Source organism: Ovis aries, chromosome 3, assembly GCF_016772045.2.
Source record: "Ovis aries strain OAR_USU_Benz2616 breed Rambouillet chromosome 3, ARS-UI_Ramb_v3.0, whole genome shotgun sequence".
Lineage (NCBI taxonomy): Eukaryota > Metazoa > Chordata > Mammalia > Artiodactyla > Bovidae > Ovis > Ovis aries.
This window is the reverse complement of record NC_056056.1, coordinates 106,482,783-106,541,445: the sequence shown is the minus strand read 5'-3', so window position 1 is coordinate 106,541,445 and position 58,663 is coordinate 106,482,783. Positions and strand designations below refer to the sequence as shown.

The following is a 58,663-nucleotide window of genomic DNA, read 5'->3' as shown; positions in this document are numbered from 1 at the left end:
ACAAAGCAGGGAAATGGACCCTCATCTCGAGAGGAGGGAACAATGGGGCTCTTGTTGAGTTGTGGTGGGACCCTAGGTGTTCCTCTTGAGTGGAGTCAGGTGTGTCAGGGAACTTCTTGAGTTGCCTCAAGGGTGGCAAGGACCCTTTCGAGGCTCAAGAGGGAAGGTGGGGTTTTTCTAGAGATGCCACGGTGAAAAGGGGCTTCAACTCGAGTTGAGGGGACAATCTCCTGGTTTTTCTCGAGTTGCATCAGGAAACGTGGGGTTCCTCTTGAGTTACGACTGGGACCTCAGGGGCCCGCTTGTGAGGCCTCAGGAAAGTCCAGTCTCCATGCGAGTTCCCAGGGGCCTCTTGGGATCCCTCTCAAGGCGATTCTGGGGCCGAGGTCCTCATCTGGAATGACGCCGGAACCTCAGGTTTCCTCTCCAGTGCTGACATGGATCTAGGGGTTCATCTGCAGTTTCCACAGGGGAGTCAGGCCTCGTCTCATGTGGAGACATGCAAGTCCGCTCTCCTCTTGAGCTGGAAAAGCAGTGTCAGGCTTCCTGTCGAGTTGACATAGTGATCGGTGGCTTTCTCTCATGGAGCCACAGGGCTGTCACACCTACCATTATGATTTGAGTCGATCCTAGGGGTGACCTTCGAGTCAGTGCAGGGGAGTCAGGTGTATCTGGAGTGTATTGTGACATCAGGGTCTTTTGGAATGGTGGCAAGACCCCTGCAGTTCCTCTCGAGTGTCAAGTTGAGACCGCCTCCACTTGAGGTGCGATGGGAACACCGGGATTCCTTTCCTGACGAATCAGGTAAAGGGACCCTTGGGTAGAGATGAGGAGGGAAAATCGGGGCTCTTCATGAATTGTGGTGGGATCCTCGGTGTTCCTCTCGAGTGGAGACGGGTATGTCGGGGAACTTCCTGAGTTGCCTCAAGGGTGTCAAGGATGCTTTCGAGGCTCAAGAGGGAAGGTGGGCTTTCTCTCGAGATGCCACGGGGGAAAAGGGCCTCATCTCCCGTTGAGTGGAGAATCTCCTGGTTCTCCTCGAGTGGAGGCAGGAAACTTGGGGTTCCTCTCAAAGTAAGACGGTGACCTCAGGGACCCGCTCGTGTGGCCTCAGGAATGTCCAGTCTCCATGCGAGTTGCCAGGGTCCTCTAGGGATTCCTCTGCAGTCGCTGCGGGGGCCGATGTCATCATCTGGAGTTGAGGCCAGAACCTCAGGGTTCCTCTCAAGTGCTGTAATGGATCTCCAGGTTCCTGTGGAGTTTACAGTGGACTTAGCCCTCGTCCCATGCAAGTCCGCTCTCCTTCGACCTGGAAAAGCAGTGTCAGTCTTCCTTTCCAGTGTACATAGGGATCAGTTGCTTTCTGTCTAGGTTCCACAGGGCTGTCACACCTGCCATCTTGTTTTGAGTCGATCCTCGGGGTGACGGTCAATTCAGTGCAGGGGAGTCAGGTGTATCTGGAGTGGATTGGGACTTTGGGGTCTTTTGGAACGGTGGCATGACCCCTGGAGTTCCTCTCGAGTGTCAATTTGAGACCACTTCCTCTTGAGTGGCGACGGGATAGCCAGGATTCCTATCTGGATGAAGCAGGGAAATGGACCCACATCTCGAGATGAGGAGGGAATACCGTGGCTCTTCTTGAGTTGTGGCGGGACCATCTGTGTTTTCTCAAGTGGAGACGGGTTTGTCAGGAAACTTCTTGAGTTGCCTCAAGGGTGTCAAGGATCCTTTCGAGGCTCAAGAAGGAAGGTGGGATTTCTCTCTAGATGCCGCAGCAGAAAAGGGCCTCATCTCGCATTCAGGGGAGAATCTCCTGGTTTTTCTTGAATTGCGGCAGGAAATTGGGTTTCCTCTCCAGTTATGACAGGGACATCAGGGACCCACTCGTGTGGCCTCAGGAAAGTCCAGTCAACATGCGAATTGCAAGAGGCCTCTCGGGATTCCTCTCCATTCGCTTTTGGGGCCGAGGTCCTCATCTGGAGTTGAGGCTGGAACCTCAAGTTTCCTCTCCAACACAGACATGTGTCTTGGGGTTCCTCTGGAGTTTCCACAGGGGAGTCAGGCCTGTCTCGTGTGGAGACATGCAAATCCGTACTCCTCTTGAACTAGAAAAGCAGTGTCTGGCTTCCTGTCGATTTGACATTGGGATCAATGTCTTTCTCTCGAGGAGCCACAAGGCTGTCACATCTGCCATTGTGTTTTGGGTCGATCCTCGGTGTGACCGTCAAGTCAGTGCAGGGGCGTCAGGTGTATCTGGAGTGGATTGGGACATTGGGGTCTTTTGGAATGGTGGCACGACCCCTGGAGTTCCTCTCAAGTGTCAAGTTGAAACCGCCATACGTTGAGGTGCGATGGGAACGCCGGGATTCCTTTCCCGACGAAGCAGGGAAGTGGACCCTCATCTTGAGATGAGGAGGGAAACCCGGGGCTCTTCCTGAGTAGTGGCCAGACGCTCGGTTTTCCTCTCAAGTGGAGACGGGTATGTTGGAGAACTTCTTGAGTTGCCTCAAGGGTTTCAAGGACCCTTTCGAGTCTCAAGAGGGAAGGTGGGATTTCTCTCGAGACACCGCAGCAGAAAAGGGCCTCATCTCGGGTTGAGGGGAGACTCTCCTTATTTTTCTCGAGTGTGGCAGGAAAATTGGGGTTCCTCTCGTGTTACGATGGGTACATAAGGGACCTGCTCGTGTTGCCTCAGGAAAGTCCAGTTGCCGGGAGCCAGCGTGAAGAACTCTGCTCATGGCAAATGTCATGAGGACAGTGGCTTCAGCATATGCAAAGGCGTGATCAAGCCTCAGGAAACCCCCTGTTCCCAAACATTTACCCCCGAAACCAGAGTCTACCTACTTTACGGCTTCATGCTCTCACCTACACCTCTGACTTTACGGGGGGGCTGACCCCCATTACCTCTCTCGTAGAATGAGTAAACGTGCAGCTCCAGTCAATAAAAATTCCTTGGTGTTACAATAGTGTTTCACCTTGTGAACTCCTCTGAAGATTATCTAGCCTTCCTGTCCAGGTTGGTCTGGCCCCATGTGATTATTTACAGCCTCCCAACTGTGAGAGGCACGAGATGTTTCTGACTTACTAAAGGCAGATTCTTTTGAAAAGTTAGAAATTATTAGTATAGTGGGTAGGTTAGGAATTATATTGGTGAAGGGTTTTTCATTTGTTGTCCAATAATTGCTGCTAATTCCCTGCCCTGGGTGTGACAAGGATATCTCAGATCAGGGTGCTGACAGACTAGCTTGTGTGACAACTTCTCAACCATAAACAGCACAGAGAGTTTGGAGTATTTTGAAAGACTTAATTAGCATAGGGCTTTTCTCATTGTTGAGTCAATGATTGTCTCCAGGCCTCCATATCCTTAGGCACCTGGGAATATATTAATCAGTGTATTTGGAATATAGAAAAGGAAATATAGTAGGTTTTGATGTTAGCAATACTAGACTTTTTGAGTTAATGAATTTTCTCTTTTGTTATAGACCACTGTATTTGTTATAAATCACTGTGTCCTTGCTATGTAAAAATGTAACTTTATCACTATCTTAAGACTAAATAGATCTTAAGGGGAACATTGGTGAAGGGTTTCCATTTGTTGGGTTGATGTTTGCTGCTAAATCTCCATATCCCTGCCCTTATAATGAATATAACTAGCATATAGGAGAAGTAAGTATTCAGTTCAGTTCAGTTCAGTCAATCAGTCATGTCTGACTCTTCGCAAACCCATGAATCGCAGCACGCCAGGCCTCCCTGTCCATCACCATCTCCCGGAGTTCACTCAGACTCACATCCATCGAGTCAGTGATGCCATCCAGCCATCTCATCCTCAGTCGTCCCCTTCTCCTCCTGCTCCCAATCTCTCCCAGCATCAGAGTCTTTTCCAATGAGTCAACTCTTCACATGAGGTGTCCAAAGTACTGGAGCTTCAGCTTTAGCATCATTCCTTCCAAAGAAATCCCAGGGTTGATCTCCTTCAGAATGGACTGGTTGGATCTCCTTGCAGTCCAAGGGGCTCTCAAGAGTCTTCTCCAACACCACAGTTCAAAAGCATCAATTCTTCAGCACTCAGCCTTCTTCACAGTTGAACTCTCACATCCATAACATGACTACAGGAAAAACCATAGCCTTGACTAGACGGACCTTAGTCAGCAAAGTAATATCTCTGCTTTTGAATATACTATCTAGGTTGGTCATAACTTTTCTTCCAAGGAGTAAGCGTCTTTTAATTTCATGGCTGCAATCACCATCTGCAGTGATTTTGGAGAAAAAAAAAAAGTCTGACACTGTTTCCCCTATTTCCCCATCTATTTCCCATGAAGTGATGGGACCAGATGCCATCATCTTCGTTTTCTGAATGTTGAGCTTTAAGCCAACTTTTTCACTCTCCTCTTTCACTTTCATTAAGAGGCTTTTTAGTTCCTCTTCACTTTCTGCCATAAGGGTGGTGTCATCTGCATATCTGAGGTTATTGATATTTCTCCCAGCAATCTTTATCCCAGCTTGTGTTTCTTCCAGTCCAGCGTTTCTCATGATGTACTCTGCAGAGAAGTTAAATAAATAGGGTGACAATATACAGCCTTGATGTACTCCTTTTCCTATTTGGAACCAGTCTGTTGTTCCATGCCCAGTTCTAACTGTTGCTTCCTGACCTGCATACAGATTTCTCAAGAGGCAGGTTAGGTGGTCTTGTATTCCCATCTCTTTTTAACCTTTAAGATTAATCATGTTAACCTTGGGTTAAATAAATTCCTTTCTTAGTTGTTACCCACTACACCCTCACCCTATAGGAATGCAACTTTATCTGCTACCTTCAGAGGGTGGTGCCTGGTTTAAGAAAAATCACGCTTGGAAAAAATAAGTTTTTTGGTTATCAGAAAGAAAGGATCACAAAATGTCAGCAGGCCTCATGGCCAGAAGATGATGTAAAACCCCTAAGACCTTTTTTTATACATTTATGTGAAGCACCTGATTTTGATAAAGGTCAGGGCTGCTGACCCCCTCGTGACTTTAAAATTTCCATTTGTCTCTATGTGTAACAAAAGGCATATAAGCAAACCTAAAAAATAAGAAAAAAAAAATCGGATCAGTTTCTGGAAAGACTGATTCCCCCGTGTTGTTTCTTTCTTGTTCTCCGTTTCTGGCCAAAATCCCATCTGGAACATGGGTACTCACCAAGCCTGATAATTTTGCCTGGGCTTCTAAGATCGGACCGGGGAGACCTCAGTGCCTCCTCTCCTTCAGGAGAATGGAAAGACGCCTGTGGCCTATGTAGGCGGTCATTGGTATTCCACGTAAACCAAGTTATTCAGCCACATTTTCTCCACTAATTTTCCTACTACACTATTCCTTTCTAATTTCTCTCTATCTGTAATTAAATCAGTTTTTTCCTAGGATGCCGATTCCATCCCCACCTTCGAATTAACCTGGATCCACCTGGGATGGACTCCAGCAAGTGGCGCCAGAAACAGGCTATACGAAGGTAGGTTCCACGAGAAATTAGGGTCATCAGCCCTATTGCTCTGAACAGCTAGGGTCATCAGCTCTGTTGTTCCCCCAGTGTTGAGTTTTCAGGATGGATAGGACCCCACTCAGGGTGCTGCAGACGCCCCTGTAGGATAGACAGGGTGAATAGGAGTGGGAAGTCTTGAAGGGTTTAAGAGAAACCTGGTTTACACCGATTCCATCTCCCCTTCGAATTACCCTGGATCCACGGGGGTTGGATCCATGCGAGTTGAGAGGGGCCTCTCGGGATTCCTCTACAGTCGCTCCCGGGGCCGAGGTCCTCATCTGGAGTTGAGGCCTGAACCTCAGGGTTCCTCTCAGTGCTGACATGGATCTTGGGGTTCCTCTGGAGTTTCCACAGGGGAGTCAGGCCTCGTCTCATGTGGAGACATGCAAGTCCGCTTTCCTCTCGAGCTGGAAAAGCAGTGTCAGGCTTCCTGTCGAGTTGACATAGGGATCGGTGGCTCTCTCTCGAGGTGCCACAGGGCTGTCACACCTGCCACTGTATTTTGAGTCACTCCTCGGGGTGACCGTCAAGTCAGTGCAGGGGAGTCAGCTGTATCTGGAGTGGATTGGGACATCGGGGTCTTTTGGAATGGTGGCACGACCCTGGAGTTTCTCTCGAGTGTCAAGTTGAGACTGCCTCCTCTTGAGGTGCGACAGGAACGTCAGGATTCCTTTCCCGACAAAACAGGGAAATGGACCCTCATCTCGAGATGAGGAGGGAAAACTGGGGCTCTTGTTGAGTTGTGGTGGGACCCTTGGTGTTCCTCTTGAGTAAATATAGGTATGCCGGGGAACTTCTTGAGTTGCATCAAGAGTGTCAAGGACCCTTTTGAGGCTCCAGAGGGAAGCTGGGATTTCTCTCGAGATGCCTCAGCTTAAAAGGGCTTCATCTCGGGTTGAGTGGAGAATCTCCTGGTTTTTCTGGAGTTGCGGCAGGAAACGTGGGGTTCCTCTTGAGTTACCACGGGAACCTCAGGGACCTGCTCTTGGGGCCTCAGGAAAGTCCATTCTCCATGCGAGTTGCAAAGGGCCTCTCGGGATTCCTCTGCAGTCACTTCCTGGGCTGAGGTTCTCATCTGGAGATGGGCCGGAACCTCAGGGTTCCTCTCCAGTGCCGACATGGATCTCAGGGTTCCTCTGAAGTTTCCACAGGGGAGTCAGGCCACGTCTCATGTGGAGACACGCAAGTCCGCTCTCCTCTCGAGCTGGAAAAGCAGTGTCAGGCTTCCTGTCGGGTTGACATAGGGGTCGGTGGCTTTCTCTCAAAGTGCCACAAGGCTGTCACACCTGCCAATAACCCTGTATGCGAGACAGCAAAAGAGACACAGATGTATAGAACAGACTTTTGGACTCTGTGGGAGAGGGAGAGTGTAGGATGATTTGGGAGAATGGCATTGAAACATGTATATTATCATATAAGAAACGAATCGCTAGTCTAGGTTTGATACAGGATACAGGATGCTTGGGGCTGTTGCACTGGGATGACCCATAGAGATGATATGGGGAGGGTGTTGGGAGGGGGCTTCAGGGTTGGGAACTCATGTACACCTGTGGCAGATTCATGTCAATGTAGGGCAAAACCAATACAGTATTGTAAAGTAAAAAAATAAAAAAAACTTTTTAATAAAATAAAACAAATGCTGTGAAAAGAGAAAAATAAGGCCACTACATAATGATCAAAGGATCAGTCCAAGAAGAAGATATAACAATTATAAATATATACGCACCCAAGATAGGATCACCGCAATATGTAAGACAAATGCTAACAAGTATGAAAGGGGAAATTAACAATAACACAATAATAGTGGGAGACTTTAATACCCCACTCACACCTATGGACAGATCAACTAAACAGAAAATTAACAAAGAAACACAAACTTTAAATGATACAATAGACCAATTAGACCTAATTGATATCTATAGGCCATTCACCCCAAAACAATGAGTTTCACCTTTTTCTCAAGTGCTCACAGAACCTTCTCAAGGATAGATCACACCCTGGGCCATAAATCTAGCCTTGATAAATTCAAAAAAAATTGAAATCATTCCAAGCATCTTTTCTGACCACTATTCCTTTCTGACCCTCAGATTCCCTTATATAAGACCGAGACTTCAACTAGAATACCTCCAAGTTCCTTTCCAGATGATACAATCTGTCTCTATAAAATATGACCCTCCTCCTGTGTAAATCCATCCCAGTATTGGAAAAGATTTGAAAACCATTAAAAAAAAAAATACAGGGAGTTACTTCATGTTCAAATTAGTAATTGGACTCTAAGTGTAGGCTATTTTAACCTTAAATAGTTGTGGCATGAAGCCATCTAGATAGTATGAGATTCAGAAGACTAAACACTTTCTTTCTTTTTTTTTTCTTTTTTTTTGATATATTTTTTTAAATTGGTGAGATTTTTTACTTTTACTTTATTTTACTTTACAATACTGTATGGTTCTGCCATACATTGACATGAATCCCCATGGGTGTACATGCGCTCCCAAACATGAACCCCCCTCCCACCTCCATCCCCATAACATCTCTCTGGGTCATCACCGTGCACAAGCCCCAAGCATGCTGTATCCTGCGTCGGAAATAGACTGGCGATTCGATTCTTACATGGTAGTATACATGTTACAATGCCATTCTCCCAAATCATCCCATCCTCTCCCTCTCCCTCTAAGTCCAAAAGTCCGTTATACACAGCTGTGTCTTTTTTGCTGTTTTGCATACAGGGTCATCATTGCCATCTTTCTAAATTCCATATATATGTGTTAGTATACTGTATTGGTGTTTTTCTTTCTGGCTTACTTCACTCTGTATAATCGGCTCCAGTTTCATCCATCTCATCAGAACTGATTCAAATGAATTCTTCTTAACGGCTGAGTAATACTCCATTGTGTATATGTACCACAGCTTTCTTATCCATTCGTCTGCTGATGGACATCTAGGTTGTTTCCATGTCCTGGCTATTATAAACAGTGCTGCGATGAACATTGGGGTACATGTGTCTCTTTCAATTCTGGTTTCCTCGGTGTGTATGCCCAGCAGTGGGATTGCTGGGTCATAAGGTAGTTCTATTTGCAATTTTTTAAGGAATCTCCACACTGTTCTCCAAAGTGGCTGTACTAGTTTGCATTCCCACCAACAGTGTAGGAGTGTTCCCTTTTCTCCACACCCTCTCCAGCATTTATTGCTTGCAGATTTTTGGATTGCAGACATTCTGACTGGTGTGAAGTGGTACCTCATTGTGGTTTTGATTTGCATTTCTCTAATAATGAGTGATGTTGAGCATCTTTTCATGTGTTTGTTAGGCATCCGTATGAGAAGGCCAAACACTTTCAAACATAACTTTTGTGTGGCCTGTTATTCCAATTTAGGAATCTAATAGACTGCTCATAGGAGTGGTTATTTACATTTATTAGCCCTCCAGTAAGCAAAATAGATATTAAAAGTTGTTGTTTTCGTTCTATTGCTAAGTCGTGCTGACTCTTTGTCACCCCAGGGACTGCAGCAGGAACTTTTCCTCCTCCCTGTCCCCATGGAGGGACACCATGGCTCCCCATCCCTCACTCTCCAAGAATTTGCCCAAGTTCATGCCCATTGAACCAGTGATGCTATCCAACCATCTCATCCTCTGCCACCCTCTTCTCCTTTTGGCTTCAATCTTTCCCAGCACCAGGGTCTTCTTCAATGAATCGACTATTCTCATCAGGTGGCCAAAGTATTGGAGCTTCAGCTTCAGTATCAGTCCTTCCAATGAATATTCAGGGTTGATTTCCTTTAGAATGTACTGGTTGTATCTCCTTGCCATCCAAGGGACTCTCAGGAGTCTTCTCCAGCACCAAAATTTGAAAGCATGAATAACTTCACATATGCAGAGGATGTGACTCTAATGGCAGAAAGTGAAGAGGAACTGAAGAGTTTCTTAAGGGGTAAAAGAAGAGAGTGAAAAAGCTGGCTTAAAACTCAAAATTAAAAAAACTAAGACCATGATATCTGGTCCCATTACTGCATGGCAAATATGTTTGTCACTGCTCTCAAGCTTCCCCTGTATCATAAAAGCAATCATGAAAATACATAAATAAATAGTGTGTCCAGCTCCAATGAAACTTCATAGATCCAAGTATACTGACTGCTCCTCTACATTAGATAGATAACTGTAGGTAATTTTGTACCTAGGAAAACTAAACAACTATTAGAATGAATAAACTATATTGACACACATAAGTATAGAGAAATTTCATATGCCAAAAAAAAATGGAATGAAAGTAGTTGCCTATAAAAATGTAAAAGCTATATGATTTTACTACTATATAACTCAAAATATCCAAATTAAAGCCTCATCAATTCAGTCAGTTCAGTTCAGTTCAGTTGTTCAGTCATGTCCGACTCTGCGACCCCATGAACCGCAGGACGCCAGGCCTACCTGTCCATCACCAACCCCCAGAGTCCACCCAAACCCATGTCCATTGAGTCGGTGATGCCATCCAGCCATCTCATCCTCTGCTGTCCCCTTCTCCACCTGCCCTCAATCTTTCCCAGCATTGGGGTCTTTTCCAATGAGTCAACCCTTCACATTAGGTGGCCAAAGGATTGGAGTTTCAGCTTCAACATCTGTCCTTCCAATGAACACCCAGGACTGATCTCCTTTAGGATGGACTTGTTGGATACCCCTGCAGTCCATACTGGACATCAATTTGTGGTGGATATGGAGATGATTTCTGAGATCTTAATAATGTTTTTGTCTTTTGTCTTTTTCTGGGAAAAGGGATCTTTTCATTCCTGACAATTTACTTTCAGTATGCTTTTGTAGATGAAAGTTTTCTTTATCTATCTATTTCTCTAGATAATATCCAAAATACAGCATACTCTAAAAAGGAGTTTCCACAAAGTATGTTCACTCTCAAATTGTTACTTTTTTTTTAATCTAACAGTCTCTTGTGCAAAAGAAGTGTGCATTATATATATTTTTATATTGATGTGGTGCATAAGTTCTTGGAGTATCTCAATGTATAATGAATCTTTACATTACCTGAAGTGACGCCTTGCTTGTAGAACAACCCTGTCTTTATGCCCCTACTAACTTCTGTAGTCATTCTCCCTGCAACAGGGAGACATAATGAACTTTGGTACCCTATACTGCACTTAAATGTGCGTCACAATACTCCATGTTTGAAGAACAGACAACTATGTTCTGTAAAAGTAATGTCTCAGTAGACATTTCTCTACAGAATTTTACTGTCACCAGGGGCACCAGAGAAACCCCAAACATAGATTTTTTTTTCTTTTAATTGTATGTAAGGAAGATATTTTCTTCTTAAGTCATGCTTTCAATTATTTTAAGATATCTATTTTTAATTAATATAAACCTCATTGGGTGATATTTTATATTATCCAACTTAAAATAATGAATGTAGGTACTCGCATGCTAGTAAGTCAGTCAGTCAGTTCAGTCACTCAGTCGTGTCCAACTGTTTGCGACCCCATGACCTGCAGCATGCCAGGCCTCCCTGTCCATCACCAACTCCAAGAGTTCACTCAGATTCATGTCCATCGAGTCAGTGATGCCATCCAGCCATCTCATCCTCTGTCATTCCCTTCTCCTCCTGCCCCCAATGCCTCCCAGCATCAGAGTCTTTTCTAATGAGTCAACTTTTCGCATGAGGTGGCCAAAGTACTGGAGCTTCAGCTTTAGCATCATTCCTTCCAAAGAAATCCCAGGGTTGATCTTCAGAATGGACTTGTCGGATCTCCTTGCAGTCCAAGGGACTCTCAAGAGACTTCTCCAATACCGCAGTTCAAAAGCATCAATTCTTTGATGCTCAGCCTTCTTCACAATCCAATTCTCACATCCATACATGACCACAGGAAAAACCATAGACTTGACTAGAAGGACCTTAGTCGGCAAAGTAATGTTTCTGCTTTTGAATATGCTATCTAGGTTGGTCATAACTTTTCTTCCAAGGGGTAAGCGTCTTTTAATTTCATGGCTGCAGTCACCATCTGCAGTGGTTTAGTAATGCTCAAAATTCTCCAAACCAGGCTTCAGCAATACGTGAACCGTGAACTCCCTGATGTTCAAGCTGGTTTTAGAAAAGGCAGAGGAACCAGAGATCAAATTGCCAACATCCACTGGATCATGGAAAAAGCAAAAGAGTTCCAGAAAAACATCTATTTCTGCTTTATGACTATGCCAAAGCCTTTGACTGTATGGATCACAATAAACTGTGGAAAATTCTGAAAGAGATGGGAATACCAGACCACCTGACCTGCCTCTTGAGAAATCTGTATGCAGGTCAGGAAGCAACAGTTAGAAGTGGACATGGAACAACAAACTGGTTCCAAATAGGAAAAGGAGTATGTCAAGGCTGTATATTGTCACCCTGCTTATTTAACATATATGCAGAGTACATCATGAGAAACGCTGGACTGGAAGAAACACAAGCTGGAATCAAGGTTGCCAGGAGAAATATCAATAACCTCAGATATGCAGATGACACCACCCTTTTGGCAGAATGGGAAGAGGAACTAAAAAGCCTCTTGATGAAAGTGAAAGAGGAGAGTGAAAAAGTTGGCTTAAAGCTCAACGTTCAGAAAACGAAGATCATAGCATCTGGTCCCATCACTTCATGGCAAATAGATGGGGAAACAGTGGAAATAGTATCAGACTTTATTTTGGGGGCTCCAAAATCACTGCAGATCGTGATTGCAGCCATGAAATTAAAAACACTTACTCCTTGGAAGGAAAGTTATGACCAACCTAGATAGCATATTCAAAAGCAGGGACATACTTTGCTGACTAAGGTCCGTCTAGTCAAGGCTATGGTTTTTCCTGTGGTCATGTGTGGATGTGAGAGTTGGACTGTGAAGAAGGCTGAGCGCCGAAGAATTGATGCTTTTGAACTGCGGTATTGGAGAAGACTCTTGAGAGCCCCTTGGATTGCAAGGAGATCCGACAAGTCCATTCTGAAGGAGATCAACCCTGGGATTTCTTTGGAAGGAATGATGCTAAAGCTGAAGCTCCAGTACCTTGGCCACCTCATGTGAAGAGTTGACTCACTGGAAAAGACTCTGATGTTGGGAAGGATTGGGGGCAGCAAGGGAAGGGGACGACAGAGGATGAGATGGCTGAATGGCATCACTGACTCGATGGACGTGAGTCTGAGTGAACTCCGGGAGATGGTGATGGACAGGGAGGCCTGGCGTGCTGCGATTCATGGGGTCGCAAACAGTCGGACACGACTGAGCGACTGAACTGAACTGAACTCAAACATACTGCATGATTCTGTTTATGGGCCAGGCAAAGAACAGGAAACCACATGGAATCAAAAATAGACTAATGGTTTCCACAGCTCAGGGAGGGAGGAAGGGGGAGTGATAGCTAATAAGTATGAGCTTTTTATTGAACTGATGAAAAAGTCCTGGAAGTAGATAGTGTGATGACTGAACAACCTGGAAAATATTAAAAACCAAAGAACTCTACTTATTAAAATGATGAATTTTATGATTCAGGCATTATATTTCAATATGAAAGAAAATACAACTGAAGTGTAGTAATATTCCTAAATGAGGTGTAGAGGGAGAATGTTTCAGAAACACAGAGGAACTAGAAATGATGAAGGGGGTGTTCTTTTTGAGTGTCCTTAAGTTTCCTCTTTGACTAGAGAAGGAGATAGTTTCAGGGTAATTGTGAAGCACATCATATAAACAACCTGCAGTGCACTTTCTACCATAGGTCAATTTGATGACAAGAGTGGAACATAAAAGCTCAGCATTTGGCAAGTTGTGAACTCACAGGGGAATATACAGAAGTAAGAAAGTAATTAATGGAGTGTTTTTAATAACACCAGATGCTACTGCTGCTACTACTGCTAAGTCACTTCAGTCGTATCCAACTTTGTGCGACCCCATAGATGGCAGCCCACCAGACTCCACTGTCCTTGGGATTCTCCAGGCAAGAATACTGGAGTGGGTTGCCATTTCCTGCTCCAATGCATGCATGCATGCTAAGTCACTTCAGTCGTGTCCAACTCTGTGTGACCCTATGGACAGCAGCCCACCAGTCTCCTCTGGACACAGGATTCTTAGGCACGAATATAGGAGTGGGTTGCCATTTCCTTCTCCAAATAACACCAGCACCTAAGGGCAATAGCTTCAGTGATTTAAGTCATATTGTTCCTAGTAAAATAAAAGGCTTTCTACCTATTTTTCAGCTACCTAAGACCTGTTTGTCTCAGGTAGGTTTCCAGATTCTAACTTAAAGAATATAGGAGAAAATACTTAAGTTTTTGAGGGAAAAAATGTAAATGAAGGATTCTATGCTCGCTTACTTATTAAACCAGTACTTAATGACTAGAAATAATCTTTTCTTCTCAGAATCTCAGATTCTCAGAAGAATCTGTCTGAATAGGTTAATATCCACAATATAGCATTTTATTTGTTTTATTTGCTTTGGGGTCACAAAAAAGCCTTTACTTCTTTTATTATTGGGCAAGTGTACACATGAATTTAAGGTAAGTTTTGTTTTATTTTATTGAAGGAATCCTGCAGATACCACAACAGAAATAAAAAACATGGACAAATCCATCTCCTTGTGAGCCATATGTCATGTTTACTTGGGCCTGAAGGGAAAAAATATCCATTAAATATATTCTATTCTTGTACACATTAAAATATAAACACATGCTCGAACATAAATATACACATTAAGTATAGACAGAAGTCGATGTATTTTAAAAGCATGTACTTTCCTTCATCTCATTCCTGTTTTATAATTTTAAAAACTCTTAAAATATGAATTAATTCAAATGTATATGGTACATTCTCTTGTTTTCACTCCCTTTTAGCTTTTTTCTTTCACTGGTCAAGAGAGTTTTCTTTGACAACAACCATGCTACAAAGAAATAATGAGCAATGTGAAAGAGAAATAATAATTTCTAGAATAGAAGTAATAATTTTCTTACTTCATATCTCACCAAATACTAAACACAAGATAAACTAAAACAGGTAACAAAATTATTTTTTATTAATACTAGTCAGTGATATACTAGCTACTTCTGGAACTAAGATGAAGATTCTTCAACTAATCATGTTTTTTGAGAAACATGAATTGTAATCACTTTCCGTACCCAATTGAATATATTCAAGCATAGGGAAATGCTTAGCCTTATGTCTTAGAGTATGCTCTCTCCAACAGTAGTGTCTCTTCCATATGGTTTTGAACCGGTGAAGAAATGTAAATTCATTCAGATCTACACCCTGACATTAAAAAAAAAAAAGTAAGGCTCAGTGAAGAGCTTATAGAAAGTGATGTACTTCATAAATAACATCTAAATTTACATCAAATTTTCTCAAAGGTCTTTTTTAGATAATTTTAATTACTGCAGAATAGACAGCTATGCCTCTCTAAAGAGGGGGTGCATGGCTAGAAAATTTCCTGACTATAAAAAGATTATTACAGAAAACAATATTCTACCTTATTTTACAGATGTGCAAGTGTTACCACATGCAAGTGTCATTGTCTTGATCATATTCTCAGAAGTTTATGCAAGAACAAAGAAGAATGGATAGAAGGAATTGCTCCTCCTTGACTGAATTTATTTTCTTGGGAATTACTGAGAACACTGAGAACAAAGTGATCCTATTTACAATGTTTCTCCTTGTTTATCTCATCAACCTTCTGGCAAATCTTGGAATGATAACCCTGATTAGGATGGATCCCCAGCTGCACACACCCATGTACTTTTTCCTCAGCCAACTCTCCTTCTGTGATCTCTGCAGTTCCACAGCCATCAGCCTTAAGATGATGGTGGACCTATTTGCCAAGAACAATCAATCTCTTTCTGTGGCTGTGCTCTGCAATTCTTGGTCTTCTGTATCTTTGCTGACACTGAGTGTCTCCTGCTGGCAGTGATGGCCTATGACTGGCACAAGGCCATCAGCAGCCCCTTGCTGTATGTGGTCAGCATGTCCAGAAGGGTGTGCTCCCTGCTCATGGCTGGGGTTTACCTGGTGGGAATGGCAGATGCTCTGATACACATGACATTAGCATTCTGCTTATATTTATGTGAGTCAAATGAAAGTAACCACTTTTTTTGTGATGTTCCTCCTCTCCCATTGCTATCTTGTTCAGATAAACAGGTCAGTGAGTTAGTGATATGCTGGCGACGGAATGAAACACCAACACTGTGGAGTGGCTTGAATCTTTGTATTTTAACACTTGCTTCTTACAGCTGCTTTATTTTATATCCCTTGCACAACAACCTACAGGGCAAGTTGCCAAGCACTATGATTCAGAGACTATACAGTGAGCAGGTGCAGGGCGAGAAAACCTTTACCTTGACTTATTTACTGCAGCTAAGACTTTGTTTTGGGGAACTTCCTTATCAACTTAGAATCCGTTTTGTCCCTGGGTCTGTTCCTTTTGAGGAATCAGAGAAACATCCTTGTGTGCAAGAAATGTTCTTTTCCCATGGGAACAAACAGGATTCTTAGCTGAACATCTCGTTTGCAAGAATGTTCAGCCCTGGCTGAGAGTCTCATTTGCAAGCACTTCTCAACCTTCCTTATACCTTGTTCCCTACAGTGATATTCACCATTTTTGGCTTCATTGAACTGAGTAGCATTTCAGGAGTTCTCCTTTCAGTCTTGAAGATCCGCTTTGCAGAGGGGAGGCTCAAAGCTTTTTCCACCTGTACCTTCTACCTAACTGCTGTGGTAATCTTCCAGGAAACTATGCTCTTCATGTATTTCAGGCCAAGTTCTTCCTACTCTTTAGATCAAGACAAAATGTCCTCATTGTTTTACACCCTTGTGATTCCCATGTTAAACCCTCTGATTTACAGCCTAAGGAATGAAGATGTGAAACAGGCCCTAGTAAAATTGAAAAAAACTAAATTGCATTTTAAAATATTTCTATCATATATATGTGTACACATCCACACACATATATAGTACTTGTTCAATTAAAAAATTATATGACATAACACATGAGAAACAGAAATTTTTCAGATTCCTAAACAAAGAAGTATTTGGATTAAACCTCAATCCTAAAATATATTACAGTTCCCCTCACACGTCTGCTTAGTGTGTGTCCAGAATTTAAATGTGGCACTAACTGTTTTTTTAAAAACTTTTGAGTTTTCTAATTATGCCAACTTTTGTTTCATTTTTTTCATTCAAATGTTATTTCAATTTCCCTAGGACTTATTATGCATTTACTGAGAATTTTCAGCTCTTATTTCCTTTATATGTTATAGTACATCTTGTAGATTCTATACTAAAAGTTGTTAGTGTTAATATTAAACATTAAGGAACTAAACATTCAAGTATTTCATAATAAGACTTAAAATTATCATGAAACAAAAATTGAGGGCTGTAAATCCAAAAGCAAAATTGTCGGGGTCCAGCCCCAGTGGATCTAGGGTAATTTGAAGCATGAACGACGTAGGCAAGGAGAAACTTATTTATTTATTAATTTAGAAATATAAGATTAGATTAGGAAGAAATAGTATAATAGGAAATTTAGGTGGAGAAAAAGAGGCTGAATAACTTGGTTTACAGGGAAAACCAATAAAACCTTGAGACAAGAGGTTTGCACCATCTACATTAGGCCACGGAGCCCACTTGAATATCGAAGGGTGCCCCGCCTTAGGCCCCCTTTCACATGGATCTTAGAAGCCAGGGCAAGTAAGTAGACGTGGTGAGCCTCCCCGCTCCAGATGGGAATTCAGCCAAAAAGGGGAGAAAAGAACAACATGGGGAGCCCAGCATCGGTGCAAGATTCCAAAAACTTTATTTTTCAAAATCAGCTTATATACCCCAAGTTGTAACATAAAGAAATAATGGAATATGCAGAGTTATGCAGGGGCAGAAGTCCTGACCCTCATTGAGACAAGGCTTTCTTTTTGCATACCCTCCCGTATACAAAAGGTCTCAGGTGGTTTACATTATCTTCTGGCCAAGAGGCCTGTTAACATTTTTATGGCTCTCTTCCTGGATAATTGTCTATCAACCAGAAAACTCCTTTTCCCTAGAAGTGTTTTTTCTTTACTCTGTATCACCCTCAAAATGCTAAATAAAGTTACATTCCTCTAGAACAAAGATGCAGTGGGTTATAACAAAGAAAGTACTTAACTCAAAGATCTAATGTTGCTAATACCAGGTCTACTACCTGTTTTTCTATATACCAACTATCTCTACAAATAAAAGATATGAAAATTTGGCAGCAAGTATTGGCTCAACAAATGAAACCTTTAATCAGTCCTATTCTAATGATTTTGACTCCTCAGAAGCCCCTACATTCCTAGGATGTTTTAAGCTTCCTGTGCCTCCCACAGTCAGGAGGCCTCAAACAATCACATACGCAGCTGTACGAGTCCTGCAGGCAGGCTAGAAAGCCATCAGAGGGGTTTTCGGATTGAAACACCCTTTCAAATGCAGAAGACTAAAGCCCTGAGTTAACTTTTTTCCAGAGTGTGTCAGAAGAGTGGAAAAGTACAAGACAGGCAGGTTCTTATTTTGGGGGTTCATGCTCAGGAAATGCCAGGGGGAAAACCTGAGGCTTGACTCGCCTTGCCCATCAAGCCTCTGCCACATGACCTTGTCACGGGTGGGATTCCTCACGCTGGCTCCCAGCACAAAATGTCTAAAACTATTGTAAAAGAAAGATAGATAGATACACACACACACACACACACACACACACACACATATGTATGTGTATACATATATGTGCTGTGCTGTACTTAGTTGCTCAGTCATGTCTGACTCTTTGCTACTCCATGGACTGTAGCCCACCAGGCTCCTCTGCCCATGGGGATTCTCCAGGCAAGAATACTGCAGTGGGTTGCCATGCCCTCCTCTAGGGGATTTCCCAACCTAGCATCAAACCCAGGTTTCCCACATTGCAGGCAGATTCTTTACCATCTGAGCCACCAGGGAAGCACAAGAACAGGGCCTCTAATTAAAATAAATAAATCTAAATTTAAAAAATAACAATACAGGGGTGGGTCGCCTATCCCCGCTCCAGGGGAACTTCCTGATGCAGGAGTCAAATCAGGGTCTCCTGCATTGCAGGCGGATTCTTTACCAGCTGAGCTACCAGGGAAGCCCATATGCATATATATGCACATACATATATGTACACAAATATATTTGGTATATACTAAACTCTCAGTTAATTTTGTGTAACTGTGATATAATTAGCACTAAAAACACTAAAAATGTTTGCTATTTTTTATTTATTACATATTTGCTTATTTTACAACTTTATGTCACCAGACAATAATCAGTGTTTGAATAACAGAGATGGGATGCTTAATCCTTTAGCAAAGAATGCTCATAAACCATATATATGTGTATGTTAATATATGTGTGTTCATATGTTGTTACTTCAGTTTCAGTTATATCTGACTCTTTGCAACCTAGTGGACTGTAGACATCCAAGCTCTTCTGTCCATGGGATTCTCCAAGCAAGAATACTGGAGTGGGTTGCCATGCCCTCCTCTAGGGCATCTTCTCAATCCAGGAATCAAACTCCATGTCCTCATGTTTCCTGCATTGGCAGGTGGGTTCTTACCACTAGTGCCACCTGGGAAGCCTGTGTTAATACATGTATGTTCATATATATACATATATAATATATATTTAAAGCATATTTGAATATGCATTTCTTTTACACATGTATACAATAGGTTTTGGGGGGAATGCACATGAATTAGTTGTGGACACTAATAATGGATCTATAAAGACATGCATAATGATTACATTAGAACTAAACAGCTATGAGTTATTGATATTTACCTTTATTCTTGTGTCCTGAAGGCTAAGCACTGAATCAGTTTGTTGAGAAAGTGAAGATATGGCCATATATTTGAAGCACTGTAAGCTATGGAAAGATTGTTAATTATCCATTAAAATTTTATAAGCTAAAAGCCAATGATTGTCTTAAATTTCTAGTGGCCATTCTAAAATATCCTTATGTGAATGTATTTTAGAATGGAAGTAAAGTCAAAGAACTTACTCTGTTATTCAAAATGTCATTTGTGAGACTTTATGGCATGTTGGGCTTCCCAGATGTCTCAGTTGTAAAGAATCTGCCTGTCAATGCAGGAGATGCAGGAAATATGGGTTTGACCCCTGGGTCAGGAATTCCCCCTGGAGGAGGAAATTACAACCCTCTACAGATTTTTGCTCAGAGAAATCCATGAAAAGAGGAGTCTGGCAGGCTATGGCCTATAAAGTTGCGAAGAGTCAAATATGACTGAGCTCACACACATGCATGGCATATTGAGAAAAATTCTCATGGTAGAAAAATACTGCAAAGAATTCTTATTTTAGATAAAAGGCTTATAGGTTTCTAATCCTAGCATATTTTATCATTTTATCAAACTCTTTTGGAACTGTTGCTTATAAAAACAGCTTGATCAAAGCACTGTCTGAAAATTAAAGTCTAAGAAAAGTAGGGCATCAATAGATTTTGATGTAACATATTATCTAATTAATCCATCTCCATTCATATGACATATATTTGTTACATTATCTAAAGACTGATATGATTTACATATTGGTCCATTTTATCGGATCTAATGTAAGTGATATGAAGAAGAAAGAAAATTTGATCCCATTAATTGATAGCCAAAATAGAATCGCAGCAAACAACATCTAGATAATATCTGGCTTTCATGTCTGGAATTACAGAGGTTAAAGAAGAAATTATGGGATTTTTTTAGGGAATTCATAACTCAAATGGAAGTTTGGTCATGGTATGTAAAGATTCTACTATAATGAAATTTTTCAGAAATAGGGAGCAACATATCAAAAGGCTCTGATGTATTCTAACCAGTCTACTTCAGTCTTGATCACTAACTTTCCTTTTTTCCACAATACATCCCTCTGATATATCACTGATCTTGATGGAAAATATCTTTGTTCAAGTGCAGTATTGTCAGTGACAGTGGATAATGTGTCAATATTATTCTAAGGTATCCATTCTATAATCTCTGTCTTCATCCTTGAATTTAAATTCTTAACAATAAATGTGGCATAATGATAGACTCGGTTACCTATATAACACAGAGAAGAGAGAGAGGCATAGTGGTCATAGGCTGTATAACTACATTTGATAGAAAGAGAGCAGTAGTAATGTTCAATAAACCAATACGTAAGAGGGTTTCTGTTTAAGCTGGAAGGAGTGACGTTTAACCTCACCAGAAATCTCTCTCCCTAGCTAGAAGCATGCTCTGGACCAGGTAGTGATGCCACTCTAAACGGAACTCATCACTCTCCCTTTCTATCCCTCAGATCCCCCTGTGTAAAATGGGAACTTCAGCCAGGTTACCTGTAAGGTCCTTTCCAGATGATACAACCTGCCTCTATAAAATATGACTCTACTTCTGTGTAAAGCCATCCCTATTATTGGAACAGATTTGGAAAATGAAAGAAAAATGAGTCACTTCAGCCCTTCATGTTCACACAAAGAATTGTGTGGCCTGTTATTTAAATTCAGAATCTCATAGATTCCCCATAGAAATAGATATTCAACCTTACTAATGCTCAGGTAAACAAAACTGAAACAAAAAGTAAAGTCACACTGTGTCATCTACAGAATGGCAGAATATAAGCAATTGAAATATCGCCTGCTGGTGAAGTTGTGAAGCACCGTGGCCTTCACATATTGATAGTAGATGGAAAATTGCCACTGAACTCGGTAAAACTCCATGGCTGAGTCTTCTATAGCTGGCTGTACAAGTGTCCTAAGACTAAAAATACCATATATCCGAGAGGGAAGAATGAATATCTTCACTAAAAGACATGTACAGAAATATTCACCATAGTAGGATTTGAAATGCTATAACACTGAAAATAACTAAAATTTTTCCCAGTACATTAGTTTAGGACTTGACAAGCTTTTCTTTAATGTATATTTTAGGGTTTGTAGGCCATAAAACCTTAGCGACACCTGAACAGTTTTTCGCTATATCCCAAAAGCAACCATCCGTAATACACATATAAATGGTATGTCTCAGCTTAGGTAAAATGTCGTGAATCGAGTTTACTGACTCCTGCTCTGGATTAGATAAATAACTTTATGATAAGTTTGTATATTGGAAAAGTAGACTGCGGTGTAGATAAATGAACTACCTCTGCATACAACAACATATGGAGAAATTTCACAAACATAATACTGAGTGAAAGAAGCGAGACATAATAGTGTAAAGGCAACATGATTTCCCTGGTATATACCTCAAAAATTAACAAGCTAAGTGATATATGGTATTGAACATTAATTTGTGATGGGTGTGAGTAAAATTGCCAAAAAGCAACAAATTATTTGGTGAGGGGGGTCTGGTTATAGTTTCATTTCTGAAAATGTTCTTGCAGTGTACTTTTTTAGGTGAAAATTTCTATAAGCATATTAGACTCTGATTTTCATTAAGCAAAGTAGATGCAATGAGAAATGGTAATAAATCTTATTTGTATTTTTTAGTCTAAAGGCCTATTGTACAAAAGGAATGTTCAGTGTACATATGTGATTTTAGTGTAATGCATAATTCCACAGAGTATCTCAGTACAGTATTCATTTTTATGTTATTAGAAATGCTGCCTTGCTTATAGAAAAACACTGTCTTTATTCATACACTGGCTCTCCCAGTCATTCTCTCAGCTACTGCTGCTGCCGCTAAGTCACTTCAGTAGTGTCTGACCCTGTGTGACCCCATAGACAGCAGCCTACCAGACTCCCCAGCCCCTGGGATTCTCCAGGCAAGAACACTGAGTGGATTGCTATTTCCTTCTCCAATACATTAAAGTCAAAAGTGAAAGTGAAGTCATTCAGTCGTGTTTGACTCTTAGCAACCCCATGGACTGCAGCCTTCCAGGCTCCTCCATCCATGGGATTTTCCAGGCAAGAGTATTGGAGTGGGTTGCCATTGCCTTCTCCATCTCTTAGCTGCAATGAGACATAATGTATTTAGTACTGTATCTGCCGATGAACTCTGTGTCATAGTACTCTAGGTTTGAGGAACAGAAACTATATTCTGAAAAAAGTAATTTCCTCCTCAGTACACACTTGCCAATAGAGAACTATCTTAATGTTACCAGGAGTGCCAGGAAAATCCTAGAGATATTTTTCCCACTTGCTTATATATGAGGAAGACATTTTCTTCTAAAGACATGCTTTTCAATTATTTAAGATCTCCATTTTTAATGAAACACAAATCCCATTGGGAGGTATTTTGTTATCCAATTTAAAATAATAATTTTTCTACCCAAACTCAGGTTTAAACTGTTGAATGAGAGTAGATTAAAAAGTGTCAGTCAACATGATCTTGATAATAGCACTGTTAAAAAGCTAAAGCTGGGTTCTGGATGAATGAAATGCAACAGAAGGGATTTTTCCCAGAAGACAAGAATGTAGCTGAGGGGAAATTTTAAATGAACAGGAATAGAATGAGATGACTAAAACAATTCTGTATATACCATATGTGTGACAGTGAAGTAAATAATAATAAAACTCTTTTGTAATACAAATACATCAGTTTCTTGATTTTAATGAGAAATTATTAATAGTTATGTGGTTTGATCTTTGCCTCAAAAATATCTCCATAGAGTACTGTACTTGATACCTTAGTATTGATGTGATTTGGCTTTCCTAGTGGCTCAGTGGTAAAGAATCTGCCTGCTAATGCTGGAGACACAGGTTTGATCCCTGAGAGAAGATTCCCTGGAGAAGAAAAAGGCAATCCACTTCAGTATTATTGCTTGGGAAATCCCATGGACAGAGGAGCCTGGTGGGCTACAGTAAATGGGGCCACAAAAGAGTCAGACTTGACCTAATGACAAAAGTAATAAACAACAGTTGGGATTATTATACCAAGAATGGGAATAACAATTTAAAAAGTAACACAATTTTTCACTAGGTATCTTTTCCTCCAAATTAAAAATGGACTAATTAAATGACCTTTAACCTGCTGAATATTGTAGTTTTAGAGAAAACCACGTAGATGAGAGCAAGAAACAAGTAAAAGAAGCAATCAGAAAAGGAACCCAAACATTTGTGACTCTGTTTCTGTCTTGTAAAAAAAGATAGCTTGTACCATATTCTAGATTTCACATATAAGTGCTATCTTATGATATGTATCTTTCTCTGTCTGACTTACTTCTCTCAATATGAAAATCTTTGGGTCCATTCATGGACCTAGGAGAAGGCAATGGCAACCCACTCCAGTACTCTTGCCTGGAAAATCCCATGAAGGGAGGAGCCTGGTAGGCTTCAGTCCATGGGGTCGCTAACAGTCGGGCAGGACTTCACTTTCACTTTTCACTTTCATGCATTGGAGAAGGAAATGGCAACCCACTCCAGTGTTCTTGCCTGGAGAATCCCAGGGATGGGGGAGCCTGGTGGGCTGCCGTCTATGGGGTTGCCCAGAGTCGGACAAGACTGAAGCGACTTAGCAGCAGCAGCATGGACCTATGCTGCAAAAGGCATTATATCTCTGTCAGATAAATATATGGTTTTCGAAGATTTTCTTCACTCTTTATATATATGAAAGTGAAAGTGAAGTCGCTCAGTCGTGTCCGACTCTTTGCAACCCCATGGACTGTAGCCTACCAGGCTCCTCCCTCCATGGGATTCTCCAGGCAAGAGTACTGGAGTGAGTTGCCATTTCCTTCTCCAAGGGATCTTCCCGACCCAGGGATCGAACCCAGGTCTCCCACATTCCAGGTAGACTCTAACCTCTGAGCCACCAGGGAAGCCCTAATAATATATATACATAATTTCCCTGGTAGCTCAGATGGTAAAGAATCTGCCTGCCCTGCAGGAGACCCTGGAGAAGGGAATAACTACCACCTCCCATATTCTTACCTGGAGAATTCCATGGACAGAGGAGCCTAGCAGGCTACCGTCAATTGGGGTCACAGAGAGTCAGACATGACTGAGTGACTAAGCACAGCACAACACACTTAAAATTTGTTTCTCTCTCATTTATTTCCCCACACAGTTCCTGTTATCTCTTACTACATAAAACTGTATTTCAAACCTAAATAACTTAAAAGAATGACCATTGATTCATTATCTTTTTTTTTTCTCATGTTAACTGAGGATACATGGAATATTCATGGAAAGATGGGTTAGACTGCAAGGTCTTTCATAAATGCACAGGATGTAAATGACTAGCAAGATAGACTCAAATTCTCCTCTTCCTAGTCCATGTTATCTCAGAACTTGTCAAATCTGTTATTCAGATGATTTGTTGGACTTTCTGTACTGTAGGTCATGACTTTTAGATACTGCCTTCTTAAAGGCTAGACTCAGAAGTGACTTTAACCTCCAATTAAAATAAATAAATTTATATTTTTTTAAAAAAGAAGTGACTTACAATATTTCTGACCATTTTTGTTCATCAAAGCAGCTAGAGTATGGCAAAAATTCAAAAGAAAGATAAAGAGATACTGTATCTCTAAGGAAAATACAGGAAAAGTGCACAATTTGCTTTATTCTTCCCAAACTATCAATGAGCTCATTGTAGAACTCTGTTAATTTCTAAGTACTGATTTGCTTATTAATAGTTTTTAATGTTATTGTTATTAAATCTGTAGCCTTTTCTTTATTTTGTTGTGCATATATGTACACAAAGTGCTTTTATGAAGCACTTCTTAAACAACACACATATAGAGGGAGAGTGACTGACATTTTGGTTATTCAGGTCATTGTGAAAAGAGGGCTAGTTCTGGGATGCCAGAGAATAGTCCAGTAACATCAGAGATACCAAGATGTTACATCAAATTTTAGATTCTTTATCATCTGAGGCCCCAGGGAACACATTATTTTAGGAATAAAATGGAACTCTGAAGATTTAGAAAAGTTATCATACCTGTGCAATTTTCTAAATGGGTCATCTTTGCACATATGAGCCATATCAATATTAAAATCCCACAAACAGGTATATTTTATTTATTTTATATCACTTTGATGACAAGAAATACTTAATAATAAGTGTTTAGAAAGCCCTACTTTTCATCGTCTTGTACCAGGGAGCTTAGGAAATTCAAAATAAGCATTGATCATATTTCTGAGGCCTTAATTGTGGTAGAGAGATTCTCAAATGAACAAAATAAACATAATTCAAAAAAGAGTGCACAATTTAGAGAATATGAGAGAGTCACAGAAATCAGTGAAATATCCCTGGATGATATGTGGTTGGAGAATGGGAATAAGATGATATTTGGTGATGAGGGCTGCCTTGAAAGGTAGCATTGGCAAGAATGTTGATTCACAACTAAATAGAAATAACCCAATGATCATCTAACTGAACAAAGGGTCAATAAAATGTGTTATAGCCTGAAAATGAATTATTATTGTGTCACTTAATGAAACAAACTTATATGTTCAAGAATATAGATGAACATTGAAAACAGTATACTGAAGAAAAGAAGTCTGACAGAATAAAAACACATACTACGTGATTCTGTTTATATGCAAGGCCAAGAATAGGAAACCATGCTCTCTCAGAAAGGAGTGGTTTCCAGGGCTCAGGGAGGGAAGAAAGGGGAATAACAGCTAATAGGCTTGTTGTTTCTTATTGGAGTGGTGAAAACGTTCTGAAGTAGATAGGTGATAACTGAACAATCTTGAAAATATACTAAAAGTTAAGAACAGTATACATTAAAAGGGTGAACTTTATTTTATGTGCATTATAATTTAATTAAAAAGGTAATGCAAAGCATAATAATACTCCAAAATGAGATAATAAAGGATAGTGTTTCAGAAGCAAAACGAACAATCAAAAGGAGCTGGAAATGATGAAGGGAGAATTTTTTGACTTTCATTAGGTTCCCTCTTTGACTAGAGAAGGAGATAGTTTCTGGCTAACTGTGAAGCATGCCACAAAGACAATTTGCAGTTTTCATTCTACCATGAATCAATTTGCTGACAATAATGAAGCAAAAAAGCTTAGCCTTTGCTAAATTGTTCCTGAATTCATGTGGGGATATACAGAAGCAGAAATGTAGTTAAGGAAATATTTGAATAACATCAAAGCCAAAGGACAGTAGCACAGGGATTTAAATCCCAATGAATCTGTTTAAATAAAAAGCCATCTGCCTATTGTTCAGCTAACCAAGACCTGCTTATTTCAGGTAAGTTCCTAGATCCTGTCTTAAGAAATGTAAGAGAAAATACTTAACTTTTTGATTAAAAAAAAAGAAAAAATATATGTAAATGAAGCATTTTATGCTTGGTTACTCACTAAAATCTGGGTCTAATGGCTAGAAATAGTGTTTTCTTCTCATAATTGAAAGGATCTGTTTGAGCTTGTTAATATCCACCATACAACATTTTATTTTATTTTGCTGTTGGTTCACACAAAAGCCTTTACTTCCTTTAGCATTGAGCAATGTATATATGAACTTGAGATACGTTTTGTTGTATTGAAAAATAGTGTAGGTGCTCAAGTAACAATAAAAATAGGTACAAATGTATCCCCATGTGAACACATGCCATGTTAACTTAGGTCTAAAGAAAAAGCCCATAACTTGTACTCTTTCTCCATATACCTAAACATATACATATGTTCACACATAAATACAAATGTATAACAGAGAGAGAAGTCTATGTATTTTAGAAGTATGTATCATCCCTAATCTCATTTCCAGTTTATTATATAAAAAGTCATTTATAATATAAAGTGACACAAATATGTGTAGTAAATACTGTTGCTATGACAAACCTAGACAGTGTTTAAAAAGCAAACTCATCACTTTGCTGACAAAGGTCTGTATAGTCAAAGTTATGGTTTTCTCAGCAGTCACATACAGTTGTCCGATCTGGACCATAAAGAAGGCAGAGTGCCAAAGAATTGATGCTTTTGAACTGTGGTGTTGGAGAAGACTGTTGAAAGTCTCTTGGACAGCAAGGAGATCAAACTTAAGGGAAATCAGTCAGTCTTAAAGGAAATCAACCCCGAATACACACTGGAAAGATTGTTGTTGGAGCTGAAGCTCCAATACTTTGGCCGCCTGATGCGAAAGACAACTCACTGGGAAAAACCCTGATGCTGGCAAAGATTGAAGGCAGAAGGAGAAGAGGGCGACAGAGGATGAGATGGTTGGATGGCAACCTGAACAGATGTTTAAGCAAACTCCAGGAGATGGTGAAGGACAGGGAAGCGTGGCTTGCTGCAGTCCATAGGGTTGTGAAGAGTCAGATAAGACATGGTAACTGAAGAAAGAACAACATTGTCCCTCCTATCATTTCCATTTTATTATATAAAAAAAGCCATTTAGAATCTAAAGGGATGCAAATGTGTGATTAATTTTGTTGCTTTCATTTCCTCTTAGCTCTTTTCTTCCACTGGTAAAAAGATTCATCCTTTGAAAACAACCACTCCACAAAGAGATAATGAGCATTGTGGGAAAGCAATAGCAAATATCTAGGAAACAGGTCAGTAATAATTATTTCATGTCTCACCAGAGGCTAAACACAGCATGAATTAAAATAATTTAACATAATTTTTTGTTGCTGTTGTTATTACTAGTCATTGATATACTCACCCTATAGTGAGTATAAAACTAAGTCAAAAACCCTGTAGTGAGTATAAAACTAAGTCAAAAAATCTTAAACCAATCATGCTTTTTTTGAGAAACACAGAAATTGTAATCATATGTTTTTTACCCAAGTGAATATTTTCAAGCATTAAAAATACTTAATCCTAAATGTTAGAGACTAGCCTCTCTATCATTGGAGTCTCTTTCATATGGTTTTCAAGAGGTGAAAAAAGGTATATTACTCTAGATCTCCTCCCTGAGGCTAAAATTAAAAAAAAAGTAAGGCTCAGAAAAGAGCTGGTAGAAAGTGACAAACCTTGTGGATGGCATCTAGATTTACATCAATCTTTCAAAAAGGTCTTTCTCAAATTCATTTTATTCTTGCAGAATAGAGGGCTATGCCTCTTTAATTTGTGTGTGTGCATATTTTTCTGAATATAAAAACACAATTGCAGAAGAAAAAAAAAACATGTTCTGCCTTAGGATTTTTTACAGATGTGTAGAAGTGTTACACATGAATGTGCCATTTATTTTTTTAATCAATTTCTCAACAGTTTATACAAGATCTAAAAAGAATGGAAGGAGAGAACTGCTCCTCTGTGACTGAATTCATTTTCTTGGGAATTACCAATAACACTGTGAACAAAGTGACCCTATTTACCATGTTCCTGCATGTTTATCTCATCGATCTTCTGGCAAACCTTGGAATGATAACCCTGATTAGAATGGATCCCCAGCTGCACACACCCATGTACTTTTTCCTCAGCCACCTCTCCTCTGTGACCTCTGCTATTCCACAGCCAGTGGCCCCAAGATGCTGGTGGACCTGTTTCCCGAGAAAAAGTCAATCTCTTTCTATGGCTGTGCCCTGCAATTTTTGGTCTTCTGTACCTTTGCCAATTCTGAGTGTCTCCTGCTGGCAATGATGGCCTATGACCAGTACAAGGCCATCAGCAGCCCCTTGCTCTATGCAGTCAGCATGCCCAGTGGGGTGTGCTCCCTGATCATGGCTGGGGTTTACCTGGTGGGAATGACAAATGCCTTGATCCACACGACATTAGCATTCCGCTTATACTTCCGTGGGTCAAATGAGATTAACCACTTTTTTTGTGATGTTCCTCCTCTTCTGTTGATATCTTGCTCAGACACACAGGTCAATGAGTTAGTGATATTTATGATTTTTGGCTTCATTGAACTAAGTACCATTTCAGGAATCCTTGTCTCTTGTTGTTATATTATCCTATCAGTCTTGAAGATCCACTCCACTGAGAGCAGATTCAATGCTTTCTCTACCTGCACCTCCCACCTAACTGCTGTGGCAATTTTCCAGGGAACTATGCTCTCTATGTATTTCAGACCAAGTTCTTCCTATTCTCTAGATCAAGACAAAATAACCTCGCTGTTTTACACCCTTGTGATTCCCACGTTAAACTCTCTGATTTACAGTCTATAAAACAAGGATGTGAAAGAGGCCCTCGAAAAATTGAAAAATAAATGGCTTTAAATATTTATGTTAGGTGTATGTGAATAAACATGCATCCACACACAAATAGTGACAGATGATTTATTAAAATTATATGGTAGAATACATGACAAACATAATTTTTCAATTTCTTAAAGTAGTGTTACACTAAATCTCAATCATAAATCTATTATTGTTCCTCTCACATGTCATGTTTAATTATCTTTCCAGAATTTGTACATGGCCTTTAGTTTAAATGAAAAACATTTCTGACTTTTCCATTATGCTAATTTTTGTTTAGTTTTTATTCAAACATTGTTTCAATTATGCTGAGCCTTATTGTGCATTTACTCAGTGATCTTTGAGCATGTAGATTCTTTTTATATACTATAGTGCATCTTGTAGTTTAAATACTACTAAATGTTAGCTAACACAAATAACATATTAACTAAATGGTCAACTAACTCATTATAACTTCAAATTCATCATGAAATAATACATACAGAGCTATTATTCCAAAGCAAAAATATCTAAATCTGGTCCAAAATAAAGTCATCTTTGAATAGAGATATTCAGTCAAATCTAAATAAGACTGAATTTGAAACATGAAAGGATAGTAGATAGAGGATTTGCCAGCTTTTCAGATTGTGAAATATACAAGTCCATGTTTGTTAAAAGAAGTCATATTTGCTATAACATGGAAGAGCCATGAAGGCAACATACTAAGTGAAATAACCCATACAGAGGAAGATAAGTACTGCATGATCTCACATATAGATAGAATCTAAAAGGTAAAACTCAGGAATTCCTGGCAGTCCAATGAATAAGACTTGGTGCTTTCAATGCCCGGGCCCAGGTTTGATCTCTGGTCAGGGAAATAAGATCCTTGCAAGCCTTGTGGTGCAGCCTAAGTAAATAAATAAATTTCATAGAAGTAGAGAGTAGATTGGTTGTTGCTAGGGGCTGAAAGACAGGAGAAAAGGGTGGTGTTGGTCAAAGTGCACAAATTTTCTATTATTTATTGAACAAGTTTAGGGGATTTAATCTACATGATGATTCCAGTTAACAATACTATAGTATAAATTATTGGAGAAATGCAAATCAAAACCACAATGAGGAGGTACCATTTCATGCCAGTCAGAATGGCTGTGATCCAAAAGTCTACAAGCAATAAATGCTGGAGAGGGGGTGGAGAAGAGGAAACCCTCTTACACTGTTGGTGGGAATGAAAACTAGTATAGCCACTATGGAGAACAGTGTGGAGATTCCTTAAAAAACTGGACCTAGAACTGCCTTGTGACCCAGCAGTCCCACTGCTGGGCATATACACCGAGGAAACCAGAATTGAAAGAGACGCGTGTACCCCAATGTTCATTGCAGCACTGTTTATAATAGCCAGGACATGGAAGCAACCTAGATGTCCATCAGCAGACCAATGGATAAGAAAGCTGTGGTACATATACACAATGGAGTATTACTCAGCCATTAAAAAGAATACATTTGGGAGGGAGGGGAAAATGGCGGAGGAATAGGACGGGAAGACCACTTTCTCCCTCACAAATTCCTCAAAAGAACATTTCAACGCTGAGCAAACTTCACAAAACAAATTCTGTAGGCTGGCAGAGGACATCAGGCAACCAGAAAAGCAGACCTTTGTCTTCAAAAACAGGTAGGATAAAATATAAAAGACGAAAAAGGAGACAAAGGAGGTGGGGAGGGAGCTCCGTCCCGGGAAGGGAAGCCCGTCCCGGGAAGGGAATTTTAAGAAGAGAGGTTTCCAAACACCAGGAAACACTCTCCCTGCCGAGTCTGTGGCGAGCCTTGGAAACACAGAGGGCGACATAACAGGAAGGAAAAATAGATAAATAATTAAAACCAAGAGATTACAAGCCCACCAGTAACTCCCCCAGCGGAAAAGCAGCACAGACACCTGCATCCGCCACTGGGAAGTGGGGGCAGGGCAGGGACGCGCGGGAGGCGCGGGCTGCAGAGCTTTGTAAGAATCGGGCAGGAACGCCCCACACGCAACCAGAACGACCTAACTTGGGCTAGCAAACCAGACTGTGGGATAGCTACCACGCGAAAAGCTCGAACATAAGACCCCGCCAGGACCGAGCACAGAACAAAGGACGGAACGGAAAAAGCCGGCTGCAGACCATCCCCCGCCGGGGACAGGCAGCCAGAGCCGTAAGGGCTGGAAAGGGGCAATTGCAGACCCAGAGAGACTTTACTTACCTAACTGCAAGCAGGCTCCTTTGCTAAGACTTCTGGGGGTGCTGGACAGTCACAATCTGCCTCACGGGGTGCGCCAGCGGTCCACCCAGAAAGCTGAGCAGCAGCGGCAGAAAAGGTGACAAGCCGCGGCGACCGCGCTCGCCAAACTCCTGAGCTACTCGGACCTGGGAAGGGCACAAAGCGCAGTTCCAGCCGAATCTGTGCCTCTGAGGGCTGCCTGAGCGCCGAACCTGAGCGGCTTGGACCGGGGAAGTGCACGCAGCCTAGGGCCGGCCCCAGACGGTTCCTGGCTGAGCATCGTAGAGCCGGAGTGGTTTGTGTGCCTCGAGAAAGGACAGGTTAAGCGGGGCTGAGATACTGTGAGCACACGACAGTGCTATTTGTTTGCAGCATCCCCCCTCCCCACAGCGCGACTGAACTAGTGATCCTAAAAAACCAGCAAACAGAAGAAGTTAATCAGAGGGAACCACCTTGGAAGTGATCCCACACGGCCCATAACACCAGAAAGGGCCAGATATATATTTTTTTAATATTTTTAAAAGCATTCCTTTTTTTTTTTTTTTGCTTTTTTTTCTAACTTTTTTTTAATTGTTAAGTCTTCTATTTCTCCTCTAATTTTTATTTCTATAACCTATTATTACTATTTTTTTAAAGACTTTTTTTTTTTTAAGGCAAACACCATATATAGTCTTTGGATGGTTGTTGATGGTTTTTTTTTTTTATTGTTTGTCTGTTTGTTTGTTTGTTTTTTAATAATTCTTTTTCTTTCTTTTTTTTTCTTTCTTCCTTTTTCCTTCTGCTTCTCTTTAATATTGTATCTTTGAAAATCCAACCTCTACTCTAGATTTTTAATCTTTGCTCTTAGGTGTTTATTGCCAATTTTGTACATTTAAAAACCCAAACTTCACTACCCCAGTTTACCTGAGAGCGAGATTACTGGCTTGACCACTCTCTCCTCCTCTGGACTCTCCTTTTTCTCCACCAGGTGGCCTCTGTCTCTTTTCCCCCCATCTCTCCTCTATCCAACTCTGTGAATCTCTGTGTGTTCCAGACGGTGGGGAACACCTAAGGAACAGGTTACTGGCAGGATTTGTCTCTCTCCTACTCATTCCTCTCTCTGATCCTCGTGGTCACCTCTGTCCACTTCCTCCCTCTCCTCTTCCCCGTATAACTCTGTAAATACCCCTGAGCGGTCCAGACTACAGAGCGCACATAAGGACGTGACTACTGGCTAGTTTGCTCTCTTCTCTTTTGATCTCACAGCATCTCATTCCAGTTACCTCTAACTACCTCCTCCATCTTCTCTTCTCCTTATAACCCAGTGAACCTCTCTGAGTGTCCCTCAATGTGGAGAAACTTTTCATCTTTAACCTAGATGTTTTATCATCGGTGCTGTATAGATGGAGAAGTCTAGAGGCTACTGTAAAAATAAAACTGAAAACCAGAAGCAGGAGGCTTAAACCCAAAGCCTGAAAACATTAGAGAACTCTTGAATTCAGGGAACATTAAGCAATAGGAGCCCATCTAATGCCTTCATACCTACACCGAAACCAAGCTCCACCCAAGGGCCAACAAGTTCCAAAACAAGACATACCACGCAAATTCTCCAGCAACACAGAAACAATCCCCTGAGCTTCAATATACAGGCAGCTCAAAATTATCCCAAAACCTTTGATGTCTTGTAACCCATTACGGGTTACTCCACTGCACTCCAGAGAGAAGAAACCCAGCTCCACCCACCAAAACTCCAACACAAGCCTCCCTAGTCAGGAAACCTTGACAAGCCACTGACAGAACCCCACCCAAAGTGAGGAAGCTCCATAATAAAGAGAACTCCACAAATTACCAGAATATAAAAAGGCCACCCCAAACGCAGCAATATAACCAAGATGAAGAGACAGAGGAATACACAGCAGGTAAAGGAACAGGAGAGTTGCCCACCAAACCAAACAAAAGAGGAAGAAGTAGGGAATCTACCGGAGAAGGAATTCCGAATATTGATAGTGAAAATGATCCAAAATCTTGAAATCAAAATGGAATCACAGATAAATAGGCTTGAGACAAAGATTGAGAAGATGCAAGAAAGGTTTAACAAGGACCTAGAAGAAATAAAAAAGAGTCAAAATATAATGAATAATGCAATAAATGAGATCAGAAACACTGTGGAGGCAACAATTAGTGGAATAACGGAGGCAGAAGATAGGATTAGTGAAATAGAAGATAGAATGGTAGAAATAAATGAATCAGAGAGGAAACAAGAAAAACGAATTAAAAGAAATGAGGACAATCTCAGAGACCTCCAGGACAATATGAAACGCTCCAACATTCGAATTATAGGAGTCCCAGAAGAAGAAGACAGAAAGAAAGATCATGAGAAAATCCTTGAGGAGATAATAGTTGAAAACTTCCCTAAAATGGGGAAGGAAATAATCACCCAAGTCCAAGAAACACAGAGAGTTCCAAATAGGATTAACCCAAGACGAAACACCCCAAGACACATATTAATCAAATTAACAAAGATCAAACACAAAGAACAAATATTAAAAGCAGCAAGGGAAAAACAACAAATAACACACAAGGGGATTCCCATAAGGATAACAGCTGATCTTTCAATAGAAACTCTTCAGGCCAGGAGAGAATGGCAAGACATACTTAAAGTGATGAAAGACAATAACCTACAGCCCAGATTACTGTACCCAGCAAGGATCTCATTCAAATATGAAGGAGAAATCAAAAGCTTTACAGACAAGCAAAAGCTGAGAGAATTCAGCACCACCAAACCAGCTCTCCAACAAATTCTAAAGGATATTCTCTAGAAAGGAAACATGAAAAGGGTGTATAAACCCGAACCCAAAACAACAAAGTAAATGGTAACGGGATCATACTTATCAATAATCACCTTAAACGTAAATGGGTTGAACGTCCCAACCAAAAGACAAAGACTGACCGAATGGATACAAAAACAAGACCCCTCTATATGCTGCTTACAAGAGACCCACCTCAAAACAAGGGACACATACAGACTGAAAGTGAAGGGCTGGAAAAAGATATACCACGCGAATAGAGACCAAAAGAAAGCAGGAGTGGCAATACCCATATCCGATAAAATACACTTTAAAACAAAGGCTGTGAAAAGAGACAAAGAAGGCCACTACATAATGATCAAAGGAACAATCCAAGAAGAAGATATAACAATTATAAATATATATGCACCCAATATGGGAGCACCGCAATATGTAAGACAAATGCTAACAAATATGAAAGGGGAAATCAACAATAACACAATAATAGTGGGAGACTTTAATACCCCACTCACACCTATGGACAGATCAACTAAACAGAAAATTAACAAAGAAACGCAAACTTTAAACGATACATTAGATCAGTTAGATCTAATTGATATCTACAGGACATTTCACCCCAAAACAACGAATTTCACCTTTTTTTCAAGTGCTCATGGAACCTTCTCCAGGATAGATCACATCCTGGGCCATAAATCTAAACTTGATAAATTCAAAAAAATCGAAATCATTCCAAGCATCTTTTCTGACCATAATGCATTAAGATTAGATCTCAATTACAGGAGAAAAACTATTAAAAATTCCAACATATGGAGGTTGAACAACACACTTCTGAATAACCAACAAATCACAGAAGAAATCAAAAAGAAATCAAAATATGCATAGAAACTAATGAAAATGAAAACACAACAACCCAAAACCTGTGGGACACTATAAAAGCAGTGCTAAGAGGAAAGTTCATAGCAATACAGGCATACCTCAAGAAACAAGAAAAAGTCAAATAAACAACCTAACTCTACAACTAAAGCAACTAGAAAAGAAAGAGTTGGAGAACCCCAGACTGAGTAGAAGGAAAGAAATCTTAAAAATTAGGGCAGAAATAAATGCAAAAGAAACAAAAGAGACCATAGCAAAAATCAACAAAGCCAAAAGCTGGTTCTTTGAAAGGATAAAATTGACAAACCATTAGCCAGACTCATCAAGAAGCAAAGAGAGAGGGAGGGAAAGATGGCGGAGGAATAGGACGGGAAGACCACTTTCTCCCTCACAAATTCCTCAAAAGAACATTTCAACGCCGAGCAAACTCCACAAAACAACTTCTGTAGGCTGGCAGAGGACATCAGGCAACCAGAAAAGCAGACCATTGTCTTCAAAAACAGGTAGGAAAAAATATAAAAGACGAAAAAGGAGACAAAGGAGGTGGGGAGGGAGCTCCGTCCCGGGAAGGGAAGCCCGTCCCGGGAAGGGAATTTTAAGAAGAGAGGTTTCCAAACATCAGGAAACACTCTCCCTGCCGAGTCTGTGGCGAGCCTTGGAAACACAGAGGGCAACATAACAGGAAGGAAAAATAGATAAATAATTAAAACCAAGAGATTGCAAGCCCACCAGTGGCTCCCCCAGTGGAAAAGCAGCACAGCCGCCTGCATCCGCCATTGGGAAGTGGGGGCAGGGCAGGGACGCGCGGGAGGCGCGGGCTGCAGAGCTTTGTAAGAATCGGGCAGGAACGCCTCACGCTCCACCAGAACGATCTAACTTGGGCTAGCAAACCAGACTGTGGGATAGCTACCACGCGAAAAGCTCGAACATAAGACACCGCCAGGACCCAGCACAGAACAAAGGACGGAACCGAAAAAGCCGGCTTCAGACCATTCCCCGCCGGGGACAGGCAGCCAGAGCCCTAAGGACTGGAAAGGGGCAATTGCAGACCCGGAGAGACTTTACTTACCTAACTGCAAGCAGGCTCCTTTGCTAAGACTTCTGGGGGTGCTGGACAGTCACAGTCTGCCTCACGGGGTGCGCCAGCGGTCCACCCAGAGAGCTGAGTGGCAGCGTCGGAAAAGGTGACAAGCCGCGGCGATTGCGCTCGCCAAACTCCTGAGCTACTCGGACCTGGGAAGGGCACAAAGCGCAGTCCCAGCTGCATTTGTGCCTCTGAGGGCTGCCTGAGGGCCGAACCTGAGCGGCTTGGACCGGGGAAGTGCACGCAGCCTAGGGCCGGCCCCAGACGGCTCCCGGCTGAGCATTGTAGAGCCGGAGCGGTTTGTGCGCCGCGAGGAAGGACAGGTCAAGCGGGGCAGAGATACTGTGTACACACGACAGTGCTATTTGTTTGCAGCATCCCCCCTCCCCACAGCGCGACTGAACTAGTGAGCCTAAAAAACCAGCAAACAGAAGAAGTTAAACAGAGGGAACCACCTTGGAAGTGAGCCCACACGGCCCATAACATCAGAGAAGAGCCAGATATATTTTTAATTTTTAATATTTTTAAAATCATTCTTTTTTTTGCCTTTTGCTTTTTTTTTTCTTTTTTTCCGAGCTTTTTTTAATTGTTAAATCTTCTATTTCTCCTCTAATTTTTATTTCTATAACCTAGTATTACTATTTTTTTTTAAAAAAGACTTTTTTTTTTTTTTTAAGGCAAACACCATATATACTCTTTGGATGGTTGTTGGTGTTTTGTTTTGTTTTTTTGTTTGTTTGTTTGTTTTTAATAATTCTTTTTTTCTTTCTTCCTTTTTCCTTCTGCTTTTCTTTAATATTGTATCTTTGAAAATCCAACCTCTACTCCAGATTTTTAATCTTTGTTGTCAATTTTGTACATTTAAAAACCCAAACTTCACTACCCAAGTTTACCTGAGAGCGAGATTACTGGCTTGTCCACTCTCTCTTCCTCTGGCCTCTCCTTCTTCTCCACCAGGTGGCCTCTGTCTCTTTTCTCCCCCATCTCTTCTCTATCCAACTCTGTGAATCTCTGTGTGTTCCAGACGGTAGAGAACACCTAAGGAACTGGTTACTGGCAGGATTTGTCTCTCTCCTACTCATTCCTCTCTCTTATCCTCCTGGTCACCTCTGTCTACTTCCTCCCTCTCCTCTTCCCTGTATAACTCTGTAAATACCTCTGAGCGGTCCAGACTATAGAGCCCACATAAGGAAGTGACTACTGGCTAGCTTGCTCTCTCCTCTCTTGATCTCACCACATCTCATTCCAGTTACCTCTAACTACCCCCTCCATCTTCTCTTCTCCTTGTAACTCAGTGAACCTCTCTGAGTGTCCTCAAGGTGGAGAAACTTTTCATCTTTAACCTAGATGTTTTATCATCGGTGCTGTATAGATGGAGAAGTCTAGAGGCTACTGTGAAAATAAAACTGAAAACCAGAAGCAGGAAGCTTAAACCCAAAGCCTGAAAACATTAGAGAACTCTTGAATTCAGGGAACATTAAGCAATAGGAGCTCATCAAAAGCCTTCACACCTACACTGAAACCAAGCTCCACCCAAGGGCCAACAAGTTCCAAAACAAGACATACCACGCAAATTCTCCAGCAACACAGGAACACTCCCCTGAGCCTCAATATACAGGCAGCTCAAAATTATCCCAAAACCTTTGATGTCTCATAACCCATTACGGGTCACTCCACTGCACTCCAGAGAGAAGAAACCCAGCTCCACCCACCAAAACTCCAACACAAGCCTCCCTAACCAGGAAACCTTGACAAGCCACTGATAGAACCCCACCCAAAGTGAGGAAGCTCCATAATAAAGAGAACTCCACAAATTATCAGAATATAAAAAGGCCACCCCAAACGCAGCAATATAACCAAGATGAAGAGACAGAGGAATACTCAGCAGGTAAAGGAACAGGAGAGTTGCCCACCAAATCAAACAAAAGAGGAAGAAGTAGGGAATCTACCGGAGAAGGAATTCCGAATATTGATAGTGAAAATGATCCAAAATCTTGAAATCAAAATGGAAACACAGATAAATAGCCTAGAGACAAGGATTGAGAAGATGCAAGAAAGGTTTAACAAGGACCTAGAAGAAATAAAAAGAGTCAAAATATAATGAATAACACAATAAATGAGATCAGAAACACTCTGGAGGCAACAAATAGTAGAATAACGGAGGCAGAAGATAGGATTAGTGAAATAGAAGATAGAATGGTAGAAATAAATGAATCAGAGAGGAAACAAGAAAAACGAATTAAAAGAAACGAGGACAATCTCAGAGACCTCCAGGACAATATGAAACGCTCCAACATTCGAATTATAGGAGTCCCAGAAGAAGAAGACAGAAAGAAAGATCATGAGAAAATCCTTGAGGAGATAATAGTTGAAAACTTCCCTAAAATGGGGAAGGAAATAATCACCCAAGTCCAAGAAACACAGAGAGTCCCAAATAGGATAAACCCAAGGCGAAACACCCCAAGACACATATTAATCAAATTAACAAAGATCAAACACAAAGAACAAATATTAAAAGCAGCAAGGGAAAAACAACAAATAACACACAAGGGGATTCCCATAAGGATAACAGCTGATCTGTCAATAGAAACTCTTCAGGCCAGGAGGGAATGGCAAGACATACTTAAAGTGATGAAAGACAATAACCTACAGCCCAGATTACTGTACCCAGCAAGGATCTCATTCAAATACGAAGGAGAAATCAAAAGCTTTACAGACAAGCAAAAGCTGAGAGAATTCAGCACCACCAAACCAGCTCTCCAACAAATTCTAAAGGATATCCTCTAGACAGGAAACACGAAAGGGTGTATAAACCCGAACCCAAAACAATAAAGTAAATGGCAACGGGATCATACTTATCAATAATTACCTTAAACGTAAATGGGTTGAACGCCCCAACCAAAAGACAAAGACTGACCGAATGGATACAAAAACAAGACCCCTCTATATGCTGCTTACAAGAGACCCACCTCAAAACAAGGGACACATACAGACTGAAAGTGAAGGGCTGGAAAAAGATATACCACGCGAATAGAGACCAAAAGAAAGCAGGAGTGGCAATACTCATATCCGATAAAATAGACTTTAAAACAAAGGCTGTGAAAAGAGACAAAGAAGGCCACTACATAATGATCAAAGGAACAATCCAAGAAGAAGATATAACAATTATAAATATATATGCACCCAATATAGGAGCACCACAATATGTAAGACAAATGCTAACAAGTATGAAAGGGGAAATCAACAATAACACAATAATAGTGGGAGACTTTAATACCCCACTCACACCTATGGACAGATCAACTAAACAGAAAATTAACAAAGAAACGAAACTTTAAATGATACATTAGATCAGTTAGACCTAATTGATATCTATAGGACATTTCACCCCAAAACAACGAATTTCACCTTTTTTCAAGTGCTCATGGAACCTTCTCCAGGATAGATCACATCCTGGGCCATAAATCTAAACTTGATAAATTCAAAAAATCGAAATCATTCCAAGCATCTTTTCTGACCATAATGCATTAAGATTAGATCTCAATTACAGGAGAAAAACTATTAAAAATTCCAACATATGGAGGTTGAACAACACACTTCTGAATAACCAACAAATCACAGAAGAAATCAAAAAGAAATCAAAATATGCATAGAAACTAATGAAAATGAAAACACAACAACCCAAAACCTGTGGGACACTATAAAAGCAGTGCTAAGAGGAAAGTTCATAGCAATACAGGCATACCTCAAGAAACAAGAAAAAAGTCAAATAAGTAACCTAACTCTACAACTAAAGCAACTAGAAAAGGAAGAGTTGGAGAACCCCAGAGTGAGTAGAAGGAAAGAAATCTTTAAAATTAGGGCAGAAATAAATGCAAAAGAAACAAAAGAGACCATAGCAAAAATCAACAAAGCCAAAAGCTGGTTCTTTGAAAGGATAAATAAAATTGACAAACCATTAGCCAGACTCATCAAGAAGCAAAGAGAAAAATCAAATCAATAAAATTAGAAATGAAAATGGAGAGATCACAACAGACAACACAGAAATACAAAGGATCATAAGAGACTACTATCAGCAGTTGTATGCCAATAAAATGGACAACGTGGAAGAAATGGACAAATTCTTAGAAAAGTACAATTTTCCAAAACTGAACCAGGAAGAAATCGAAAATCTTAACAGACCCATCACAAGCACGGAAATTGATACTGTAATCAGAAATCTTCCAGCAAACAAAAGCCCAGGTCCAGATGGCTTCACAGCTGAATTCTACCAAAAATTTCGAGAAGAGCTAACACCTATCCTACTCAAACTCTTCCAGAAAATTGCAGAGGAAGGTAAACTTCCAAACTCATTCTATGAGGCCACCATCACCCTAATACCAAAACCTGACAAAGATGTCACAAAAAAAGAAAACTACAGGCCAATATCTCTGATGAACATAGATGCAAAAATCCTTAACAAAATTCTAGCAATCAGAATCCAACAACACATTAAAAAGATCATACACCATGACCAAGTGGGCTTTATCCCAGGGATGCAAGGATTCTTCAATATCCGCAAATCAATCAATGTAATTCACCACATTAACAAATTGAAAAATAAAAACCATATGATTATCTCAATAGATGCAGAGAAGGCCTTTGACAAAATTCAACATCCATTTATGATAAAAACTCTCCAGAAAGCAGGAATAGAAGGAACATATCTCAACATAATAAAAGCTATCTATGACAAACCCACAGCAAACATTATCCTCAATGGTGAAAAATTGAAAGCATTTCCCCTAAAGTCAGGAATAAGACAAGGGTGTCCACTTTCACCGCTACTATTCAACATAGTTCTGGAAGTTTTGGCCACAGCAATCAGAGCAGAAAAGAAATAAAAGGAATCCAAATTGGAAAAGAAGAAGTAAAACTCTCACTGTTTGCAGATGACATGATCCTCTACATGGAAAACCCTAAAAACTCCACCAGAAAATTACTAGAGCTAATCAATGAATATAGTAAAGTTGCAGGATATAAAATCAACACACAGAAATCCCTTGCATTCCTATACACGAATAATGAGAAAGTAGAAAAGAAATTAAGGAAACAATTCCATTCACCATTGCAACGAAAAGAATAAAATACTTAGGAATATATCTACCTAAAGAAACTAAAGACCTATATATAGAAAACTATAAAACACTGATGAAAGAAATCAAAGAGGACACTAATAGATGGAGAAATATACCATGTTCATGGATTGGAAGAATCAATATAGTGAAAATGAGTATACTACCCAAAGCAATTTACAAATTCAATGCAATCCCTATCAAGCTACCAGCCACATTTTTCACAGAACTAGAACAAATAATTTCAAGATTTGTATGGAAATACAAAAACCTCGAATAGCCAAAGCAATCTTGAGAAAGAAGAATGGAACTGGAGGAATCAACTTGCCTGACTTCAGGCTCTACTACAAAGCCACAGTCATCAAGACAGTATGGTACTGGCACAAAGACAGACATATAGATCAATGGAACAAAATAGAAAGCCCAGAGATAAATCCACACACATATGGACACCTTATCTTTGACAAAGGAGGCAAGAATATACAATGGAGTAAAGACAATCTCTTTAACAAGTGGTGCTGGGAAAACTGGTCAACCACTTGTAAAAGAATGAAACTAGATCACTTTCTAACACCGCACACAAAAATAAACTCAAAATGGATTAAAGATCTAAATGTAAGATCAGAAACTATAAAACTCCTAGAGGAGAACATAGGCAAAACACTCTCAGACATAAATCACAGCAGGATCCTCTATGATCCACCTCCCAGAATGCTGGAAATAAAAGCAAAAATAAACAAATGGGATCTAATTAAAATTAAAAGCTTCTGCACAACAAAGGAAAACTATAAGCAAGGTGAAAAGACAGCCTTCTGAATGGGAGAAAATAATAGCAAATGAAGCAACTGACAAACAACTAATCTCAAAAATATACAAGCAACTTATGCAGCTCAACTCCAGAAAAATAAACGACCCAATCAAAAAATGGGCCAAAGAACTAAATAGACATTTCTCCAAAGAAGACATACGGATGGCTAACAAACACGTGAAAAGATGCTCAACATCACTCATTATTAGAGAAATGCAAATCAAAACCACAATGAGGTACCACTTCACACCAGTCAGAATGGCTGCGATCCAAAATCTGCAAGCAATAAATGCTGGAGAGGGTGTGGAGAAAGGGAACCCTCCTACACTGTTGGTGGGAATGCAAACTAGTACAGCCACTATGGAGAACAGTGTGGAGATTCCTTAAAAATTGCAAATAGAACTACCTTATGACCCAGCAATCCCACTGCTGGGCATACACACCGAGGAAACCAGGAATTGAAAGAGACACATGTACCCCAATGTTCATCGCAGCACTGTTTATAATAGCCAGGACATGGAAACAACCTAGATGTCCATCAGCAGATGAATGGATGAGAAAGCTGTGGTACATATACACAATGGAGTATTACTCAGCCGTTAAAAAGAATTCATTTGAATCAGTTCTGATGAGATGGATGAAACTGGAGCCGATTATACAGAGTGAAGTAAGCCAGAAAGAAAAACACCAATACAGTATACTAACACATATATATGGAATTTAGGAAGATGGCAATGACGACCCTGTATGCAAGACAGGGAAAGAGACACAGATGTGTATAACGGACTTTTGGACTCAGAGGGAGAGGGAGAGGGTGGGATGATTTGGGAGAATGACATTCTAACATGTATACTATCATGTGAATTGAATCGCCAGTCTATGTCTGACGCAGGATGCAGCATGCTTGGGGCTGGTGCATGGGGATGACCCAGGAAGATGTTATGGGGAGGGAGGTGGGAGGGGGTTCATGTTTGGGAATGCATGTAAGAATTAAGGATTTTAAAATTTTAAAAAATAAAAAACTAAAATATTTAAAAAAAAAAAAAAAGAAAAAGAAAGGTCTGGGGAAAAAAGCACACTAAACCTTTGTAAGATTGGTCCCAGTGAAATGGCCACTGGAGTGGAGGATGATAAACTTTTTCATTATTTATCTTGGTACTGTTTCACATTACAACCAGTACATGTTTTTTTATAATTAATACAGCTTAAATGGGAAAGATTTGCCTTATACTGTGGGTCTATAATAAAATCCCAAAGCAGGAAAAAAAAATAAATAAATAAAAAATAAAAGTCACGTGTCTTTGGCAAAAAAAAAAAAAAAAGAAGCAAAGAGAGAAAAATCAAATCAACAAAATTAGAAATGAAAATGGAGAGATCACAACAGACAACACAGAAATACAAAGGATCATAAGAGACTACTATCAGCAGTTGTATGCCAATAAAATGGACAACGTGGAAGAAATGGACAAATTCTTAGAAAGTACAATTTTCCAAAACTGAACCAGGAAGAAATAGAAAATCTTAACAGACCCATCACAAGCACGGAAATTGAAACTGTAATCAGAAATCTTCCAGCAAACAAAAGCCCAGGTCCAGACGGCTTCACAGCTGAATTCTACCAAAAATTTCGAGAAGAGCTACCACCTATCCTCCTCAAACTCTTCCAGAAAATTGCAGAGGAAGGTAAACTTCCAAACTCATTCTATGAGGCCACCATCACCCTAATACCAAAACCTGACAAAGATGTCACAAAAAAAGAAAACTACAGGCCAATATCTCTGATGAACATAGATGCAAAATCCTCAACAAAATTCTAGCAATCAGAATCCAACAACACATTAAAAGATCATACACCATGACCAAGTGGGCTTTATCCCAGGGATGCAAGGATTCTTCAATATCCGCAAATCAATCAATGTAATTCACCACATTAACAAATTGAAAAATAAAAACCATATGATTATCTCAATAGATGCAGAGAAGGCCTTTGACAAAATTCAACATCCATTTATGATAAAAACTCTACAGAAAGCAGGAATAGAAGGAACATTCCTCAACATAATAAAAGCTATCTATGACAAACCCACAGCAAACATTATCCTCAACGGTGAAAAATTGAAAGCATTTCCCCTACAGTCAGGAACAAGACAAGGGTGTCCACTTTCACCGCTACTATTCAACATAGTTCTGGAAGTTTTGGCCACAGCAATCAGAGCAGAAAAGAAATAAAAGGAATCCAAATTGGAAAGAAGAAGTAAAACTCTCACTGTTTGCAGATGACATGATCCTCTACATGGAAAACCCTAAAGACTCCACCAGAAAATTACTAGAGATCATCAATGAATATAGTAAAGTTGCAGGATATAAAATCAACACACAGAAATCCCTTGCATTCCTATACACGAATAATGAGAAAGTAGACAAAGAAATTAAGGAAACAATTCCATTCACCATTGCAACGAAAGAATAAAATACTTAGGAATATATCTACCTAAAGAAACTAAAGACCTATATATAGAAAACTATAAAACACTGATGAAAGAAATCAAAGAGGACACTAATAGATGGAGAAATATACCGTGTTCATGGAACAGAAGAATCAATATAGTGAAAATGAGTATACTACCCAAAGCAATTTACAAATTCAATGCAATCCCTGTCAAGCTACCAGCCACATTTTTCACAGAACTAGAACAAATAATTTCAAGATTTGTATGGAAATACAAAAAACCTCGAATAGCCAAAGCAATCTTGAGAAAGAAGAATGGAACGGGAGGAATCAACTTGCCTGACTTCAGGCTCTACTACAAAGCCACAGTCATCAAGACAGTATGGTACTGGCACAAAGACAGACATATAGATCAATGGAACAAAATAGAAAGCCCAGAAATAAATCCACACACATATGGACACCTTATCTTTGACAAAGGAGGCAAGAATATACAATGGAGTAAGATAATCTCTTTAACAAGTGGTGCTGGGAAAACTGGTCAACCACTTGTAAAAGAATGAAACTAGATCACTTTCTAACACCGTACACAAAAATAAACTCAAAATGGATTAAAGATCTAAATGTAAGATCAGAAACTATAAAACTCCTAGAGGAGAATATAGGCAAAACACTCTCAGAAATAAATCACAGCAGGATCCTCTATGATCCACCTCCCAGAATTCTGGAAATAAAAGCAAAAATAAACAAATGGGATCTAATTAAAATTAAAAGCTTCTGCACAACAAAGGAAACTATAAGCAAGGTGAAAAGACAGCCTTCTGAATGGGAGAAAATAATAGCAAATGAAGCAACTGACAAACAACTAATCTCAAAAATATACAAGCAACTTATGCAGCTCAACTCCAGAAAAATAAACGACCCAATCAAAAAATGGGCCAAAGAACTAAATAGACATTTCTCCAAAGAAGACATATGGATGGCTAACAAACACATGAAAAGATGCTCAACATCACTCATTATTAGAGAAATGCAAATCAAAACCACAATGAGGTACCACTTCACACCAGTCAGAATGGCTGCGATCCAAAATCTGCAAGCAATAAATGCTGGAGAGGGTGTGGAGAAAAGGAACCCTCCTACACTGTTGGTGGGAATGCAAACTAGTACAGCCACTATGGAGAACAGTGTGGAGATTCCTTAAAAATTGCAAATAGAACTACCTTATGACCCAGCAATCCCACTGCTGGGCATACACACCGAGGAAACCAGAATTGAAAGAGACACATGTACCCCAATGTTCATCGCAGCACTGTTTAGAATAGCCAGGACATGGAAACAACCTAGATGTCCATCAGCAGATGAATGGATAAGAAAGCTGTGGTACATATACACAATGGAGTATTACTCAGCCATTAAAAAGAATTCATTTGAATCAGTTCTGATGAGATGGATGAAACTGGAGCCGATTATACAGAGTGAAGTAAGCCAGAAAGAAAAACACCAATACAGTATACTAACACATATATATGGAATTTAGGAAGATGGCAATGACGACCCTGTATGCAAGACAGGAAAAAAGACACAGATGTGTATAACGGACTTTTGGACTCAGAGGGAGAGGGAGAGGGTGGGATGATTTGGGAGAATGGGAATTCTAACATGTATACTATCATGTAAGAATTGAATCGCCAGTCCATGTCTGACGTAGGGTGCAGCATGCTTGGGGCTGGTGCATGGGGATGACCCAGAGAGATGTTGTGGGGAGGGAGGTGGGAGGGGGGGTCATGTTTGGGAACGCATGTAAGAATTAAAGATTTTAAAATTAAAAAAAAAAAAGAAAAGAAAAGAAAAAAAAAAGAATACATTTGAATCAGTTCTAATGAGGTGGATGAAACTGGAGCCAATTATACAGAGTGAAGTAAGCCAGAAAGAAAAACACCAATACAGTATACTAACACATATATATGGAATTTAGGAAGATGGTAAGGATAACCCTGTATACGAGACAGCAAAAGAGACACAGATGTATAGAACAGTATTTTTGACTCTATGGGAGAGGGCGAGGGTGGGATGATTTGGGAGAATGGCATTGAAACATGTATAATATCATGTAAGAAACGAATCTCCAGTCTAGGTTCGATGCAGGATACAGGATGCTTGGGGCTGGTGCACTGGGATGACCCAGAGAGATGGTATGAGGAGGGAGGTGGGAGGGGGGTTCAGGATTGGGAACACGTGTACACCCATGGCAGATTCATGTTTTGGGGTTTTTGTTGTTGTTGTTGTTTGTTTGTTTGGGGGTGGGTGGGTTTTTTTTTTTTGCACTTTGTTTTTTTTTTTTAATTTTACTTTACAATACTGTATTGGTTTTGCCATAAATCAACATGAATCCACCACGGATGTACACGTGTTCCCAATCCTGAACCCCCTCCCACATCCCTCCTCATACCATCTCTCTGGGTCATCCCAGTGCACCAGCCCCAAGCATCCTGTATCCTGCATCGAACCTAGACTGGAGATTCGTTTCTTATAAGATATTATACGTGTTTCAATGCCATTATCCCAAATCATCCCACCCTTGCCCTCTCCCATAGAGTCCAAAAGACTCTTCTATACATCTGTGTATCTTTCGCTGTCTCTCCTACAGGGTTATCATTACCATTGGCAAAACCAATACAATATTGCAAAGTAAAAAAATAATAATAAAATAAAAGTTTTTTTTTAAGAAAATAATAATAAAGGCAAAAAAACACAAAGAAAATCACAGGGACTGCAACTAAGACCCAACATAGCCAAATAAATAAATTAAAATAATAATCAATAAATAAATAAACCTTAATCATGAAAAAAAAGAAATAAGACATTATGGAAGTCAGAGTGACAAAAAGATATATATTGTTAGCAACTCCTTATGCTACAGTTTATGTTGTGATTTGTTACACTGCTGCAAACATAGATGACAACACTGTTTAGTGTCAGGGTTAAGGGTAGGGTTAGGGTTAAATTTGCACCCAGGTTCTCATAACTAACTCTTTTGATTCAGTTCTATAAAATGCAGCTTTTAGGTTTTCTCAAAACTTTATTTTACTCCAGGTAAAATGAAGACTTTTGAGTTTGCATTAGAAAATATTACCTGATTTTAAGCAAGAAGATCCTGAAAATAATAGCTAGTCTCTATGCATCACTAACTTTTTGAATACCAGTATAATATAGTTCAATAAAAGGTGTTTAAGATGATACTGAATACTGAGAAAAAGTTAAATGTATTTCTAAGGAGATATAATGATTACTCAGCAATAAAGCCCAAGTTAAAAACTGCTCTATTTTCTCTTCTTCTGACATGTATACTCGTTCATGTCTTAGGTTTTCGCTCATAATCCAGAAAAGAAGACATGCTCTTTATCAGTAATGAAGTATGAAAAAATTATAATTAACAGAGATGTTTTTTAATAACTGGACCTAATCATGAATCTACCTGATTCAGTTTAATAAGTCTTTCTTATATTCCTCTGAAGTACCTGCCATTACCAAATATTCTTTATGATAACTTTGAAGTAAATCTCACTATCCATTAGAGCAACTTCTAGCATCTTTTCTTCCCTGTAAGTGGATCCTGTTTATCCTTGACTGTTTCATCTTCATACAGACTTCAGTATTTATTTTTTTCATTCTTTTAAACCCTGAGACTCTTAGAGGCTCTAAAATTTACGTCATTTGTTCTTTAGCTCTGCATGTTAAAGCATGCTTGACTGTAGCCATGCCCTCTCTGCTTCATTCATCTATATTCCTTCATAATGATAAAATCATATTCGCTGGATTTTATTTTACCATTGTTTTAATTTTTTTATTTTTATTTTTGGCTGTGCTGCACAGCATGTGAGATCTTAGCTTCCCAACCAGGGATAAAGCCCATGCTCACTGAAGTGGAAGCAAAGAATCTTAACCCCTGTACCATCAGGGAAATCCCACCATTGTTTTTATTGATGTGACTTTGCCATTTGATTTATTTCTCATTATCATTACTATGATTGATTCGGTTTCTGAGGGAAAAGAGAGACAGCAAAGGCATGTTATATATTGAGTTTGACATACTGAGTTTAAAATAATCCAAACTTTATCTCTTTCTTTACTGATCAGGGGAAAAAAATGGGCATAGGTAAAATTCTACAGGCATGGCAGATAAGAATATATTGTGAACAATCATTACAAATCTTAGTGAAATAAACACCTTCCTTGAAAAAGCATAGCATTCAATCTTATACAATAAAAATAGAAAATCTAGGTAAAGTCTTATCTATTAAAGTAATGGATGTCTGTGTGTCCTCAGTCATGTCTGACTCTTTGTGACCCCATGGACTTTAGCCTGCCAGGCTTCTCTGTCCATGGGATTTTCCTGGCAAGAATACTGGAGTGGGTGGCCATGCCCTTCTCCAAGAGATACCCCTGATCCAGGATCGAACCCCCATCTTCTGTGTCTTCTGTTTTGCAGGTGAATTGTTTACCACTGAGTCACTGGGGAAGCTCAAAGTAATGGAATTTGTTTTTTAAAAAACTTCCTAACAAATAAATCCTATGCCCTGTTTATTATGTTGATGAATTTCTCTAAACATTTAAGAAATATTGTCAATCATGCACAAATCTTTCTAGAGAATAGATTGAGAGGGCATTTAATAATGCATTATATTCAATGAGTTCTTAACAATCAATTCAAACAAAGCTATTATAAGAAATAAATTTATAGATGAATCTTTCTCATGAGGTTAGATAATGAATATTCAAGACAGAATATTAACACATTGGATTTTATTCCAGAAACTGAAAAATGGTTTGACAGTTGCGAATTAATAACCACAAATCAACATATTTAAGCAAAAGGGAAGATATATCATTCTTGCAATTTACAGTTCTAGAAAAATAATTTGGTTAAATACAAAACTCATTCCATTCTGAATAGATTACTTTTCTTAACTCACATTTAATAAAATTGTTATTAGCTATAAGAAACTGTAAGTAATCCTCATATTAACTACTGAATTTACTGTGATTAATTTTAAAATACTTTGGCTGTAATACTATAAACCTACATCTCCCCAAGAATGTACAAATCCAAAGACAGTCCCCTAGAGTTTTAATTGAAAAGTTCATACTTCCTAGATGGCTGTGACAAATATTTCTAGTATCCATGTATTGAATAGAAATTAACCTCTTCCTGATAAGAGTGTGGGCTTCTCTGGTGGATCAAACGGTAAAGAATCCACCTGCAATGCAGGAGACCTGGGTTCAGTCCCTAGATTGGAAAGACTCCCTGGAGAAGGGAATGGTCAGCCATTCTAGCAGTCTTGCCTGGAGAATTCCATGGAGAGGAGCCTGGCAGACTACAGTCCATGGGGTCCCAAAGAATCAGGCATGACTGCATGATTAACACTTTCACTTTCTTGTTAGAGTATAGCCTGTCAAAAATAGGTTATCATTGTGAAAAATATGGCCTGCTGACCATGAATACTAGAAATGGCTTGCCTTTGGTGTAATTAAGGTATTCAGGGATTACAGCTTAGCTATCAACAGTTTATTGATAATTCCTATGCTTGCAGAAGACCTACATTCGATCCCTGGGTCGGGAAGATGCTCTGGAGAAGGAAATGGCAACCTACTTCAGTATTCTTGACTGGAGAATTCCATGGACAGAGGAGCCTGGTGGGCTACAGCCCATGGGGTCACAAAGAGTTAGACATGACCAAAAGACTAACACACACACATATACATGCGTGCATGAATAAGTCTTGCAAATTATACTTTTAAAAGCCATTTCTATTTGCTCACCATTAGAATACAATGATGCAATTGATATTTTTATATATACTCATTTATTCAACACTACTGCATTCTGTTATTATTTTTTCATATTTTGGTTGCAGATTCCTTAGAACTTCTACATACAAAATCTAGCTGGCAAATAAAGACCATTTTACTTTCTACTTTCCAGTAATTATAATTTTCTTTCCCTATTCAAGAAAAATCTAAAATAAGATGTTGAATAAAAGTGGTTGAGGACATTATTTTTTGGTTGTTGTTATACACAGGGTTAGGAGAAAATCAAGTTATTTTATTTTATATAGGATTTTTTTCTGTTTTCTGTTTTTACAGTAAACATAATGCTAGCTAGAGATATTTTTGTAGATGATCTTTATCAGATTGAAGGAATTTTCTTATATATCTTGTTTGCTGCTATACAGGTAATTGTTTTGGTTACCCCCCGCCCCAAGTCATTATTTATTTTTCTATCATATACTGTGATGTTTTATTTTCTAATATTTTATTCAGTATTTCTGTAATGAAGTACATTAGTTATCTCGATCTTTTTTTTTATCTTTTTTTTTTTTACAGCATCTTTGTCTGGTTTTGTTGTTGATGGTTGTTGGTTAGTTACTAAGTCATATCTCTTTTACAGCCCCATGGACGGTAGCCTGCCAAGCTCTTCTATCCACAGGATTCTCCAGGCAAGAATACTAGCGTGGATTGCCATTACCTTCTCCAGGGGATCTTCCTGATCCAAGGATAAAACATGTGTCCTTTGCCTGGCAGATGGATTCTTTACCTCTGAACCACCAGGGAAACCCATGAAACATCAAAGATCTCAAAAAAGTCAGAAAACGATCAGAAATATTGGTGGTCCCCTCATTGTGGGGGACACCTACACACTTTCTTTCCTGGTGTGCCTTTCTGCCTTGCTTCGATCTTAACTAAACAGTTTCTCTGCCTGCTCTCTCACTTGTTGTGCTATGTTTCTAAAAATAAACTTCATACCTTCATTTATAATCTTTGCCTCCTTGAGAAATGCATGTTTTACTGGGGACTATATATATATATATATATATATATATATATATATATGGGTTTCCTGGTGGTTTCCCTGGTGGTTCAGAGGTAAAGAATCCATCTGCCAGGCAAAGGACACATGTTCTCTCTCTCTCTCTCTCTCTCTCTCTCTCTCTCTCTATATATATATATATATATATATATATATATATATGCTGATGATTGCCAGTAACCCGCATGTCAGCTATCAGTTTTTAAACTATAGAGTTATGATTCACACATTCTAAACTAATTAATAATTTTCAGGTTTTGCATTTTGCTGATTGAATTGTCGTCGCCTCTTCAACAAAATCCTGAGCTCCTGAAGGTCAAGAAGCAGGCCAAAGAATTCTATCATTGTACTTGCACAGCACCGGGTTCTAGATATTTGTAGCTGAAAATCAAATCCAGAAATCTTTGGTTTCTATCATAGAGGTTTCTTAAAACCTCTGTCAGAATCACCTAGGGAATCAGTTAAACTCACGGATATTTGGCAGAGAAACCCAGGAATGTTCATTTTATACAAGCCTCTTAAGATATTCTTATGTACATGGATTTTTGGGGTTAGAGAGCTGTCACATACAGATAAACACAATCCTAAGTACATGTTTCACACAAGGTATAGGCAAGATAGCAACAGCATCAAGTTTAAATAAAATTTCCAGTCTTATTTCCTCCTCTAGCCCCTCCTCCGCTTCCTGTCTGAATCATCCTCCTGGAGCAAAATTCTAATTAAGTCCTTGTTTCAACCAAAACCTTCCCAATTATGAGACTATAAAAGCCATGATCATAAGCTTGTCCTTTAAGAATCTTTATGGTCCAGTTGCAATCAAATGACATAACTTTTTAACTAGGAGCACAAATTCTGGGGCCAGACTGACTGAATTCTAATCCCAATGCCTCCAGTTTGAGTATGAGCTATATTAATGGGATGAAGAAAAAGTGTTGCATATATCTCTTATTGCTCTGTTCATTCAAATATCCATGCAGGGTTTTTTTAATATAAATTCATCTATTTTAATTGGAGGCTAATTACTTTACAATATTGTATTGGTTTTGCCACACATCAACATGAATCTGCCATGGGTGCACACGTGTCCCCAATCTTCAACTCCCCTCCCACCTCCCTCCCCATACCATCCCTCTGGGTCATCCCAGTGCACCAGCCCCAAGCATCTTATATCCTGCATCAAACCTAGACTGGAGATTCATTTCTTATAAGATATTATACATGTTTCAATGCCATTCTCCCAAATCATCCCACCCTCGCCCTCTCCCACAAAGTCCAAAAGACTGTTCTATACATCTGTGTCTCTTTTGCTGTCTTGCATACAGGATTATCATTGTCATCTTTCTAAATTTTGTAATTGATAGATACCACATATAGTTATAAGGTATACAATATGATGAAGTGATATGTGTACACTTTATGAAATGATTATCACAATCAGGTTAGTTAATACATGCATAACCTCACATAGTTAACATTTTGAGTGTGTGTATGATGAGGACAGTTAAAATCTACTTTTTTTAGCAAATTTCAAGTTTATACTACAGTATTTTTTTTGTTTTTCTTTTATTTTGTAATGCTGTTAAAGGTTTCAAGACACATAAGAATTTTTGTCCTTTGACTGAAATGCATGCACCTATCTGAAGAGATCATCGGAACAAAGCCATCTCTCAGATACATTTAAACTAGTGGCTTCTAACATTTTTGAGGGAGAGAATCCTTTGACACCATCTTTTAAATGTCTTATGACATTTGTTAATTATTTTTAAGCAGTGTGGGGAAATATTAATAAGACATTTTGGAAAGTGTTCAATACGTTTGTAGGGAAAAACAGGAAGTTTAAGAAAAAACAAGTTAACATTCTTAAGATCTCGATTCAGGTTCTAGAGTTCTGAGTTTCCCCATTCCAGAGTGCAGTGTATGGTGCACTCTAGAGACTTCACACTGATGTGTTTGTGATACCCATCCTAAATATCCCCAAATATGGAAAGTTGTAAATTATTACTTTTTATATAAATTTATTTATTTTAATTGCAGGTTAATTACTTTACAATATTGTATTGGTTTTGCCATACATCAACATGAATCCACCACAGGTATACACGTGTTCCCCATCCTGAAACCCTCTCCCTCCTCCCTCCCCGTATCATCCCCCGGGTCGTCTCAGTGCACCAGCCCCAAGCATCCAGAATCATGCATCAAACCTGGACTGGCGAATCGTTTCATATATGATATTATACATGTTTCAATGCCATTCTCCCAAATCATCCCACCCTCGCCCTCTCCCACAGAGTCCAAAAGACTGTTCTATACATCTGTGTCTTTTTTGCTGTCTCGCATACAGGATTATCATTACCATCTTTCTAAATTCCATATATATGCGTTAGTATACTGTATTGGTGTTTTTCTTTCTGGCTTACTTCACTCTGTATAATTGGCTCCAGTTTCATCCACCTCATTAGAACTGATTCAAATGTGCCGGGGTCCAGCCCCGGTGGATCCAGGGAAATTCGAAGCATGGACGGCGTAGGCGAGGAAAACTTATTTGTTTATTAATATAAGATTAGATTAGGTAGAAATAGTGTAGTAGGAAAATTAAGTGGAGAAAGAAGGTTGAATAACTTGGCTTACGGGGAAGGCCAATAAAGTTCCAGACAAGGAGCTTGCACCATCTACGTTGGGCCACCGGAGCCCACTTGAATATCGAAGGGTGCCCCGCCTTAGGCTCCCTTTCACGTGGGTCTTAAAAGCCAGGACAAGTAAGTAGACTTGGTGAGCTGCCCCGCTCCAGATGCGAATTCAGCCTGAAATTAGAGTAAAGAGGAGAAGGGAGGGAGAGGGAGGAAAAGAGAGAGAGAGAGAGAGAGAGAGAGAGAGAGAGAGAGACGGGGGAAGCTAGATTCCCAAGAAACTAGGCCTAGAGACTAGTCCAAGAAACTGGTCCATCCTTTATTGTTCAGAAGGCTTTTTATACTTTTGATAATATATGGAGATCAATGGGTAACACAAAGTTATGCAGCGTTAGCAGCCAAGATTCTTATGAAAACCAGGCTTTTCTCTCTGCATACCTAATTGTATACATGAGTCTTAGGTGATTTACATCATCTTCTGGCCAAACAGGGCCAATTAACATTTTACAGCCTTTTTTCTGATAAGGGTTTGTTAACTAGAAGACTTATTTGTGTTGATCTTCCCAAAGTCTGGTGCCATTCTCAGAAAGCACTAAATAAAATTACATTCTTACATAGCAAAGATACAGCAATTTATAGCATGTAAAGGAGTACAGTGATTTATAACAGAAGAAAAGCAATTAACTCAAATGTCTAGTGTTGCTAACATCAAAACTACTATATATCTTTTTCCATATCCTGTTTACATTGATTAACATCCTCCCAGGTGCCTAAAAGATAAAGAATATGGAGGCCTGGTGGCAATCATTGAGTCAACAGTGAAAACCCGTCACCAATATTATTTTTAGCTCTTTAGAAAAGGCTCTGTATCTTTAAGATGCTTTAAGATTTGTGCCTCTCGTGGTTGGGGGGCTGTAAGCAATTCACAAGCTGTAAGAGGTCCAGGGGACCTGTTAGGCAAGCTAGAGAGCTATCAGAGGGGGTTTAACTGAAACATCCCTTTCAAATGCTGAAGACTAAAGCCCTGATTTGACTTTTTCCAGAGAATATCAGAAGAGCAGAGTGCAAAAGCCGGCAGATTTTTGGTTTTGGGGGCACGTGCTCAGGAAATTCCAGGGGGGACTCCTGAAGCCTAATCACGTCCTTGCATTTTGTCAGGCTTCCTTCCTCATGACCTTGTCATGGGTAGGATTCCTCACGCTGGCTCCCAGCACAAATGTATTCTTTTTAATGGTTGGCTAATACTCCGTTGTGTATATGCACCACAGCTTTCATATTCATTCATCTGCTGTTGGACATCTAGGTTGTTTCCATGTCCTTATAAACAGTGCTGCGATGAACACTGGGGTACACATGTCTCTTTCAATCCTGGTTTCCTCGGTGTATATACCCAGCAATGGGATTTCTGGGTTATAAGGCAGTTCTAGTTTCAGTTTTTAAGGAATCTCCACACTGTTCTCCATAGTGGCTGTACTAGTTTGCATTCCTACCAACAGTGTAAGAGGGTTTCCTTTTCTCCACCCCCTCTCCAGCATTTATGGCTTGTAGACTTTCAGATAGCAGCAATTCTGACTGGCATGAAATGGTATCTCATTGTGGTCTTGATTTGCATTTCTCTGATAATGAGTGATGTTGAGCATCTTTTCATGTGTTTGTTAGCCATCTGTATGTCTTCTTTGGAGAAATGTCTATCTAGTTATTTGGCTTATTTTTTGATTGGGCCGTTTATTTTTCTGGAATTGAGCTTCAGGAGTTGCTTGTATATTTTTGAGATTAGTTGTTTGTCAGTTGCTTCATTTGTTATTATTCTCTCCCATTCCGAAGGGTCTTTTCACTTTGCTTATAATTTCCTTTGTTGTGCAGAAGCTTTTAATTTTAATTAGATCCCATTTGTTTATCTTTGCTTTTATTTCCAGTATTCTGGGAGGTGGATCATAGAGGATCCTGCTGTGATTTATGTCAGAGAGTGTTTTGCCTATGTTCTCCAGAGAGTGTTTTGCCTATGTTCTCCTCTAGGAGTTTTATAGTTTCTGGTCTTATGTTTAGATCTTTAATCCATTTTGAATTTATTTTTGTGAATGGTGTTAGAAAGTGTTCTATTTTCATTCTTTTACAAGTGGTTGACCAGTTTTCCCAGCACCACTTGTTAAAGAGATTGTCTTTACTCCATTGTGTATTCTTGCCTCCTTTGTCAAAGCTAAGGTGTCCATAGGTGTGTGGATTTATCTCAGAGCTTTCTATTTTGTTCTGTTGATCTATATTTCTGTCTTTGTGCCACTACCATACTGTCTTGATAACTGTGGCTTTGTAGTAGAGCCTGAAGTCAGGGAGGTTGATTCCTCCAGTTCCATTCTTCTTTCTCAAGATTGCTTTAGCTATTCGAGGTTTTTTGTATTTCCATACAAATTGTGAAACTATTTGTTCTAGCTCTGTGAAAAGTACTGCTGGTAGCTTGATAGGGATTGCATTGAATCTATAATTTTTTGCAAGGGAACTGTGGCCATTTGTTTGTCCTTTTCTAGTTACAAAGTTTGACCTGTAACACAGAGTATTTTAACTAAGGCAGTTAGGGTATAACTAGATAAGGATGTACCTAGATAGCCTAGCATTCACCCACATTTCATGTAAAATATCAAATCCCAATCATCATGTAGATTGCATCTTAGAAAAGAAATTCTGAGCCATCAGAAAAGGATGTCAAATTGATACCTTAAATTTCTGTCCTGACTCCAAAATCAATTTAATTAAACTGCATATTGAGGCTAATATCAAAGCAGAAAACTCAATGAACCTAAATGGATTATAGAGAAGAGGAGGAAAGAAGCAGACTAATGAAGTTAGAGCAGGAGAGAGGAGAGCGAGTGAGCAGAAACCAGGGAAAGAAGAGTCAGGGATAGGATACAGAAAGACAGAGTGGGAAGGTGAGCAAAAATATTAGAGAGGGTAGTTTGAGCCAAAATTTCATCACAGTTCAGCTTCTTTCTTCCTGGCTAACCACACAGTCATTTTCCTCTAAACCAAAAAGGGAGTCTGATTATGAGCAAAGGGTTGTCAGGGGGCTTGAAAATTCAGCTGTGTAGAAAGTGCAGTTCTATTTTATATTCTGTCCTAGAAACATCAACAATGACCTACACTTTCAACAAGAAGATCCCCAAGACAGAAATTTCTACCAAGTTGGCCTCAATCCAGTTCATTGTACCCTCTGTGAGCAGAGATGCATTTAAGAAGCAGTGCAGCTATGTGCTAACTCCAAGGAAAGCCTACGAACCCTGGATCCACATAACCCTTCATTGGTGTGAACACTCCCCAGGACCTCTATCATTTGTTAGAAGACACACTGACTAAAGATTCTAAGAGCTTGGTCTGTAACAGGCAATTAAAAGAAAATATTTCAGAGAGAATGTAAAACTTACCTCTTATGAGCAAACAGGTGACTTCCAATAAAATGTATTTTGCACATCTTCAACTTTAGTTTCCTTAGGATTTAAATTATATGAAACATGAATAAAACACACAAACTATACTTCATTAATATTTATCTTGGGGTTTATCACAAGAGGTCATGGGATGTAAGGCGTTTGTGGAAAAAGGGAACTCTGAGTGTGACGATAGTTCACAAGCTTCTCCTCAGAAGCACTAGTTTAGACAGAACGAGGTCTCTTATTGAAACGGAGAGGGGTCTTGTGAAAAATGGGGCCAATTTCTTAATTTGGTTCTTGGAGACTTTGTGAAGAAAACTATTTCTGCATTTTGAATGAGAAATGCCTCTGAAGTCAACTCTCTTCCCACAATATATCTTTTGGAAAATCATGAATTTAAGTGCTTTCTTTTTACTGCATCGGATATTTATAGTAACTCCCACAAAAATCTGTGAATGCCTAACACAGGCCTTCAGCCTCAGGAGCTTCTAGGAAAGTATTTCTCCCAAAGCAGTCCCAAAGTATATTCAATGAGCTACCTAGCTCAGACAGTCCAAGAGCAAAAGCAAACCTGGGGGCTAATTAGTTACACTTCAGTGTATGTGATTTGATGTGAGGAAATTTCTCTTTCCTTCTACATAAGGTTTATTTAAGCCCATCTCTTCCAGAGGCATGAGGACATTTGAAACCCGTGAAAGGCTCAGAGATGAAATATGTGCTGTAAAGTTGAGTCCTGGCCTTTCCATTTAGCTTTTATGTGAATTTAAGCAAATTTCTCAATCTCTTGAATTTCCTATGTTCCCTTTATAACAGGCAATTACTAATAATCAATACTTGGGGTGGTGAAAATGGCTCAGTGGTAAAGA

At 39.6% G+C, this 58,663-nt stretch overlaps 2 pseudogenes; both read left to right on the top strand.

Annotated features, from left to right (window-relative positions):
• The first annotated feature begins 15,065 nt into the window (after window positions 1-15,065).
• LOC101120071 (olfactory receptor 5W2-like) lies at window positions 15,066-20,890 on the top strand (annotated as a pseudogene).
• Window positions 20,891-28,608: 7,718 nt separating this feature from the next.
• Window positions 28,609-29,555, top strand: LOC101119810 (olfactory receptor 5W2-like; annotated as a pseudogene).
• Window positions 29,556-58,663: the final 29,108 nt, after the last annotated feature.